At 41.1% G+C, this 72,089-nt stretch overlaps 2 protein-coding genes across 3 annotated transcripts in view; both read right to left on the bottom strand.

Annotated features, from left to right (window-relative positions):
- Positions 1 to 323: 323 nt before the first annotated feature.
- UGT3A1 (UDP glycosyltransferase family 3 member A1) lies at positions 324 to 38,882 on the bottom strand. Its single transcript, XM_086361413.1, has 7 exons — positions 38,646 to 38,882; positions 36,090 to 36,191; positions 17,020 to 17,134; positions 12,157 to 12,688; positions 6,704 to 6,935; positions 2,247 to 2,466; positions 324 to 1,888 (listed from the first exon to the last, which is right to left on the bottom strand). Exons 1-7 carry the CDS (start codon positions 38,737 to 38,739, stop codon positions 1,612 to 1,614), a joined length of 1,572 nt encoding a protein of 523 aa, XP_086217539.1. The 5' UTR covers positions 38,740 to 38,882; the 3' UTR covers positions 324 to 1,611.
- An 11,304-nt stretch (positions 38,883 to 50,186) lies between these two features.
- Positions 50,187 to 72,089, bottom strand: part of LOC147350223 (UDP-glycosyltransferase 3A1) — a 27,785-nt gene continuing 5,882 nt past the window's right edge. The window contains exons 3-7 of one of the 2 annotated variants that reach the window (XM_086361411.1): positions 66,957 to 67,071; positions 62,320 to 62,851; positions 59,378 to 59,609; positions 57,720 to 57,939; positions 50,187 to 55,090 (exon numbers count right to left, since the gene is read on the bottom strand). In XM_086361411.1, coding sequence (XP_086217537.1) covers positions 54,814 to 55,090; positions 57,720 to 57,939; positions 59,378 to 59,609; positions 62,320 to 62,851; positions 66,957 to 67,071 — 1,376 coding nt within the window. In that variant the 3' untranslated portion in view covers positions 50,187 to 54,813. The remainder of the gene's footprint in view (positions 55,091 to 57,719; positions 57,940 to 59,377; positions 59,610 to 62,319; positions 62,852 to 66,956; positions 67,072 to 72,089) is intronic. The other variant, XM_086361412.1, reaches the window with a different exon arrangement.

The raw sequence follows: 72,089 nt of genomic DNA on the forward strand, positions 1-72,089 counted from the left end.
CACAGACACACTCACTTCTGCATCTGACATGCTCCTGACTCTGTGGGACTCCCTTGCAGCATAAGAACTCACAGAACTGGGTAGACACCGGGCACCCAGTTCTCCATACAACCAGGCAGACCCCGTCCCAACATTGGCAGATGTGGGTCTTTTCCTATTTCTGCAGGGAGCATTTATAGTAACTGCTTCATGTTTTCCTTTGAACTATTTCGACATGTGATTAACAACCCAGAATTAAGCAACCCAAAATTGCAGTTGCAGGACCATCTCTTGTTTCTAACATTTTCTTCATCGTGTTTTAATCCACTGGATACCACATGATGAAACTTTTAAGGAGGAATTTAATTCCATTTCAGAATGCAAAAGCAAACAGGAAGTCAGGATCACCAAAGGTGAAATATTTCATGAGAGCAACAAACCAGAAAGGCAACTTAGAAGAACAGTACAGGACAGGTGTTCAAAAAAAAATTTTTTTTAAGCTACAGACAGCAGGATGAGTCACCATCTCAGCTCTCCACCACATGTCTCCAGGCTGTGTCCAGGAAATAAAAAAACACTTTGAAATTCCAGAGTGCGTAAGCCACTCTTTTTCTAGCTTCTGTTACTAGGAACTGAATGTCATCCCTAAGTGTTTACCACATGTAGGGATGTTCTTTGCTAGGTGGGATGGCAGATGGAATGTTTCCTGTATCAAGAGGATTGGGCCAGCCATGGCTCCTGGACCTAAGGCCCCAAGCCTTGCATGGAGGTTCCATTTCTCCACTTAGGTTTTCGTAACCCTAATTATTCAAGTGGGGATCTTGAGGACGGAACATTGAAACATGGGCAACAGGTGGCCTCAGCTGTGGACCAAAGACAGGCTCCAGGCCTGAGAGAGAAGGAGGTACTCTATGCAGGAGGGGACCAAGTCCTCACAGGGGTGTCCCTGCTAGCCTGCAGGACAGAGGCCAGGCTTCCTGAGCTGTGAGATGAGATGAAAAGGAAATGCAAGAGGAAGGCGGACAAGGAAAAACCGACCAAACAGGTCGTGTGAGTTTTATGAAAAGTGAAAGGGAAACGGGGAAAGAGCCTGAGAAGCCTCCTGGACAAGGGAGGCTGAGTGGTCAGAGCACCATGTGCAGGGATCACAAGGGAGGAAGGAGCAGGCTGGGCTGAGGAGAGGTGTCCCTTGGTTGGGGCAATCCAGAAGCTCAAGTGTAGATTCAGACACAAAAGTAGACATGGGCTGCTAGAACCTTGATGGTGGTTAAGGAAAGCTGGGGGGTGGGGTATCATTTAACCTGTGTGGAATGTTAGTTTGGAAAGATGAGTAGAGTTCTGGAATTGGAGGATAATGATGTTTGCACAGCTGAGTGAATGTACTTCATGCCACTGAACTACTTCTTAATGATTAAAATGGTAAATTGCATGTGATGTATTCTTTACTGCAGTATCCTTAAAAAGCACCCCAAGAGTTCTTCATAAAGATTTCTAAACAGAGACAAAAAGCAAGGGAAATGCGTGTTCTATCATCGAGTAAAAGTGAAGGGGAGGAGGCAAGTACAGTGCGGGGGGAAGACTTCAAAGAGCCAATGGCTCCCCAGCACACCCTCTCCAAGGCTCCACTTTGCCTCAGGCCTTCTTCAGTTTCCTGGCCCCACACAGCCACCTGGCCACCAGACCCAGCAGCTTCCCACAGAGCCACGCGGTGCCCAGGGTGACCACCAGCAGGAACAAGAGGACGTCCAGTAGGTACTGCTCATACCACGGCTGCTGGAAGGCATGGGGCTTGAGGTGGGCTGCACCCCCTGTCTGGAGGATGTGGTCGATCCAGCCCACCAGCCGCTGGGCAGGGGTCAGGGGCTGTGAGCGTCTGATGATGCTGGCGGCCTCTGCGGCAGATTTGTACCTGTCAGCAGAGACAGAGGGGAGTTGTTAACTCAAGTGGTCTCAGAATTCTTAGAGACCTTGTATCACACACACATGCACACACACACTTTCTACCATAGCACAGAAAACTTCCTTTCAAGGAAAATTGTTGGCCTGGTCTTGCCACTGTCCAACTGGGTCTGCTTGAAAAGTTCAAATTGATTCCTGCATGCAAAGACCCATGATTAGTGCTGAAAGTGCTAACATATAAAAGTACACCCATATTATTCTGTGTCCTGGAAGTTTCAGCTTTTACTGCAATAAGACCCACGTGGTGCCCATCATGGCTTACGCCTCCATCAAGCATTAAGGAACCACAAGCCCCAAGAGCTGCACACCTCTTGTCTTCCATGACTTGCTTCATCTTCAGAGCCAATGTCTCAGCCTTCATCTGCTCTAACTGGATAGAGACACCGAATTTTCTGGTTTCTACTCGGAGCAGGTTTTCATCCTGGTCTTCAAAGACAGGAATCCCCACCATGGGCACGCCATGATGGATGGCCTCCATGATACTATTCATCCCACCATGAGTGACAAAAAGGCGGATGTGAGGGTGCGCTGTTGCAAATTAGAAAGAGAGCAGGACACCTCAGGATGAAAGTTTCCGGACAAAAAGGAAAGTAACAAGGGCGAAAAGAATGTAAAAAGGGATCTCAACATGCTGTAAAAAAATGAATTTACTGACTTACCTCAGGACACATTCAAGGGTGAATATTCTAAGACACAGATTCTGCTCTTGTCTCTGTACAGAAACTTCTCACCTCAGCCCTAATCCATCTAAGACTCAGAACCCAGGGAAAGCTTCAGAGAAGAGTGATAAGCAAGGCATATTCCTCCCCCGACCTATTCATCCATCCATCCATCCATCCATCTCTACCCTGTCTCTTTGCTTCTCATCTCTGTTCTCTCTCTATTACTCTCTCACACAGTCATTCTCTATGTCTCTGTTTCTCTCTCTCTCTCTCTTTCTGTCTCTTTGTCTTTAGCTCACTTGATCTTTTGCTCTCTAGGTCCCTCCCTCTTTTCTCCACTACCCATTCATTTCTCATTTATCTGAATTCTTAACACTATCATTGACATAACAACTCATGTGGCATTTATAAAACTTAACACTACAAGTATTTTCTCCTCAATTTTATGAGAAATCTTTAAGGTAGGGAATAATGGACCATACGTTTCATTATTTCCAGTTCCTCTTTGCCTACCCCACCCTTACTTTTGTTGTTGTTCAGTCACTCAGTCGTGTACAATTCTTTGCGATGCCATGGACTGCAGCATGCCAGGCTTCCCTGTCCTTCACCATCTCCCACAGCTTGCTCAAACTCATATCCATCACGTTGGTGATACCATCCAATCATCTTGTCCTCTGTTGCCCCTTTTCCTCCTGCCTTCAATCCTTCCCAGCATCAGTGTCTTTTCTAATGAGTCGGCTCTTTGCATCAGGTAGACAGAGCATTGGAGCCTCAGCTTCAGCATCAGTCCTTCCAATGAATATTTAGGATTGATTTCCTTTAGGATTGACTGATATGCTTGCAGTCCAAGGGGCTCTCAAGAGTCATCTCCAACACCACAGTTCAAAAGCATCAATTATTCGGTGCTCAACCTTCTTTATGATACAATTCTCACATCCCTACATGACTACTGGAAAAACCATATATGGACATTTGTAGGCAAAGTGATGTCTCTGCTTTTTAATACGCTGCCTAGGTCTGTCATAGCTTTTCTTCCAAGGAGCAAGCATCTTTTAATTTCATGGCCACAGTCACCATCTGCAGTGATTTTGGAGCCTATGAAAATAAAGTCTGTCACTGTTCCCATTGTTTACCCATCTATTTGCCATGACATGATGGGATTGGATGCCATGATCTTAGGTTTTTTGAATGTTGAGTTTTAAGCAAGCTTTTTCACTCTCCTCTTTCACCTTCATCAAGAGGCTCTTTAGTTCCTCTTTGCTTTCTGCCATAAAGGTGGTATCATCTGCATATCTGAGGTTATTGATATTTCTTCCAGCAATCTTGATTCCAGCTTCTGCTGTATCCATCCTGGAATTTCACATGTGTACTCTGCATATAAGTTAAATAAGCCGGGTAACAATATACAGCCTTGACCTACTTCTTTCCTCCTTTGAGCCAGTCTGTTGTCCCATGTCCAGTTCTAACTGTTGCTTCTTGACCTGCATACAGGTTTCTCAAGGGGGCAGGTAAGGTGATCTGATATTCCCATCTCTTTAAGAATTTTCCACAGTTTGTTCTGATCCACACAGTCAAAGGCTTTAGTGTAGTCAATGAAGCAGAAGTAGATGTTTTTCTGGAACTTTTTTGCTTTTTCTATGATCCAACAGATGGCAATTTGATCTCTGGTTCCTCTGCCTTTTCTAAATCCAACTTTAAACATCTGGGAAGTTCTTGGTTCATGTACTGTTGAAGCCTAGCTTGAAGGATTCTGAGCATTACTTTGCTAGCGTGTGAAATGAGTGCAACTGTGCGGTAGTTTGAGCATTCTTTGGCATTGCCCTTCTTTGGGATTGGAATGAAAACTGACCTTTTCCAGTCCTGTGGCCACTGCTGAGTTTTCCAAATTTGCTGACATATTGAGTGCAGCACTTTCACAGCATCATCTTTTAGGATTTGAAATAGTTCAGCTGGAATTCCATCACCTCCACTGGCTTTGCTCCTAGTGATGCTTCCTAAGGCCCACTTGACTTCACATTCCAGGATGTCTGGCTCTAGGTGAGAGATCACACCATCGTGGTTATCTGAGTCATGAAGATCTTTTTTGTATAGTTCTTCTGTGTATTCTTGCCACCTCTTCTTAATATCTTCTGCTTCTCTTAGGTCCATACTATTTCTGTCCTTATTGTGCCCATCTTTGCATGAAATGTTCCCTTGGTATCTCAAATTGTCTTGAAGAGCTCTCTAGTCTTTCCTTTTCTATTGTTTTCTTCTATTTCTTCGCACTGATCCCTGAGGAAGGCTTTCTTATCTCTCCTTGTTTTTCTTTGGAACTCTGCATTCAGTTGGATATAGTTTTCCTTTTCTCCTTTGCCTTTCAGCTATTTGTAGTCCTCCTCACACAACCATTTTACCTTTTTGCATTTCTTTTTCTTGGGGATGCTTTTGATCACTAACTCCTGTACAATGTCACTAACCTCCATCCATAGTTCTTCAGGCATTCTATTAGACCTAGTCCCTTTAATCTATTTGTCACTTCCACTGTATAATTGTAAGGGATTTGATTTAGGATATACCTGAATGGCCTGGTGGTTTTCCCTACTTTCTTCAATTTAAGACTGAATTTGGCAATAAGGAGTTTCTGATCTGAGCCACAGTCAGGTCCCAGTCTTGTTTTTGCTGACTGTATAGATCTTCTCCATCTTCGGCTGCAAAGAATATAATCAATCTGATTTCAGTATTGACTATCTGGTGATGTCCATGTGTAGAGTTGTCTCTTGTGTTGCTGGAAGAGGGTGTTTGCTATGACCAGTGCATTCTCTTAAAAAATTCTGTTATCCTTTGCCCTGCTGCATTTTGTATTTCAAGGCCAAACTTGCCTGTTACTCCAGGTATCTCTTGACTTCCTACTTTTGCATTCCAATCCCCTAAGATGAAAAGAACATCTTTGTTTGGTGTTAGTTTTAGAAATTCTTGTAGGTTATCATAGAACTGTTCAACTTTAGCTTCTTTGGCATTAGTGGTTGGGGCATAGACTTGTATTACTGTGATACTGAATGGTTTGTATTAGAAACAAACTGAGATCATTCTGTCATTTTTGAGCCTGTACCCTTATTGACAGAAAACTAAAACAAGTGTTAGTGAAGAGTTCATTTCAAACTCTGCCTCTCAATAGGGATGTGAATCAGAATCCACTTGGTTCCTTTGGAAGGGGGACTTCTTTTCCCTACCCCATGCCTTCTTAATTCAATGTTCAGAACTCTCTATCTTAAATTCCCCAATATGTTTTTGAACCACAATTTTGGCTATGACCCTCTGATTCAGTCAGTGTGACCGTGAGGAGTATCCAAAAAACAGTAAAGAGACAAAGAAAACCTTTTTGGATGTAATGAGCTCTCTACTACCAAAGGATTTGATGAACCAAATCACCAGCTATGAGATTACTCAGTTTGGCATGAGTAAATTATAGCACACCCTCAGACACCACCAGCATCAACTTTGTAAAGGTATGAGTTGCTCACACCTGTGGTACTGAGGAAGAATGTATCAATATGTGTGGATATATGTTTGTATAATGGCACGTGGCTGAAAAGGAGAATGGGGTGGCAGAGGGTAGTTCAATAGCATCACCAAGTCAATGGACATGAATTTGAGAAAACTCTGGGAGATAGTGGAGGACAGAGGAACCTGGCATGCTACAGTCTTCGGGATTGCAAACAGTTGGACATGACGTAGCAATTGAGCAACAACAAAAAACGTGGCTGAACAAGGGTTCAAGAGACCATGGGAGACAGTGACAATATGCCCCCTTATATGAGTTCTCAGACAAACTGTTGACAAATCATCTTGGATTGTGTTTGAGCAACCCTCTTTAGTGCCAGATAAGGTATGGTCAAAATAAACTGAAAGTGATACCACTTCCGGCTGCAGGTATCAGAAATGGAGAAGAGGAAATGCTGTTTGGGGCATTTTGGAAGTATAGCTTGATTTCTCAGCAACTCCAGTTTGGCTGTTCCATTCCTTGGAATACTTATGTGAACAGGACTGCCTAACTAGATGTCAGAGCCCTAATGAACCCCAAAGATAACATAAGGACGAGAGAAGTAGACTTGGAAAGTCCTTACCCAAGAGGTCATTCTGAGGAAGCCAGTCCATGATTTTTACGTTTGCTGCCAATTTGACATCTCTGGGCCAATGAGAAGGCTTACATTTCCAAATCACCCCTTGAGGGAGACGAGCAAAGGCAGCATTCATCTCCTTGAGAATCTCCTGGGACTGATATCTGCTCACGATGGAGCCCAAGGCCACAAGGACAAAACCAGAGTCTCCAAATTTGGCAATGAAATTCTCAAGTTCCTGGAGAGAGGTAGGAAAGGAAAGGAGGTGAATAATGTTGTCAGGGAAAGCCTAGACAGCCAAAAGATGAAAATCATCTATTTACTGAACATACTCTCCTGTTAACAGTTAGAGTTCACTGCCTTGAAACTGTTCTCATAGCCTCTAAGACAGCTCAGTGCCCTCTGCACCAGGCTCAGATCCTCTGGATAGATGGCCTTGAAGAAATTTTTATGAAACCTTGGGACACATTTTCCCATATAAACACTTTAAATACTCACTCACAAATGGATGTGAAGAGAGCTTTAGGTAACCAGCCACCATAATGGTGCACATTGCACATGAGGTACTTAAGACTGCAGCACCCATGTCTCAACCCAGAGCTTTCATGTATCACAATGTTTTATGGAAGAGGAAAGTTGAAGTGGTGGGAATCTCTTTCTTCATTGAAAACATGACCCCAGTACCAGAGTCATCCTCAACCCTCATTCTAGATCCAGGCAGATATGGTCATTCAGGAGTATTCAAATGTCAGATCAGAGGAGCTAGAGCCTGGGGGAGTGCGGTCTGCCGTCCTGGCCCATTAGGGCCTGGTGGGCCTTCTGGGGACTGAGGTAGACATGCTGGGAGAATATTCTGCTGTGTGTCTTCTTCATATTCTTTTTAGAAACCTGTATAGCTTCTTTGTTGAGGTATGTGTTAAGGTTTGTGGACCATTTTTTAATTGATTTTTTTGTGTGTTGTTGAGTTCTAAGTATTCTTTGTATATTCTTAACATCAGTCTTTACCAGGCAGGTTTTCGGCAAATATTTCTTTCCAATCTGTGGTTTCTCTCCTGATTCTCTTGACAAGGTCTTTCTCAGGACAGATAATTTTAATTTCAATTTAACATACTTATTAACTCTTTTAATGTACTTATTAACTCTTTCTTTCATAGAATATATCCTAGGTTTTATGTCTAAAAAGTAATCACCAGACTCTATTTCATTTAGATGTTTTCCTATGTTATCTTCTAGGCATTTTATACTTTTCCATTTTATATTTAAGTATATTACCCATTTTTTAGTTAATCTTTGTTGAGAAGGTAAGGTCTGGGTTTAGATTCAATTTTTTTGCAAGTAAATGTCCAGTTGCTCCAGCACTGATTGTTGAAAAGTATCTTTTCTCCATGGTATTGCCTTTAATCCACTGTCAAACATCAGTTGACTAAATTCATGTGCATCTTATTTGTCTATTCTTTTTCTAAAACCACACTGTCTTGATTACTGTCCTTCACAGTAAGTGGTAAAGTTGAGTAATGTCAGTTCTTCCATCTTCAATATTGCATTAGCTCTTCGAGCTTTTTGCCTCTCCATACAAATTTGAGGATCGGTTTGTCAATATTCACAAAATAACTTACTGAGATTTTGATTGGGATTTACAATGAATCTTTAGATCAAACTGAAGAGAACTGACATCTTGACAATACTGAGTCTTCCTATCCATTAACATGGAATATCTCTCCATTTATTTAGTTCTTTGATTTTTTTCATCTGAGTTTTGTATGTCTTCTCATATAAATTTTATATATATTTTATTAGATTTATTTTTAAGTATTTCATTTTGCAGAATGCTAATATAGGTGGTGCAGTGGTAAAGAATCTGCCTGATGATACAAGAGATGCAAGTTCGATCCCTGGGTCAAGAATATTCCCTAGAGAAGGAAAATGATTATTCTTGCCTGAATAATCCCATGGACAGAAAGGCCTGGTGGGCTACAGTTCATGGGGTTTCAAAGAGTTGGACATAACTGAGTATGCATGCAACATATAATATCATGTTTTAAATTTCACATTCCCCCTGTTCATTGCTGGTATATAGGAAAGGTACATTAAACGTATATTCTGTGACATTGCTATAATTACTAATTAGTTCCAAGAGTTTTTTCTTGACTTTTTTTGATTTTTACATGGACCATCCTGTTATCTGTGAATAAAAACAGTTTCATAATATATATGATTTTTGTTCCTTTTTTTTTTTTTTTTTTTTGGTCTTACTGCTTTAACCAGGATTTTCACTAGAAGTTAAAAAGAACTGGTTGTGGCCAGTCAGCCAGCATTAGCTCCAGGATCCCCTGGGGTTCTGCAGTCAGTGGCATCATGACTCAACCTTGCCAACCAGCAGCTTGCCAACTGCCCCACAAAGCAAGGCCTGGCAACCAACTGGACCAGGGTCAAGTCAACACCTACCAGACCATCCACAGTAGTCAACCTGCCACAACAGAAGAATCCATGCAGCCCACACAAGGGACAGTCCTAGAAAATATAGCTCTGGTAAGCAGGGAGAGGGGTGTACACTGCTGTGACATATGAGATTATTCCTACAAAAGATCCCTTCCCTAAGGTCAGGAAAAGTAACCAACCTAACAAGTACATAGAAATGAAAATAGCAAATTAGGCAAAATGAAGTTTCAGAGGAATATGATCCAAGCAAGTTTTCATAAATAAGATAAACTACCAGAAGAGTTAAGTGAAGTAAATATAAGCAATCTACCAAAATAAAGAAAAGAATTCAAGATGATGATCATAGAGATGATCATAGAATTCAGGAGAAGAATGGATAAACAAACTGAGAAGTTAGAAGTTTTTAACAAAAAGTTAGAAAATATGAAGAAGTACCAAATAGAGGTGAAAAATACACTAACTGAAGTGAAAAATGCACTAGAAGGAACTGACAGAGTAGATGATACAGAGGGATGGATCAGTGAACTGGAAGACAGGGTAATGGAAATCACTGAAGCTGAACAGGAAAGAAAACAGAATCAAAAGAAGTGAAGACAGTTTGAGAGACCTTGGGGACAATATCAAACATACTAATACTTTATAGTGGTCTAGAAGGAAAAGAGAGAGAGAAAGGGGCAGAGAACATTTATGAGGACATAATAGCTGAAAACTTCCCTAACCTGGGAAATGAAATAGACACCCATGTACAGGAATCACAGAGAGTCCCAAAAAGGATTAACTCAAAGAGGACGATACCAATGCGCACTGTAATTAAAATGGCAAAAGTTAAGGAGAGAACAATAAATGCATCAAGGGAAAAGCAGCAAGTTAGGTACAAAGGAACTCCCATAACGGTATCAGCTGATTCGTCAGCAGAAACTCTGCAAGCCTGAAGGGAGTAGCACAACATATTTAAAGTGATGAAAGGGAAAATCTACAAACAAGAATACTTTCATTTAGATTTGATGGAGAAATCAAAAGTTTTACAGACAAGCAAAAAGCTAAGAGAGTTCAGCACCACCAACCCAGCTTTACAAGAAATGTTAACGGGGCCTCTCAAAACAGAAAGGAACAGGCCACAATTAGGAACATGTAAATTACAAAAGGAAAAACACATTGGTGAAAGCAAATATACAGTAAAGGTAGTAAATCAGCCACATGCAAAGCTAGTATGAATACTAAAGGACAAAAGTAGTAAAATCATCTATTTCCACAACAAGCAGTTAAGATGTACATAAAACCAAAAAAGAAGTAAAATATATTGCAAGAAAGCAGTTATGAGGGGAGAGGGAGTAAAAAATCAGACTTGATAAAATGCATTTGAAATTAAGACTAGCAACTTAAAATAATCACATAATGGATTGCTATATACAAACCTCATGGTAATCACAAATCAAAAATCTATAATAGATACACACACAAAGAGTAAGAAATTTACACATAACACTAAAGATAATCATCAAATTATAATGGAAGAGAACAAAAAAAGAAGAAAGGAACAAAAACAACCCTAAAACAATTAACAAAATAGCAATAAGTACATACCTATCAATAATTACTTTAAATGTAAGTGAATGAAATACTCCAAACAAAAGACATAGAGTGGCTGAATGGATACAAAAACAAGACCTATATATATTCTTCTTATAAGAGACTCACTTCAGATCTAAAACCACACACAGACTGAAAATGAGGGAATGGAAAAAGGTATTTCATGCAAATGGAAATCAAAAGAAAACCAGGGTAGCAATATTTACATCAGACAAAATAGACTTTAAAACAAAAACTATAATAAGAGAAAAAGAAGGACATCACATAATGATTGCGGGATTAATCCAAGAAGAAGATACAACAATTATAAATATATATGCACCCAACATGATGTTGTTTGGTTGTTTAGTCACTAAGTTGTGTACGACTGTTTACAATCCCATGGACTGTAGCCTGCCAGGATCCTCTGTCCATGGGATTTCCCAGACAAGAATACTGGAGTGGGTTGCCATTTCCTTCTCCACAGGGGATCTTCCACCTAAATACATAAAGCATATATTAACCAACATATGTTGAAAATGTGGGAAAGTTGCAACACTTACACACTATTGTCAGGAATGTCACTATGTAAAATAATACAGAGAATCATCAAAAAATTAAAAATAGAACTAATAAAATAATCCAACAATCCTAGTTTTGTGTATATACATAAATGAATGGGAATTATGATCTGAAAGAGATATCTATATTCCCATGTTCACTGAAGCACTATACACAATAGCCAAGATGTGGAAACAACCTAAATGTCCATCAAAAGATGAATGGTTAAAGCAAATGTAGAATAAACATCCTCTGTATAAACAGCCTCTTCTCCTTCTGCCTTCAACCTGCCTTTAGTCCATGGGGTCACAAAGAGTTGGGCGTGACTTGGTGACTGAACAACAACAGTTTAAACATACAGTTAGTTTGTATTATTTAGCTTTGTAAACAAGGAAAATTTTCAATATGTGAAAACATGAATGAATCTTGAGGTTCATTTCATGCTAAATGAAATGTCAGTCACAGAAGGGCAAATACTGCAGGATTTCACTTATATAAAGTATCTAAAATAGCCAAATTCATAGAATCAAAAAGTGGAAGCTGGTTTCCAGGGACTGGAGGAAGGAGAAATGGGTAGCTACTTTTCAATGGAGGCAGGGTTTCAGTGAAGCAGAAAGAAGAGGATCTAGAAATCTGCTATATAGCATGACACCTATAGTCAATAATAATGTATTGCACTGTTAAATACTTGTTAAGAGGGTAAATCTCATATTAAGTGTCTTAACAACAGAAGAATAAAATACAAAATAGAAAAATTAAATTAAAAGTTATATACTAGGGGTTTTGCCTATCTCACTCTACTTAAATTCCAGGATCCCAGTGGCAGGAGCAGACACCAACTCTACACTGAAGACCTCTGCATGAAATCCACACTCTCAGGTTTTACTTACCTGTGGTACTGGTTTAATAGGTTTGACCATTAAGCCTCCAACATTCACAGTGTTTGGAAACAGAGGCCGAGCAAATTCAAAGGCAAAGTCAGAACTGACAAACCACAGCTCTGCTTTCTTTAGAAGATGAGATAAAACTGGCCTAGAACCTTCCTGGAAATGTTCTTTGATGGTGTTGTCAAAGGTAGAGTGTATTTTCCACTGCTCCACAGAGAAAACAAGTGACATCAGAAAATTCTTCACTCTACCCCAGAAGTCCATATGGTCAGTTAGGAAAGACTGAAATACTGGAACATAAGACAAGGGGCTTGGCAGGCCAAAGTCCAGTCTGCTAACTAATGTGGAAAGAATGGACACAAACAGCTTCCCGAGTTTCTCAGCAATTAGAAATGAACAGAAGTCAAAGGCATCAACAACTATCAGGTCGAAGTTCTCATTCTTTAAGGAATCCATGATATCACGTCTCCTTAGCAAATAACTGCATCGAGTCCCAAGTATTTCCATTAAATTTACAAAGTGTTCAGATTTTTTTCTGTAAGAAAAAAAATTAATAACAAATACTCACTGGAGGTCTTAATTTCACAATATTTAGGATAATCTTCAGCTCAAAGAAAATATCCAGTTAAGAAAGACCATATCTGACAGCCTACTTTTACCCACCAATTTTATTACTGTCTAAGAAATATCCTCTACTCTACCACTCTGGTCCAGGTGTTTCTACTTCCTAAAATATACTCACTTCTTCCCCTCTCCTTTCTTTGACCAATCCAAATTCACCCACCATCATGCCAATTCAAGGTCCTTCTGCTTTGGGAGCCATCTCTGTAGCAAATCTCGTGGTTCCGTGTCTATTTGATATATTCTGTGATGTTCTGTTTTATTTTCATCTGTATACTGACTTATGAGCAACTGTCTTATTTCCCAGCCAAGCTGTGGAAGTAACTTCATGACAGAGTCCATCAATACTGATGATGATTTTGCTTTTTTTTAAAACCATCTTATATATCCTGCATCTGATAGCTTGTAGCGACTGATCTGATCTGATACTAATATTAGAATCCAAATTCTAAACTGAACATGAGATTTATATCTTTCTTTTTTTTTTAATTTTATTTTATTTTTTAACTTTACAATATTGTATTGGTTTTGCCATATATCAAAATGAATCTGCCACAGGTATACATGTGTTCCCCATCCTGAACCCTCCTCCCTCCTCCCTCCCCATACCATCCCTCTGGGTCGTCCCAGTGCACCAGCCCCAAGCATCCAGTATCGTGCATCGAACCTGGACTGGTGACTTGTTTCATATATGATATTATACATGTTTCAATGCCATTCTCCCAAATCATCCCACCCTCTCCCTCTCCCACAGAGTCCAAAAGACTGTGCTATACATCAGTGTCTCTTTGGCTGTCTCGTATACAGGGTTATTGTTACCATCTTTCTAAATTCCATATATATGCGTTAGTATACTGTATTGGTGTTTTTCTTTCTGGATTACTTCACTCTGTATAATAGGCTCCAGTTTCATCCACCTCATTAGAACTGATTCAAATGTATTCCTTTTAATGGCTGAGTAATACTCCATTGTGTATATGTACCACAGCTTTCTTATCCATTCATCTGCCGATGGACATCTAGGTTGCTTCCATGTCCTAGCTATTATAAACAGTGCTTCGATGAACATTGGGGTACACGTGTCTCTTTCAATTCTGGTTTCCTCAGTGTGTATGCCCAGCAGTGGAATTTCTGGGTCATAAAGCAGTTCTATTTACAGTTTTTTAAGGAATATCCACCCTGTTCTCCATAGTGGCTGTACTAGTTTGCATTCCCACCAACAGTGTAAGAGGGTTCCCTTTTCTCCACACCCTCTCCAGCATTTATTGCTTGTATACTTTTGGATTGCAGCCATTCTGACTGGTGTGAAATGGATACATAGAAAACCCTAAAGACTCCACCAGAAAATTACTAGAGCTAATCAATGAATATAGTAAAATTGCAGGATATAAAATCAACACACAGAAATCCCTTGCATTTCCATACACTAATAATGAGAAAATAGAAAGAGAAATTAAGGAAACAATTCCATTCACCATTGCAACGAAAAGAATAAAATACTTAGGAATATATCTACCTAAAGAAACTAAAGACCTATATATAGAAAACTATAAAACACTGGTGAAAGAAATCAAAGAGGACACTAATAGATGGAGAAATATACCATGTTTGTGGATTGGAAGAATCAATATAGTGAAAATGAGTATACTACCCAAAGCAATTTATAGATTCAATGCAATCCCTATCAAGCTACCAATGGTATTCTTCACAGAGCTAGAACAAATAATTTCACAATTTGTATGGAAATACAAAAAACCTCGAATAGCCAAAGCTATCTTGAGAAAGAAGAATGGAACTGGAGGAATCAACCTGCCTGACTTCAGGCTCTACTATAAAGCCACAGTCATCAAGACAGTATGGTACTGGCACAAAGACAGAAATATAGATCAATGGAACAAAACTGAAAGGCCAGAGATAAACCCATGCACCTATGGACACCTTATCTTTGACAAAGGAGGCAAGAATATACAATGGATTAAAGACAATCTCTTTAACAAGTGGTGCTGGGAAAACTGGTCAACCACTTGTAAAAGAATGAAACTAGAACACTTTCTAATACCATACACAAAAATAAACTCAAAATGGACTAAAGATCTAAACATAAGACCAGAAACTATAAAACTCCTAGAGGAGAACATAGGCAAAACACTCTCTGACATACATCACAGCAGGATCCTCTATGACCCACCTCCCAGAATACTGGAAATAAAAGCAAAAATAAACAAATGGGACCTAATAAAAATTAAAAGCCTCTGCACAACAAAGGAAATTATAAGCAAGGTGAAAAGACAACCTTCAGAATGGGAGAAAATAATAGCAAATGAAGCAACTGACAAACAACTAATCTAAAAATATACAAGCAACTCCTACAGCTCAACTCCAGAAAAATAAATGACCCAATCAAAAAATGGGCCAAAGAACTAAATAGACATTTCTCCAAAGAAGACATACAGATGGCTAACAAACACATGAAAAGATGCTCAACATCACTCATTATCAGAGAAATGCAAATCAAAACCACTATGAGATTTATATCTTTCTAATGTAAAGTTAAATGATTTAGAACAAACATAAATGAAACTTTGTTTGAAACTTGTTAACAGCCTTTCCACTTTATGCTCACCGGGGTATTTATAGAAGTTAATGCTCAATTTTTACTGACACCGTATTAAGACCCATTTATTACCCTATTCCAGGAACTATTCTCCATCAATGTTTTTCCATCACTGCCTGCAAAGAAAATGATTCTTTTTGTATAGCCCAGGGAGAAATAGACAAGAATGTTTGTGACCAGAGATCACAGGTACAGGTATTTTGAAGACCTGTGGGCCTCCTAGTATAGCAAAGGACTGAAAGAATCAATGGCTCAGCAAACCCATAACCTGTACAACACTACACCATGTCAGCCCACTTAAAGAAGGCCAATAAGGTTGATAATTCATTAGCAATATTCAGATCTCTACCTGCTCTTTAGAATCAACGTTGAGGGACGGTGTTTAGCTGAAATTATCCTCTATTATATTTTTTAAAGATTCTACATAAAGAATGATTGCCAAATATCAGGGTAAATTCAAAATAGGAAGTACAAAGTCCTCAAAAGTAGAACATTAATCCTATCTGAAATTAAGTTGATTCATTGAAAAAGATTACAAGACGACACTGTGTGGTGTCCCCATGAACTATAGCCCACCAGGCTCCTCTTTCCATGGAATTCTCCAGGCAAGAAAACTGGAGAGGGTAGCCATTCTCTTCTCCAGAGGATCTTCCTGACCCAGGGATTGAAAAGTCTCCTGCATTGCAGGCAGATTCTTTACAGTCTGAGCCATCAGGGAAGCCTTGTGCTCCATATATTCCACCATATTTAACATGTGTGTGTGTGTAGAACCAGTCTTCAAAGAAATCAAGTTGCAAGAGAAGAAACAAGACATAGACTTAAAAAACATAGGCCTAACAACACAAAGTTTCAAATGAGTACTTTAGATCAGATGTCTTAAAGTGGAGAGAATTTGATCTTCTAGTTTTAGAGAGTAAGAAAGTTTTAAGAAAAAGATTTGAACACAACTTTGATAGTGAGTAGAATTTTTAAAGAAAGAAGGGGGGTGGGTTAAGCCACTGAAATTAGCCAACTGAGGCATGGATATTGTCTTTCCTCTTATATGTCAAAGATAAAGAACTTTCTATACATCCCAGGTGATGACAAAAACTCTCAGACTCATCTCTCACTGTGCTTCATCAAAGTATTTGAGGTATTTTTAATGTATTTAAAAGAGCAACATTTCAAGGTATGAAAAAAAAATCAATATTCATGATGAGTGTTTTTCCATTCTTGAATTTATATAAGGAGAATGGAGAAAAAATAAGTATAAAATGGTGGGTAGGGTTTGTTTACCAACAATGATAAATTAGGTTGTCTATCCCTCCTTCTGTGTTGGGGAGAGTATACACAAAGTTTTGTAAGTGATGTATCACCAACAAGATCCAGGAGCAACAATCCCTCACAACTATCTGCCACAACTAAAAGCAGAAATTCATGTTTTTCATGGGAAAAGGACAATATACAGACTAGATAGTATGAAAATCATCTGCTTCATCCATCCACCCATCACCCCATATCATTCTTCCTTCTCTCCATCCATTTATCCATCAACTCATCTACTGCTCTTAAACTTATTCCCAGTATCCATGTATCCATCCATTTATTTGTATCACTGAAATACTAGGTCTTTCATTGAGAGAATAAATTACCTGTTGTGCAAAGCTTCTGTCACAAACAAATCCAGATGTTTCCTTATTTCATTTTCAAGATCTCCAGGTGAATGCCAACTGATAACCTGGAATGAGTGTTCCTCCTTTTCTAAATCTAAGAAAACACCAACAGGGAAATATTTAATATGTCACATAACTCAGACCAAAATTAGCATGATATCATAGTGTACTTATTGCAATAATTTTATATATATTTAGATGTTTGCTTTTTGAATTTGTTCTTGCCCTCTCATTCCTTTAATCATATGACAATACTTATTAAGAACTTTACAAATATTCAGTCACTTTTATTCAATTTAAACTGCTAGAGTTCCATTCAAAGCCTTTGATTAAAGGTATTCCTCATTTAACAGGTGAGAAGACAAAGATGAATGGGGTGTCAAACAGTCAAGGATACACACATGGTAAGTGGTATACTTTGTATTTAAGTTATATATAAATGCATATATAATATACATATATTTGTGCACACATATATGCTATGAAAAAAAATTAGGTCAACACACAGTGGGGAGGATTCTGGGAAGATGATAGAGTAGGAAGCACCAAAAATTTGTCTCTCCATCTAAACAACAAACGCACTGACAGAATCTTCTAAAATAATTATTTTGAAACTCATAGTCCATGGAGGGCTTGCAACTTCCAGGGTGAAAAGATCAATAAAATTGACAAATATTTAGCTAGAAATACTAAGAAAAAAAGAGAGAGAGCGAATACTCAAATTACTAAAATCCAAATTGAAAATGGTGTCATTGCCAGTTATACAGAAATTAGTATTATAAGAAATATGTGAAAAACTGTACACCAACAAATTGGATAATCTAGATGAAATTTTAAAATTCTTAGAGACATAAAACCAATTAATAGTAAATCATAAAGAAATAGAAAATTTGAATAGATTTATAAGTCATAAGGAAATTAAATCAGCAGTCAAAATCTCTCAATAAAATCAAGCCCTGGATCCAATAGTAGCACTAGTAAATCCTACCAAACATTTAAAGAAGAAATGCTTCTTCTCAAAATGCTACTCCTTCTCAAATTGTTCCAAAGAGTTGAACAGATGGAAACACTTTCAAACTCATTTTATGAAGCCAGCATTTCCCTGATACCAAAGCCAGACAGTTCAGTACAGTTCAGTCATGCACTCGTGTCCAGCTCTTTGCAACCCTATGGACTGCAGCACACCAGGCTTCCCTGTCCATCACCAACTCCTGGAGCTTGCTCAAATTCACATCCATCGAGTTGGTGATGTCATCCAACCATCTCATCCTCTATCATCCCCTTCTCATCCTGCCTTCAATCTTTCCCAACATCAGGATCTTTTCTAAGGAGTCAGTTCTTCACCTCAGGTGGCCAAAGTATTGGAGTTTTGGCTTCAGCATCAGTCCTTCCAATGAATATTCAAAACTGATTTCTTTTACGATTGACTGGTTTGATCTCCTTACAGTCCAAGGGGTTCTCAAGAGTCTTCTCCAACACCACAGTTCGAAAGCATAAATTCTTCGGCATTCATCTTTCTTTATACTCCAATTATCACATCCATACATGACTACTGGCAAAACCATAGCCTTGACCAGACGGACCTTTGTTGGCAATGTAATGCCTCTGCTTTTTAATATGCTGTAGAGGTTAGTCATAGCTTTTCTTCCAAGGAGCAAATATCTTTTAATTTCATGGCTGCAGTCACCATCTGCCGTGATTTTGGGGCCCAAGGAAATAAAATCTATCTCTGTTTCCATTGTTTCCCCTTCTGTTTGCCGTGAAGTGATGGGATCGGATGCCATGATCTTTGTTTTTTGAATGCTGAGTTTTAAGCCAGCTTTTTCATTCTTCTCTTTCACCTATATCAAGAGGCTTTTTAGTTCCTCTTTGCTTTCTGCTAAGTGTGGCATCATCTGCATATCTGAGGTTATTGATGTTTCTCCTGGCAATCTTGATTCCAGCTTGTGCTTGTGCTTGTGCTTCATCCACATGACATTTCACATGATGTACTCTGCATATAAGTTAAACAAGCAGGGTGACAATATGCCAGCCTTGATGTACTCCTTTCCCAATCTGGGAAAGCCAGACAAGCACACTACGAAAAAAGGAAACCTATAGACTAATGTCCTTTATAAACATTGATACAAAAGCCCTCAAAAAAAAGCAGCAAATAAAATTCAACAGAATATGAAGAGGATTATACACAATGGTTTATTCCTCGAAGGCAAAGATACCTCAGTAAACAAAACCAATTGATAAAAGATACCAGATTAACAGAATGAAGGACAAAAATCACATGACCAATTCAACTGATGCAGAAAAAGTATTTGATAAAATTCAAAATCCATTCATAATTTAAAAAAAAAAAAAACACTCAACAAACTAGGAATAGAAGGAAAACTTCCTCAACTCTTGAGAGTCCCTTGGACTGCAAAGAGATCCAACCAGTCCATCCTAAAGGAGATCAGTCCTGGGTGTTCATTGGAAGAACTGATGTTGAAGCTGAAACTCCAATACTTTGGCCACCTGATGTGAAGGGCTGACTCATTTGAAAAGACCCTGATGCTTGGAAAGATTGGGGGCAGGAGGAGAAGGGGATGACAGAGGATGAGATGGCTGGATGGCATCACTGACTCGATGGACATGAGTTTGGGTGGACTCTGGGAGTTGGTGATGGACAGGGAGGCCTGGCGTGCTGCAGTTCATGGGGTTGCAAAGAGTTGGACACGACTGAGTGACTGAACTGAACTGAACTGAACCTCAACATAATAAAAACTATGTATGAAAAACCAATAGCAAACATTATACTCAGTGAAGAAAGACTGAAAACTTTCCACTAAGGTCAGTAACAAGACAAGGAGACCTCTTAACTATTTCTATTCAATATAGTACTGGAAGATGTAGCCAGAGTAGTCAGGCAAAGGAAGCAAAGAAGGAAAAAAGGGCATCCAAATTGGAAAGGAAAAGTAAAAGAATCTCTGTTCACAGATGATGTAATCTTACATGTTAAAAACCCTAAAGATTCCACAAAAAATGTTGGAACTAAAAAGTGAATTCATCAAAGTAGCAAGATAAAAAGTTCATACATAAAAATCAGTTGCCTTTCTATACTATAAATGAATACTTTAAAATATTTTCAAAAATAATTCCAAATACAGTAGCATCAAAAAGAATAAAGTACTTGGGATTTAGCTTAGCCAAAGAGTTGAAAGATTTGTGAAGTGAAAACTGCAAAGCAATTTTGAAAGAAATTAGAGGAGACAAATAAATGTAAATACATTCCATGTTCATGAATTGGAAGACTCAGTTGTTAAGATGTCAATACCACCCAAAATGATCTACAGATTCAATGCAATCCCTATCAAAATCCCAATGATGTCTTTTGCAGTAATGGGGGGAAAAAAACCATCTTAAAACTACTTTGAAATCTCTAATATCTGAAATAGCCAATGACACAAGCACCCATGCTCAGTCACGTCCCATAGTTTGTGACCCTATAGACTATAGCCCACGCTCCTCTGTCCATGGAATTTTCCAAGCAAGAATACTGGAGTGGGTTGCCATTTAATATTCCAGGGGATCTTCCTGACACAGTGATTGAACCAGAGTCTCTTGCATCTCCTGCATTGGTAGGCAGATTCTTTACCACTGTATCATGCATAGCCAAAGCAATCATGAAAAAGAACAAAGCTAGAGGAATCACACTTCCTGATTTCAAAATTCACTAGAAAGCTACAGTAATTAATATAGTATGGAACTGGAATAAAACAGAAATGCAGACCAATATAAAAAAAGCTCCCCAAAACATTTTTGACCAGGGACCATGACCATTCAATGAGAAAACAAAGTCTTTTCAACAAGTGATACTGGGAAAACTAGATCTCCACACACAAAAGAATGAAGTTGTCAGTTCCAATTCAAAATGGTGACATACATATTGAATGAAGTAAATCAGACACAGAAGGAGAAATACCATATGGCATCCCTTATATGTGGAACTGAAAAAAGAAATGATGCAAATGAACTTATTTACAAAATAGAAAGAGACTCACAGACTTAGAGAATGAACTTACGGTTGCCCCAGGGGTGGGGGAGAAGACTGGAAGGAAGGGATAGTTGGGAAGTTTGGGATGGACATGTACACACTGCTATGTTCAAAAAAGAATAAACAAAAAGACCTACTGTATAGCAATGGAACTCTGCTCAATGTTACGCAGCAGCAGCCTGGATGAGAGGGGAGTTGGGAGCCTCAGCCATTTATATGTATGGCTGAGGCCCTTCACTGTTCACCTGAAGCTATCACAACATTGTTAATTGGCTATACTCCAATACAAAATAAAAAGGTTTTTTAAAAATGATGGTGATGTAGGAGGCTCTTGAACTTCTATTTGATGGCTCCATAAACCCATCATATCTGTAGCTACATACAGATAAATTCCCTCTGAAAGAAATCCAGGAACTAGATGAGTGACTATGCATCTATTGAGCAAAAAAAGAAAACAGCACATCAAAATGGGTAGGAGGCAATGGTGAAAAATTGAAAGCATTTCCCCTAAAGTCAGGAACAAGACAAGGGTTCCTTCCCACTTTCACCACTACTATTCAACATAGTTTTGGAAGTTTTGGCCACAGCAATCAGAGCAGAAAAAGAAATAAAAGGGATACAAATTGGAAAAGAAGTAAAACTCTCACTGTTTGCAGATGACATGATCCTCTACATAGAAAACCCTAAAGACTCCACCAGAAAATTACTAGAGCTAATCAATGAATATAGTAAAGTTGCAGGATATAAAATCAACACACAGAAATCCCTTGCATTCCCATACACTAATAATGAGAAAATAGAAAGAGAAATTAAGGAAACAATTCCATTCACCATTGCAACGAAAAGAATAAAATACTTAGGAATATATCTACCTAAAGAAACTAAAGACCTATATATAGAAAACTATAAAACACTGGTGAAAGAAATCAAAGAGGACACTAATAGATCTGTTCATGGATCAGAAGAATCAATATAGTGAAAATGAGTATACTACCCAAAGCAATCTATAGGTTCAATGCAATCCCTATCAAGCTACCAACGATATTTTTCAAAGAGCTAGAACAAATAATTTCACAATTTGTATGGAAATACAAAAAACCTCGAATAGCCAAAGCTATCTTAAGAAAGAAGAATGGAACTGGAGGAATCAACCTGCCTGACTTCAGGCTCTACTAAAAAGCCACAGTCATCAAAACGGTATGGTACTGGCACAAAGACAGAAATATAGATCAATGGAATAAAATAGAAAGCCCAGAGATAAATCCATGCACCTATGGACACCTTATCTTTGACAAAGGAGGCAAGAATATACTATGGAGAAAAGACAATCTCTTTAACAAGTGGTGCTGGGAAAACTGGTCAACCACTTGTAAAAGAATGAAACTGGAACAGTTTCTAACACCATACACAAAAATAAACTCAAAATGGATTAAAGATCTAAACGTAAGACCAGAAACTATAAAACTCCTAGAGGAGAACACAGGCAAAACACTCTCTGACATAAATCACAGCAGGATCCTCTATGGCCCACCTCCCAGAATATTGGAAATAAAAGCAAAACTAAACAAATGGGACCTAATTAAAATTAAAACTTTTGAACAACAAAGGAAACTATAAGCAAGGTGAAAAGACAACCTTCAGAATGGGAGAAAATAATAGCAAATGAAGCAACTGACAAAGAATTAATCTCAAAAGTATACAAGCAACTCCTGCAGCTCAATTCCAGAAAAATAAATGACCCAATCAAAAAATGGGCCAAAGAACTAAACAGACATTTCTCCAAAGAAGACATGCAGATGGCTAACAATCACATGAAAAGATGCTCAAGATCACTCATTATCAGAGAAATGCAAATAAAAACCATAATGAGGTACTATTTTACACCAGTCAGAATGGCTGCTATCCAAAAGTCTACAAGCAATAAATGCTGGAGAAGGTGTGGAGAAAAGGGAACCCTCTTACACTGTTGATGGGAATGCAAACTAGTACAGCCACTATGGAGAACAATGTGGAGATTCCTTAAAAAAACTGGAAATAGAACTGCCATCAGTTCAGCTCAGTTCAGTCTCAGTCATGTCCGACTCTTTGGGACCCCATGAATTGCAGCACACCAGGCCTCCCTGTCCATCACCAACTCCCAGAGTTCATGCAAACTCACGTCCATCAAGTCAGTGATGCCATCCAGCCATCTCATCCTCTGTCGTCCCATTCTCCTCCTGCCCCCAATCCCTCCCAGCATTAGGGTCTTTTCCAATGAGTCAACTGTTTGCACGAAGGGGCCAAAGTATTGGAGTTTCAGCTTTAGCATCATTCCTTCCAAAGAACACCCAGGACTGATCTTCTTTAGAATGGACTGGTTGGATCTCCTTGCAGTCCAAGGGACTCTCAAGAGTTTTCTCCAACACCACAGTTCAAAAGCATCAATTCTTCAGCACTCAGCTTTCTTCACAGTCCAACTCTCACATCCATACATGACCACTGGAAAAACCATAGCCTTGATTAGACGGACCTTTGTTGGCAAAGTAATGTCTCTGCTTTTCAATATGTTATCTAGGTTGGTCATAACTTTCCTTCCAAGGAGTAAGCATCTTCATGGCTGCAATCACCATCTGCAGTGATTTTGGAGCCCAAAAAAATAAAGGCAGCCACTGTTTCCATTGTTTCCCCATCTATTTTCCATAAAGTGATGGGACCAGTTTTCTGAATGTTGAGCTTTAAGCCAACTTTTTCACTCTCCTCTTTCACTTTCATCAAGAGGCTTTTTAGTTCTTCTTCACTTTCTGCCATAAGGGTGGTGTCATCTGCATATCTGAGGTTATTGATATTTCTCTTGGCAATCTTGATTCCAGCTTGTGCTTCTTCCAGCCCAGCATTTCTCATGATGTACTCTGCCATATGACTCAGCAATCCCACTGCTGGGCATACACACCAAGAAACCATTATTGAAAGAGACACATGTACCCCAATGTTCATCACAGTACTGTTTATAATAGCCAGGACATGGAAGTAACCTAGGTGTCCATCAGCAGACGAATGGATAAGAAAGCTGTGGTACATATACACAATGGAATAATACTCAGCCATTAAAAAGAATACACTTGAATCAGTTCTAATGAGGTGGATGAAACTGGAATCTATTATACAGAGTGAAGTAAGCCAGAAAGGAAAACACAAATACAGTATACTAACGCATATATGTGGAATTTAGAAAAATGGTAATGATAACCCTGTATGTGAGGCAGCAAAAGAGACACAGATGTATAGAACAGTCTTTTGGACTCTATGGAAGAGGGCAAGGGTGGGATGATTTGGGAGAATGGCATTGAAACATGTACAATATCTATGTGAAGCGAATCGCCAGTCCAGGTTCGATGCATGATACAGGATGCTCGGGGCTGGTGCACTGGGACAACCAAGACGGATGGTATGGGGAGGGAAGAGGGAGGGGAGTTCAGTATGGGGAACACGTGTGCACCCATGGTGGATTCATGTTGATATATGGCAAAAGCAATATAATATTGTAAAGTAATTAGCCTCCAATTAAAATAAATAAATTTATATTTTTTTAAAAAATGGGTAGGAGAGACTGAGACACAGTCTTACCATAAATCCCAGCCTTGACACAACAACCCACAATTGGGAAGGAACTCACAATTCCCAGCTTCTTTCTGAGAAGCAAAGGGTTGGAACCCCAACATCTGGAGGTCCAGCATTTAAAACCTCTACTTGATGGACAAGACCCCCAAACCTCTAGATTTCAGAGCATATGGCATCCACAAGAACACAAGGATATAGCAAATTAAGTAACAGGTTTCCATCTGCTCATGCGGATACACTATGGCTAACCCTCCTGGCCCAGCAGAGAGCAGCGGACTCATACATCCTCAGTCTTTCCAGAAAGAGATCTATTTGCTTATCTTCAAAGTTCTCATAACTTATTTTAAAAGAAATCCTACAAAACAATATGTATATATTATATAGTATGTTATATAATATATTATTGGGTCTATAACACATGGAAATGTAATATATTGTCAACAACAAAAAGAGCACTGGGGCTGAGGAAAGCCAAACTGGGCCAAGAAAAAGAATCCAGATGGTACTAACACACAAAATTATGAGAAACACAAATTAAAAATACTAAGTTTGATAGAACAATAGTTTTATATATATACTTTTCCTCCTTCATAAAAGATATAAAAATAATTTAAGTAATAACTAAAGTATTGTTCAGTCTGTAACATTTATAGATGTAATGTGTATAACAAAAACACCATTGAAAAGAAGACAATGGAGAACTCTATGTTACTCTATAAATGAGTAATAGCTCTATATCTCACTGGAATTAAGTTAGCAGAAATTTAATTAAGCAATTGACTATATATATATATAATACACACATACACACATACACATACATACATGTGTCCAGTGGCTTAGTGGTGTCTGACTCTTTGCGACCCCATGGACTTTAGCCCACCAGGCTCTTCTGTCCATGGAATTTTCCAGGCAAGAATACTGGAGTGGGTTTTGCCATTTCCTACTCAGGGGATCTTTCCAACCCAGGGATGGAACCTGTGTCTCCTGCATCTCCTGCATCGGCAGCCAGATTCTTTACCACTTTAGCCACTTGGGAAGCCCACTTGGTATATATGTATGTATATATACATATCTCTTAGCTGCACAGGGTAGCATGTGGGATCTTAGTTCCTTGACCAGGGATCAAACCCACACCCCCTCTAGTGGAAGCACAGAATCCTGACCACTGGACCTCCAGGGCAGTTCCAAGCAGGTGATTCTGAGATAAGATGTATATAGTAAGTCCTAGAACAACTGCTATGAAGACCTACAAGACCTTCTAGAACTTACACCCCAAAAAGATGTCCTTTTCATTATAGGGGACTGGAATGCAGAAGTAGAAAGTCAAGAAATGCCTGGAGTAACAGGCAAATTTGGCCTTGGAGTACAGAATGAAGTAGGGCAAAGGCTAATAGAATTTTGCCAAGAGAATACACTGGATATAGCAAACACCCTCTTCCAACAACACAAGAGAAGACTCTACACATGGACATCAACAGGTGGTCAACACCAAAATCAGACTGATTATATTCTTTGCACCCAAAGATCGAGAAGCTCTATACAGTCAGCAAGAACAAGACCGGGATTTGACTGTGGCTCAGATCATGAACTCCTTATTGCCAAAATCAGACTTAAATTGAAGAAAGTAGGGAAAACCACTAGACCATTCAGGTATGACCTAAATCAAATCCCTTTCGATTATACAGTAGAAGTGACAAATAGATTTAAGAGACTAGACCTGATAGAGTCCCTGATGAACTATGGACAGAGGTTTGTGACATTGTACTGGAGACAGGGACCAAGACCATCCTGAAGAAAAAGAAATGCAAAAAAGCAAAACGGCTATCTAGGGAAGCCTTACAAATAGCTGTGAGAAGAAGAGAAGCAAAAAGCAAAGGAGAAAAGGAAGGACATAAGCATCTGAATGCAGAGTTCCAAAGAATAGCAAGGAGAGATAAGAAAGTCTTCCTCAGTGATCAGTGCAAAGAAATAGAGGAAAGCAATACAATGGGAAAGACTAGAGATCTCTTCAAGAAAATTTGAGACACCAAGGGAACATTTCATGCAAAGATTGGCTCAATAAAGGACAGAAATGGCATAGACCTAACAGAAGCAGAAGATATTAAGAAGAGGTGGCAAGAATACACAGAAGAACTGTACAAAAAAGATCTTCACAGATAATCACGATGGTGTGACTACTCACCTAGAGCCAAACATCCTGGACTGTGAGGTCAAGTGGGCCTTAGGAAGCATCACTATGAACAAAGCTAGTAGAGGTGATGGAATTCCAGCTGAACTATCTCAAGTCCTAAAAGATGATGCTGTGAAAGTGCTGCATTCACTATGCCAGCAAATTTGGAAAACTCAGCAGTGGCCACAGGACTGGAAAAGGCCAGTTTTCATTCCAATCCCAAAGAAAGGCAATTCCAAAGAATGCTCAAACTACCACACAATTGCACTCATCTCACATGCTAGTAAAGTAATGGTGAAAATTATCCAAGCCAGGCTTCAACAATACATGAACCGTGAACTTCCAGATGTTCAAGCTGGTTTTAGAAAAGGCAGAGGAACCAGAGATCAAATTGCCAACATCCGCTGGATCGTCAAAAAAGAGAGTTCGAGAAAAACATCTATTTCTACTTTATTGATTATGCCAAAACCTTTGACTGTGTGGATCACAATAAACTATGGAAAATTCTGAAAGAGATTGGAATACCAGACCACCTCACCTGCCTCTTGAGAAACCTCTTTGCAGGTCAGGAAGCAACAGTTAGAACTGGACATGGAACAACGGACTGGTTCCAAATAGGAAAAGCAGTACATCAAGGCTGTATATTGTCACCCTGCTTGCTTGACTTATATGCAGAGTACATCATAAGAAATGCTGGGCTGGAGGAAGCACAAGCTGGAATCAAGATTGCCAGGAGAAATATCAATAACCTCAGATATGCAGATGACACCACCCTTATGGCAGAAAGCAAAGAAAAACTGAAGAGCCTCTTGATGAAAGTGAAAGAGGAGTCTGAAAAAGTTGGCTTAAAGCTCAACATTCAGAAAACCAGAAAAGATCATGGCATATGGTCCCATAACTTCGTGACAAATAGATGGGGAAACAGTGGAAACAGTGGCTGACTTTATTTTGGGGTGGCTCCAAAATCACTGCAAATGGTGACTGCAACCATGAAATTAAAAGATGCTTACTCCTTGGAAGGAAAGTTATGACCAACCTAGATAGCATATTAAAAAGCAGAGACATTACTTTATCAATAAAGGTCCATCTAGTCAAGGCTATGGTTTTTCCAGTAGTCATGTATGGATGTGAGAGTTGGACTGTGAAGAAGGCTGAGCACCGAAGAATTTATGCTTTTGAACTGTGGTGTTGGAGAAGACTCTTGAGAGTCCCTTGGACTGCAAGGAGATCCAACCAGTCCATCCTAAAGGAGATCAGTCCTGGGTGTTCATTGAAAAGACTGATGTTGAAGCTGAAACTCCAATACTTCGGCCACCTGATGGGAAGAGCTTACTCCTTTGAAAAGACCCTGATGTTGGGAAAGATTGAAGGCAGGAGGAGAAGGGAACAGTAGAGGATGAGATGGTTGGATGGCATCAATGACTCAATGGACATGAATTTGGGTAAACTCCAGGAGCTGGTGATGGACAGGGAGGCCTGGTGTGCTGCAGTCCATGGGGTCACAAAGAGTCAGACACGACTGAGAGACTGGACTGAACTGAAGAACATCTGCTAAGGGAAAAAAAAAAAAAACTTTCAAAATAGTGAAGAAATTATTAAAGAACTTAAAGTACAAAATAAAAAATATCCACTTAATGTAAAGAAGATAAAAAAGGGAGAACTAAAATGGATGCAGAATTAGAATATCAACAAGGAAGCCAAATGTTTGAACACAACTATAAACCAATTCACTTCATGAGAAATAAATGGGGAAATAGTGGAAACAGTGCCAGACTTTATTTTATGGGGCTCCAAAATCACTGCAGATGGTGACTGCAGCCATGAAATTAAAAGATGCTTACTCCTTGGAAGGAAAGTTACTGCCAACCTAGATAGCATATTGAAAACAGAGACATTACTTTGCCAACAAAGGTCCATCTAGTCAAGGCTATTGTTTTTCCAGTGGTCATGTATGGATGTGAGAGTTGGACTATGAAGAAAGCTGAGCGCTGAAGAATTGATGCTTTTGAACTGTGGTGTTGGAGAAGACTCTTGAGAGTCCCTTGGACTGCAAGGAGATCCAACCAGTCCGTTCTGAAGGAGATCAGTCCTGGGTGTTCTTTGGAAGGAATGATGCTAAAGCTGAAACTCCAGTACTTTGGCCACCTCATGCAAAGAGTTGACTCATTGGAAAAGACTCTGATGCTGGGAGGGATTGGGGGCAGGAGGAGAATGGGACAACAGAGGATGAGATGGCTGGATGGCATCACTGACTCGATATACGTGAATTTGGGTAAACTCCGGGAGTTGGTGATGGACAGGGAGGCCTGGCGTGCTGCAATTCATGGGGTCACAAAGAGTCAGACATGACTGACCTGAACTGATAAACCAATTATGGATAACAGGCATCTGTAAAGCACTCCACCCAACAAGAGCAAAATGTATTTTTTTCAAGTGCACACAGAACATTCTCTAGAACACACCACGTTTAAGCCATTACTAAAACACAATAAACAAACAAACAAAAAAAAGGTTATTTTCTCCAACACAGTGGAATGAAATTAGAAATCAGAAAGAATTTGAGAAATTCACAAACACTTCAATATGAAAACAGCAAACTCCTTAAGTAACACCAGTAAAAATGACAGTATAAGAATATCTAGCCCCATCCCCTCCCAGAAACACCAATCTGAACAACTATTCATGCATGAAAGTAACTTCACAGGAGCTAAGGATTCCAGGCAGGGGATCACAGCACCTGGGCAAAGCATAGAAATGAGGAAAGATGTATTTAAGAAGTTAAGAACGATAGATTCATATTACCCACCTTACCTCTCCAGCAAGCCCAGGCAGCCCAGCACAGGGACAGTTACCTTTCCCATGGGAGAAGGAAAGTGAAGTAAGATTCAACTTTACCATGTACCCTGGCACTGGCCCATCCCAGCACAGAAATGACTTCCACAGTCAGAGATGCCTTCCACGGCACCAGGCTTCCCAGGCACTCCCACAAACCCAGGTCCCTCACCCACCCTGTTGCCTGACAGCTCCCATGGTCCCAGACTCCTAAAGACTCTCACAACTCAGGTTTACCCCAGTTATCAGGCCATGCACGTGCCTGCGAAGTCACTTCAGTCATGTCTGACTCTTTTCAAACCCATGGATTGCAGCTCACCAGGCTTCTCTGTCCATGAAATTCTCCAGGCAAGAATACTGGAGTGGATTGCCATTTCCTCCTCCAGGGGTCTTCCTGACCCAGGGACCAACCTGCATCTCCTGTGTCTCCTGAACTGCAGGGGGATCCTTTACCCCTGAGTCATTGGAGAAGCCTATAGTATCAGGCCAGCCCCTGCAAATCTGGACTGCCAACCAGCTTCCAAAATCTCAGGCTTTCAGCCTATCACAGCACCAGACTAGCCCCCATAGACCCAAACTCTTCTGGAAAACTGAGGAGAGAGCACTCCCAAATTCATCCTGTAAGGCAGGCATTGTACTGATATCAATGCCAGAAAACATATCTCAAAGAAATCACAGGGCAATATCCCACATGAATACAGATATAAAATTTTAAACCAAAATTTAAGGCAACAGCATCTAAAAATATATAAAATAGAAAATATATCTTGACCAAGTCAATCAACATTCCCATGAAATGAGGTTAGTTTAACATTTGAATATCAATCAGTGAAATTTATGTTAGTGGAATAAACAAAAAATTATATATTCATACCAATACATAAAGCAAAAGCATGAAATTCAATCTCATCAAAATTAGAAATTATGCTCTTCAAAATATACTGCTATGAAAAAGATAAGCCATAAACTGGGAGAAAATATTTGCAAAGCTTATATATGATGAAATATTTATATTCAAAATATATATTTAAAGGACTCTGAAAATTCAGTAACAGGAAAACAAGCTACTCAACTTTAAAAATGGGGAAAATTTGGGAATTCCCTGGTGGTCCATGGACTAGGATTCAGTGCTTTCCTTGCCAGAGAGTGAGTTCAATCCCTGGTTCGGGAACTATGATCCTGCAAGATGGGTGGAGTGGCCAAAAAAAGAAAATGGGAAAAATCTGACAAACCATGAAAAGTGAAAGTGAAGTCATTCAGTAGTATCTGACTCTTTGTGACCTCATGGACTGTAGCCTACCAGGCTCCTCCATCCATGGAATTTTCCTGGCAAGAATACTGGACTAGGTTGCTATTCCCTTCACCAGGGGATTTCCCCAACCCACGGATCGAACCCAGGTCTCCCACATTACAGGCAGATGCTTTACTGTCTGAGCCACCAGGGAAGCCCTGATAAATCATGTATTACCCATATATCACCAATGAAGATATATGAGTAACAAGCACATAAAAAATGCTTAGCATCAACAGTCATGAAGGAAATGCAAACAGAAACCACAACTAAATACAACTAAACACCTACACAAGAATGGCTAAAGTTGAAAAGACTAACTATACCAAGTATTGACAAGGATTTGGTACACATGGAACTTGCATTCTCACTTTTTGTGAGAAAGTAGAATATTAGAGCCATTTTAGGAAATAGTTTGACCATTTCTTAAAAAGTTAAACATACACCTAATGCTGCTGCTGCTACTACTGCTAAGTCGCTTCAGTCGTGTCCAACTCTGTGCGACACCATAGACAGCAGCCCACCAGGCTCCCCCGTCTCTGGGATTCTCCAGGCAAGAACACTGGAGTGGGTACACCTAATGCTACATACACCTAATTGTCACTGCATTCCTAGCAATTACTTCAGAGAAAAAACAGCACATGTTCACACAAAGCCTTGGTCACAAGTGTCGATAGCAGGTTTATTTTTAATAGTGCAAAACTGGAAACAACCCTAATGTCCATCAACAGGCAATTCAATAAACATGCTGTGATGATCTACACAATAGAACATTACTCAGCATAAAAGGGAATGAACTATTCAGACACACGATGTAAATGAATCTCAAAATAATTATGCTGAGTAAAATAAGAGTAATTATGATCAAATTTATGTAAAATCTAGAAGATGCAAAGTAACATATGGTGACATATTAGCAATTAACTGGCAATGAGAATTGAAAAGTAAGAAGAGAGGACCAGAAGGGGAAACTGCTAAAGGACATGAGAAATATTGGAGGGTAAGAAATATATTTTTCTATCTGAATTATGTTGGTTTCACAGTTATAGATATATTTGTATGTATATGTGTATGTACATACACATATGTATTTAAATATGTGCTGCTGCTAAATCACTTCAGTCGTGTCCAACTCTGTGCAACCCCAAAGACGGCAGCCCACCAGGCTCCCCCGTCCCTGGGATTCTCCAGGCAAGAACACTGGAGTGGGTTGCCATTTCCTTCTCCAATGAATGAAAGTGAAAAATGAAATTGAAGTTGCTCAGTCATGTCTGACTCTTAGTGACCCCATGGACTGCAGCCTACCAGGCTCCTCCATCCATGGGATTTTCCAGGCAAGAGTACTGGAGTGGGGTGCCATTGTGCAGTTTATGCAATATTACTTCAAAAATGTTTTATAATGAAGATAAGGAATTTCTGTGGCCAAGAGGAAGTAACAAGATTATATTTACTTCCTACTTTAAACAACTAAAAAAATAAAAGAACGATATACAATAAAATGGCTTTTAGACATTGGACACCCAGCAGTTCAGGGCATTGATGGCTGGCTGAAGAAAATTTCCAGGGTACAGCTCATGGAAGAGGTACCCATATCTGGCCTGGCTGTCTCCCACAGCAGCTAGAATTCATAACACAGAATGCCAGAAAAGCAAAAGAGCACCACATAGAGGAAAAGCTCCCTGAGTTTGTTTCAGTGCATACATGTGATGAAACTACCCGAAGTAGTTTCAAACTAGCCTCACACCACCCTTATGGCAGAAAGCAAAGAAGCACTAAAGAGCCTCTTGATGAAAGTGAAAGAGGAGAGTGAAAAAGTTGGCTTAAAACTCAACATTCAGAAAACTAAGATCAAGGTATCTGGTCCCATCACTTCAAGGTAAATAGATGGGGAAATAATGGAAACAGTGAGAAATTTTATTTTGGGGGGGCTCCAAAATCACTGCTGATGGTGACTGCAGCCATGAAACTAAAAGACGCTTGCTACTTGGAAGAAAAGCTATGACCAACCTAGACAGCATATTAAAAAGCAGAGACATAACTTGGCCAACAAAGGTCTGTCTAGTCAAAGCTATGTTTCCAATAGTCATGTATGGATGTGAGTGTTGGACTATAAAGAAAGCTGAGCACTGAAGAATTGATGCTTTTGAACTGTGGTGTTCGAGAAGACTCTTGATAATCCCTTGGGCCACAAGGAGATTAAACAAGTTGATTATAAAGGAAATCAGTCCTGAATATTCATTGGAAGGACTGATGCTGAAGCTGAAGCTCCAATCCTTTGGCCACCTGAGGTGAAGAACTGACTCCTTGGAAAAGACCCTGATGCTGGGAAAGATTGAAGGCAGGAGGAGAAGAGGATGACAGAGGATGAGATAGTTGGATGGCATCACCAACTTGATGGACATGAGTTTGGGTAAGTTCCGGGAGTTGGTGATGGACAGGGAGGCCTGGTGTGTTGCAGTCCATGGGATTGCAAAGGGTCGGTCATAACTGAGCAAATGAACTGAACTGAACTAAACTGACCCAAAGCCGAGAATGGCTACTACCATTGATGAGGCAGAATAACACCCAGAGATTGTAGAGACCCAGGGTCTCTTTCCACGCTGTTACCTAACTTTGATATTTAATGAATATGGACAAGTTCCTGAACCAACTTGATAAAGGTGACATTTTGATATTCATCTGTCTAACTCTTGTAACTTTCTCTCAGCTGGTTCTAAAATTCAGAGGGAAATACAGTTGTATTTTATTAAGCTTTATAAGCCCCCCAAATTGCCTTCTTTTGATGACAATAGACTAAGATATTGTATATTTTGTTCTCAGGGCTAAGGTGAGACTACTGCTGCTGCTGCTGCTAAGTCGCTTCAGTCGTGTCTGACTCTGTGCAACCCCAGAGACGGCAGCCCACCAGGCTCCGCCGTCCTTGGGATTCTCCATGCAAGAATACTGGAGTGGGTTGCTATTTCCTTCTCCAATGCATGAAAGTGAAAAGCGAAAGTGAAGTCACTTAGTTGTGTCCGACACTCACCACTTGATAAAGGGAAGAGCCCACGAGCCCAGTTAAAAGCCTGAATTCCAACATAGAGTTTCTTTGATGTACTCTTATACTTACACACCCAAAGAACACAGAACTTGCTGAAAAGAGTGAGAATTGTCCAGTCAAGAGAAAGTTACTCTAGGCAGATATCAGCTTGAGTGTGTGTAAGCCAGTCGATCAGTGATGTAACTATATAGTTCCCCCCAAAACAAAGAGGACCTGTTACATGGAGAACATCCAGCTAGTAGACAGAGATACAGAGAAGCTGTCTTGGGGAAAGGAAAAGAGTCAGAACTTCAGACAATTAAGTTCTCTTTAGGGTGGAACCTGCTACTTGTGATTTCAGTTATTGATGGGAACAATAGTACATCTAATATCAGAAATATCTGCTACTTTAAATTTTTGAAGTCATTTATTTAAGTTGTAAATAAAAATCACTACAGGGAAGTTATCTAAACAGGTACTTTAACTGGACTCATGCACTCCTCACTATATCAAGTGGTGCTCACCTTAGCCCTGAGAATGAAAGATACAACATCTTAGTCTGCCATCAAGGGAAGAGAAAAACGAATATTTTATTTCAAAACCTAAGAAATTTTCATTGAGATGTGAATACTGAAAGAAACTCTGAACTTCGATTAAAACTCAGGTAAAACTAAGAGGAACCCCCAAACTGTTTGCAGATTTTGGAGTGTTGTGTAAGTTTCTAAAAGAGATAGAGGGTCTTTTGGCAGTTTCTCAAAGCCATGGGAACCACCAAAATGAAATGTTCATGACTGACAGTCAAGGCAGATACAAAGGGGTATGGATAGAAGGGATATTTGATGAACAATATGGAACCCAATCTAGAAGGTGATTAACACGGTATTAGGACTCTTTGCAACCCCATGGACTGTAGCCTACAAGGCTCCTCTGTCCATGGGATTTTCCAAGCAAGAATACTGGAGTGGGTTGCCATTTCCTTCTCCAGGAGATCTTCCTGACCCAGGGATTGAACCCGGGTCTCCCGCATTGTAGGCAGATGCCTTACCGTCTGAGCCACCAGGGAGCTCTTTAGAACAGTCTAAACAACAGCAAAGCTGGAAATTCATCTTCAGAATTTTATAATTGCTCAGACTTATTTTTTCCAACAAAGCTGCTTAATTTTGCAAATTTTTTTTTAAAATTTAAGTTTTAGCAACTCTGATGGAGAAACCCAGAGCTTAAAGTCCCAGATTCACCCACCAGAGGGGACGACAGAGGATGAGATGGCTGGATGGCATCACCGACTTGATGGATGTGAGTTTGAGTGAACTCCGGGAGCTGGTGATGGACAGGGAGGCCTGGCATGCTGCAATTCATGGGGTCGCAAAGAGTCAGACACGAGTGAGCGACTGAACTGAACTGAACTGATTAACTTGCTATGTGAACTCAAACAAATCATTCAAGTTCCCTGAGCCTCTGTATCTTTATCCGTCAACAGAGAAAAGCTGATCGGATTAATAAGCTTCATTTTAGCTGAAACTCTTTCAACCGGTGTCACTAGATTCAGTAACTCAAGAACTTCTGACATTGCTATATACAACTCATGAGGCGACTGATTTTTCCATAATAATGTATGGAGGCTTGCCTGAAATAAAGTAACATCCAGATAAGGGGGTAAACTATAGACAAATAAAATGTAGAGGTTATTGAGATATCCAGCGCTTGTATGACTCAGGGAGCTCAAACCGGGGCTCGACAACAACCTAGAGGGGTGGAGTGGGGACGAAAGTGGGAGGGATATTCAAGTGGGAGGGGACATGGGTAGACCTATGGCTGATTTATGTTGATGTTTGGTAGAAACCTAGATGCAATATTGTAAAGCAAGTATCCTTCAATTAAAAATAAATAGATCTAAAAATAAAATGCTTCCAAAAAATGAAGAGGGAACATTTTCTAAAAAAAAAAAAAAAAGATATCAGCACTTAACATAAACATACACACACCCCCCACACATTTTGTCCATTATTTCAATACTAGATTCAAAAAAGTTTTGCGTTAAGCAGTACTATACAAAGGGCACTGCCTCTTTTGGGCTGGGATTGAAGAATTCAATAATTATGAGAAAAGATACCTGAGGCTAGACTTCTTCCTCTATTAGAAAGCATAGTGACGTTATGACCATGATCCTGAAGAATCTGAGACACCCGGTGCATTAGTAGACTATGGCTTCCACCTAGGAAAAATATATATCATTTTTGTGAAGACGAGAACTGAGGGTATGAAATTGATGTGGAGGTGTGGGGCAAACCAGGGTAAGATAACAGAAAGCTGACAGTGAGCAGAGAAAGATGAGTTTCTCCAGTTCCTCTTTCTCACTCTGGTTAAGTCCCAAACTGGATACCTATATTCTGCCTGCCCAGATCTTTGACCTATCTACCTTTGACCTCCACTATCTTTGACCTGTAGTGGAGGGCAATCCTCCACTAAAGATTCCCTCTTATGACTTGCGGTCTTTGCAACAATGTAATGTAATTTTGGTGTTTAAGTCTTTGGAGTTCCTGAGCCTAAGGCACACCCTGCATTTTAGCTGGGGTCTTATGGAAAGGCCATAGCCTAAAAAAATAACTGTACTGGTAGATATTCTGGCCCAGTGCCATGCATGTGAGTGTGGAGTGTTCCTAATAGGCAGTCAATCCAAGCTATTTCTGAAATTCTTCTCTTTGGACATGAATGCTAGAGTAGGAGCCAGAAATATGGAAGCTTGAATTTGGTTCTAAGAAACAGCCATTGGAAGAAAAGATGTGGAGCCACCACTTAGAGCCAAAATGCTTGAGATTCAAATATATTTCACAGGAAGTTTCTCAGTTGAATGTCTCACATCCACTAAGACAAGCAGGAAAACTGTGGGGTCCATAGGATGGGCTTGCAGTATCTTATATGCATGAGAAACAGGACATCCATCCTAGGACAATCTGGGGATCTTTAAGAAAGAGAGGCTTAATCCTTGGGAGAGATGTGAGCTCCATTATACCAATAGCCTATCTAAAATTATGTACTATCATGGGGCATTTTTCTTGCATCTGTGAGTCTCAGCAACAGAAAAAGCCAGATCTCCAGAGAAGGGACAGACTTGCCAAAGTTGGGAAGTCGGGGTCTTAAAGAGAGGAAAGTCCCATAATCATCGGGTCAGTGGTGAGTAGTACGGGCAGGGCTCAGTTGATAAGTCGTGTCCGACTCTGTGCGACCTCATGGACTATATAGCCTATCAGGCTCCTCTGTCCAAGGAATTTCCCAGCCAAGAATACTGCTGTGGATTGCCATTTTCTTCTCTGAGGATCTTCTCCACCCAGGGATGGAAACCCTGGTCTCCTGAATGGGCAGGTGGATTCTTTACCACTGAGACACCTGGGAAACCCAGAGAGAGGTACAGAGCTACATAGTGTGTGTCTGTGGGAGTTACTCTAGTATTTCATATCCATACTTGTGTTGTTCACATTAACTGTTGGAAGAAATGGCTGCGAGGGAGAAGAGGTTGGCACAGACACAGCTGTTCACGTGGCTCTTCATAAGGGGCAAAGGTGGGGCTTCCAGCACCTGGTTAACTGCCCCAGCTCTGTCCTTGGAGTTGAGGCTGGAGGACAATGTACTTTCAAGAGAGAAAACTTTTTCTCCGTTACCTCTATCATTGAAAAATAGGTTTATAATGGGCTTTTTAGAAATCCCCACTGTAAAAAAGGAAAAGAGTGGAATCTGTGGAAGAGGATGGTTTTGAGGTAAGAAATCATAAGTGAATTCCTAATGTGTGCCAGGAGAGAGGTCTGTTGTGCTCTTGTAAAAGGCACCTCATTTCCCTGACCCTCCGTTTTCCTCTCAGGAAATAAAAAGGGAGGCCCAGTGAGAGGAGTTCTGTGATTTCTTCCAGCTCTAGGATCCCCAGGTTCTCTGGGATCTAAAAGCAAGCTAGGGAGCCCACCATCTTTTCAGGATGGGTCAAATAAAACTCATGGAGAAACTCCATCCTCTGAGGACTCCTTATCCTGATAAAATTTCCCCTTTTGTCTTCTGTTCTCTCTGGGGCAAAAGTAATGGAAATAAAACTGGGTCCACAATGCGCAGAATCAACGGTTCCACTCTCCTTCAAAAGCTTCCATCAGCACGGGTGAGAGAGGGGCTCCCAAATGCGCCACTGCCCTGGGATCCTCCCGTCTGCCCGCCCGCTCAGTTTTCCAGTTAGGAAACAGTCCCAGTTCGTGCTGCTGTCCCAGGAGCACCTGTCCCCAGAGCCTGAAATGGACTCCACCTTCTACTTTCTACTGGCATCTGTTGCACACCGCTCAGAAGTTCAAAGTGACCCTTTCAAAATCCCGCAGGTACCTTGGAGGAGACGGCCTGGGGTCTCAAGCTCAGAAATAGACCAAAACTTCTGGCTCCCGCTGTGCCCACAGGGAAGCGCATCCAGAGCTTAGGAAACTGCTCCTCTTCTCCAGGGCTATCAATAATTTCACCTTGGTAGTAGAGACCTCTCTCTGCCCCACAACCCTCGCCAGCCTCTCCCTCCTCTAGCCTAGGACACAAACCCAGCCTGGAAAACCATATGAAAAGCCCCTCTGACTAAGGGGGCTGTTGGCATGACTACTGGCCCGGAGCCTGGGACAAGCCTGTCCTGATTCTCCGGCCAAGCACTCACCCAGTGAGGATATAGTCAGAATTTTGGCGGCCTCTGAGAGCAGGAGCGCAGGCAGTAAATATATGACTAGAAGAAGCACCCGCTGCGCCCCCATCGTCGCTCCGGAGAGGCTGCGGAGCCGAGCCCTAAGCTGCGCGCCCGGCGGCCCGGAACCCGCGCGCCCTCCGCACGCGCAGCGCGCAGGCAGTGAAGGAAAGACGCAGGCCAGGAGCAGGGGACAGAGATTCTGTGGGTCTTTGCTCTCACGTCCGTCTCGCCCTTTGGCCTCTCCTCCCCAGGAAAGTACACCATTGGATATTCTGTCCTCACCCTCCCTAAATCTGGGCAGTGGGGAGGAGGGATTAGTGTGCTTAACCCTCTCAATCCACGTAATCACCACACCTGAAAAACACTCTGAACCAGTAATGGTAAGGACCTTAGGAAATCACATCGAAGAAAGTTATACCTCCAAATGGTGCCGACCCAACTCCCTTTCAGGGATCCATCCAGAAGTTATGGGACCCCCATCTCCTTTCGAACTGCCCTAAAGATCTCCTAGGGCCATCAGAACGCCCCATTTCCCTGGTACCTGCTTAAAATCTCTACTGATTGTCCCACGCTCAGGATCTCAGAAATTGATTACCAAAGGAAAGTGACTTACCTTTATTGCTCAGAGTTTCTTTAGAAAGTACTGAGTAACTCACTCATGAAAGTTGCTAGTGTAGTGATTTAAACACCTCTGGAAGTCCAGGTTCAGAAGACTGAACCTCTAAAAGCTGAAACTAATTCTGAATGGGAATCATAAAATAGGATTGGTGAGCACCAAGATGTTCTATTTTTATAAAAGTATGAAATTTTTCTTTAGAAAAAATTTTAAACTCTCCTAATAATTATTGCACTTTTTTCCCTTCCAAGTCCCTCCCTCCATGTTTGGGCCATACTGTTTGAGGCTATGTGAGTATATGTGTTGTGGTGGTGGTTTAGTCTCTCAGTCATGTCCGACTCTTGCAGCCCATGGACTGTAGCCCGCCAGGATTTCCCAGAAAAGAATACTGGAGTGGGTTGCCATTTCTTTCTCCAAGAGAGCTTCCACATCCAAGGATTGAACCCATGTCTCTTGCATTACAGGTGGGTTCTTTACTGCTGAGCCACCAGGGAAGCCGGATTACAAGCATACACATTGATAACTGTCATCTTTTCAGATATTATGTCTTCTCAATGCGGAAAAAAAAATTGATCTGCAATATGAAGGTACCATTTGACATTAGTGTAATCACATTACCTTATCTACAAACTTATTCAAATTTGATCAACTGTCTCAATAGATATCCTGTGTTGTAATATTAATTTCTGGTGCAGGAATCAGTCTGGGATCACACACTGCATTTAGCTATCATGTCTGTTTCATCCCCTTAAGTAAGGATTGATTTCTCAGCCTTTCTGTTTTCCTTTCATGTCTGACATTTATTTTGTAAAATGGCTCTCAATTTGGGCTTATCTGATGTTTTCTCATTCTACTTCACATTACAGAGTTTTAGCAGGAATACTACAAAAGCTGTGTTGATTCCATTTCAGTGAATCACAGCAGGAAACCCGAGATGTCAGTCTGTCCTAATACTAGTGATAATAACTTTGATCACTTGTTGAAGGTGGTGTCCAGTGAGATTCCCAACTGTAAAACTACTATTTTTTAGCCCAAATTAGGAAATAAGTTGTGGGGAGTCCTTTTGAAACTGTGTAAATTCTGTTCTTCATCAAATTTCACTCACTCATTTTATTATGTTTTCTATTTATTGACTGATTCAATTATTCCTTTTGTGGCAAATTAATGATTTTAACTCCATTTTCTTTCTTCATTTATCATACAGCATTCTGTTGTATGGACATGCATTTGAGCAAACTCTGGGAGATAGGAAAGGACAGGGAAGCCTAGTGTGCTTCAGTCCATGGGGTCGCAAAAAGTCAGACACGACTTGGTGTATAAACAGCAAATACTGTTGCTAACAAAATTGCCTTCTGCCCCATCTATTTAATTATCCCTCCACCTATATATCTGTCTCTATTCATTTATTATCAGTCTTTACTCCTGGATCCACATTTCTTCAATGGAATACATTCTCTTACCATCATTATTTTGGAGACTTTTCTTTCTTGCTTGCACATGATTTCTAGACTCAGCTTGTACTTTCCCTTCCTCTGTTTTACATTTATCCATTCCTTTAGGAACTCTTTTAGTAGGAATTGGTGTTTAGAACCCTGGATATGGCACTAGAAGTACTCACTGTTATTGAAGCACCACTGTTTATATCCCCCAAATGGACAGTTATGAAATATATAGTGCTCAGTTGCTTCAGTCATGTCCAACCCTTTGCAGCCCTATGAACTGTAGCCCACCAGGCTCCTCTGTCCATGGAATTCTCCAGGCAAGAATACTGGAGTGGGTTGCTATTCCCTTCTCCAGGAAGTCTTCCCAGCCCAGGGATCAAATCCATGTCTCCTGCAGCTTCTGCATCGCAGGTGGATTCTTTACTGCTGAGCCACTGGGGAAACTTGTGAAACATATAGATATAGATATAAATATTACATACCTGTATCTCTCTATATAGTCAGGTTTATATCTACTTTATTTAAAAAAAAGCATGCATTCACACTGATACCTTCAATTTCAATACAAACCAGTGATGATTCTAATCTTTGCCACTTTCACACTTGTAATTTCCTTTTTAAAGTTAAAAAATCTGACTCTCAACCTCTTTGGTGTATTGATATTTACTCCTTTGCTCCATCATACTGAGCACTGAAAGAAGGTACCAATCCACCAACTGTGAACAACAAACCTACTTAATAGACCACACAATTTTTTGCAGTTCTCTTTTTTTTTGTACTGACAACACAGTTTTTAAGGTATTGTGTTCAAATGGCAATTGTGAGATCAGATATGTGGTTACCAGAGGAAGGGGTGGGGGGTATTGGGAATATAAAAATTTTAGATGGCATGATTCAAATGAGCTCTAAAAATGTATGAATATCAGAGAAATAGGAGCATAATATTTGATGATATTAAATAGTTACTATTCATTTGGAGAAGTATCATAATGTTATTGTGGTTATTTAAAAAGAGATACCTTGGCTCTTCAGATCCGTTCTTGAAGACAGATGAAGTATCAGAGTGTTTTGGATTTGCTTCAGAATAATTTGGGGCAGGGGATGGAAGCAATGTTGAAAATAGGTGAGAATATAGAGGAAAGAAAATTTGCCAGGAGTTTATAATCTTAAATGTTGGACATGGGAAAATTCTGATTTTACAAATATTAGAAATCTGTCATTAAAAACTTTTTAAACTCTCCATGATTCTAATTTTTCTTGCTGTTCCAGTTTTTGAGGTCACACCAGTAGTATGTAAACATTTTCATAGTTTCACACAGTCCCAGTGAAATAACTCACCTTCATTACAAAAGTACCAATTTTGTCTCTAGTAAAGCTTTTTACCTCAAGTCTGTCTGATGTTATTCCTAATTATTCAGGTCTTCTTTTCCATTAGCATTCATGGCCTGTCTTTTTCTATCCTTTTATAGTCAACCCTCCTGTATCCCCATGTTTTAGATGTGCCTCTTGAAATGGCAATTAGCTTGTTGTTAATCAAGCCAGTCAATTTTTGTATCCGAACCGAAGTGTATAGGTTTACATCAGCCATGTTCTTATTTCTCCCTCTTATTCTTTCTTTTCTTCTCTGTTTTGTCTTCCTTTTCAGCTTGGAATACTTTTTGTTACTCCATTTTCTCCCTCTGATTCCCCTCTTGTCTCTTTTATCCAAATAAAGTATTCACAGATTCACAGATTCACAACATGCCTTTACCACTTATCAAGGTCAAAAATTAATCCTTATCTCTACCTACTTCTGGGCAACACAAGGACCTTAGAAGTTCCATTTACCCACTCCTGACTTACATGCTATTTTTGTCCCACATTTGGAGTCTATATTTTTAACCTCAGGAAACATTATTTTTTTACTTTAATTATTAATTATATTTATTAAAGACTTTACACCAGATTTCAGAGAACTCAGTAAGTAATGAGAGATACTGAGGCATTACAGAGTTAGTAGCTATGGAAGGCTGCCACCACCCCCTTGTGCTAAGGGAACAAAGGAAAGAAGTGAGAGTTACTAAAATTTAGAGCCTTGGTAAAGAATCTGCCTGCCGTGCAAGAGACCCCCGTTTAATTCCTGGGTTGGGAAGATCTGCTGGAGAACGGATATGTGCCCACTCCAATATTCTTGAGATTCCCTATTAGCTCAGCTGGTAAAGAATCTCTCACCTGCAATGTGGGAGACCTGGGTTCAATCCCTGGGTTGGGAAGATCCCCTAGAGAAGGGAACAGCTACCCACTCCTGTATTCTGGCCTGGAGAATTCCATAGACTGTGTAGTCCATGGGGTTGCAAAGAGTCAGACACAACTGAGCGACTTTCACTTTCAGAGTCTTGGTGGTGAGAGCCATGCAAAGCTTGGAAGGAGAATGGAGGAATGTCTTGCTCATTTGGTGTTGATGCTTTAGGACCACAGAAGGAAATCCACAGAACTGAAACCCAGACCTGAGAGGGGCAGTCACCAGCCAGTGCTAATATCTGTGAGGGGCCCAGGGAGGCTGACTGCAGTATTTCGGAAGAGCTGCAAACAGAAAAGCACTCCTGGCACTAAAACCGCCACTGCCACCATGAAAAACCATCCCTGTGGTGTTGCTGGCATAAGCAGGGAGCGCACAGGATGCCCCAAGTCCCCACCTGTCCCTGCGGCCTTCCTCTGGTGTCGCCTGTTTGCAGAGTCCCAGAGGGAGGGAGCTGGGCATGCATTTGGCAGATTGCCAGTGTCACAAGGCAGGGCAAAGTTTCTCAAAGCTGAGAAACAACAGCTTCATAACTGGTAAACCTGGCCTGCCATTTCTGGAACCAGAAATCCAACTGCCTCATTCCTGGTCCCATGGTTGTATTAGCAAATAACTGTTATTTCTATATCAATATCTTGAAAATGTAGTTTTCTTGACTGTATTTGCATTTGAACATGATAAAAAGTTCAAATACATTTTTTATTTTCAAAACTATTGAAAGATAAGATTATATTAAAAAAAAAAAAAAACAAAAACAGACTTCCCTGGTGGTCCAGTGGTTACGAATTTGCCTGCTGACGCAGAGAACACAGGTTCAATCTCTGCTCTGGGAAGATCCCATATGCCACAGGGCAACCAAGCTCGGGTGCCCCAACTACTGAAACCCATGCACTCTAGAGCCCATGTACCGTAACTAGAGAGTAGCTCCTGCTCTCTGCAACTCTGGAGAAAGCCCACACACAGCTATGAAGACCCAGGCAGCCGATAAACTTTTTAAAAAAGAAAGAGAGATATCTAGTTAATAACTGGTCTTAGGAAGTGTTCTAAGTAGTCGATTTCCATTATTTCCTAGTTTCCATAATCCTAGTGCAATTGGGGACCAGTTAATGCAGCCACTTACCACAACTTCAACATAGCATTTCACATTGGATCAAAAAGAAAATGTCAGGCCAAATACTCTAAATTTGCTCTTTGTGGACAGGTAGGAAACATATCAGACGTGTGAGTCTCTAGCTATACTGTACATACATATTTTAATTAAATTTTTTTAATTGTGGAAAAAAAGTCACTATTTCATTCATGTTCCTGTTCTTAACATTTTGAATGATATAGCTATACAGTGATGGACAGATGTCTGATAATATACAGAATTCTATAAATATGTCTCTAACTACAGTCTCGTTAATGTGTGACTTTTATTTCTTGGTGATGGTTTTAAGGATTTGTATTGGCCAGTCTTCTAGCTTCCTGTTGTCCTGGAGGACTCATGTTTCCTTTGGTTGCTTTTTTTTTTTTTTTTTAACCCAATACCCAAAGGGAGCTTTCGCTCCCTTTTACCTCTCCTTCTTCAGAAATGAAGTGTTTCCAAGACCGTTACCTTGGGTCCCCTCATGGTGTCATGTCCCTTTCCTGGTGTCATAGCTTTGATCTACCAGGACTTCTTTTTCAAGATTTTTATACAAAATATAGTTATTCTCCTTCTAGGTGCAGTTTTAACTCATCCTTGGGCCTTCTATGGCCTTTTTCTCTTTTTTATATTATTCCTCTTGACCTAACCCTCGAGAACTTTGTAGTTTCCACTTATGGGAAGGTGTGGGTTTTATTTGCTCTTGTTGCTTGAACTTCTTTCTACTGTAAATAACATTGGATTCTCTGTAGCTTGTGAAGGGCAAAGCCAGCAGAAAAGTCCCTGTGTCATGCTCTGCCTCCTCAGTCCTGTTCCCTACTACCAGCATTTTACAAACCTTAATGCCAGGCAAAGGGGAGAAGATTAGCAAAGAGTGGGGTAGGATTGATGAACAGTTCGGGGACAGTATGCATGAATGCTCAGGTTAAAACTGGCACCTGTTAATGGGTCTAACATCCACATACTCCCACACATGGAGGGGCATTTTGCTGTTTTTAACCTTCAGTCAATAGTATAAAGTCTTTTGCACAGAAGTTTTCAGAGTTATGCTGATTGACAAGAGAATCCATTTGCAAATCACATGTTCTACAGAACTCTAAATAAGGTGACTTTCATCCTTCTGAAACCACGAAACTTAGTTCCCACTCATTTGTGGAAATAATCCCTTGATGGACAGCACATCTTCCTCTCTGTACTGTCCTTGGAATCAATAGTCACAATTCCATCCCCTTCTTCTCATCTGCACAGGGATCGAGGCTGGGGCTCTGTGAAGGAAACCACTCCCTCCCTTACCCTGACTGTGGTCCCCATCACACTGAGAAAGTCATTGAGGTCATCTCTGAGCCAGATGTCTCCTCAGTCCCAGTCAGAGATGGTAACCAAGAGACAAAAGTTATTCTTTTCATTGTGCCAAGATTGTCTGATGATTTGATAGGCAGATATGTTCAGGAACTGATTTCATGATCCCAATCCTTACATCTTTTCATATCTAGAAAAGCACTAACTCCCTTCATGGTGACATGAGCTCCTTGTGACTAGCAGAAAACTTTTTGTAAAGTAAGTGCTTAGTTGCATTGAACTTCTCCTTCACCAAAATCTTTTATATTGACCTTCCTCCACTACCTGTTTGGGACAGTCTCTCAGAGCTATATGAGGTGCTGTGTCCGAGGCCAGAGTCCTCATTTTGCCGCAAATAAAACTTAACTCACAACTCTCACATTGTGAATCTGTTTTAGTCAACATTATAAATATCAATAACTTCAGATATGCAGATGACACCACCCTTATGGCAGAAAGTGAAGAGGAACTAAAGACCCTCTTGATGAAAGTGAAAGAGGAGAGTGAAAAAGTTGGCTTAAAACTCAACATTCAGAAAACGAAGATCATGGCATCCGGTCCCATCACTTCATGGGAAATAGATGGGGAAACAGTGGAAACAGTGTCAGATTTTATTTTTTAGGGCTCCAAAATCACTGCAGATGGTGACTGCAGCCATGAAATTAAAAGATGCTTACTCCTTGGAAGGAAAGTTATGACCAACCTAGATAGCATATTCAAAAGCAGAGACATTACTTTGCCAACAAAGGTCCATTTAGTCAAGGCTATGGTTTTTCCAGTGGTCATGTATGGATGTGAGAGTTGGACTGTGAAGAAAGCTGAGTGCTGAAGAATTGATGCTTTTGAACTGTGGTGTTGGAGAAGACTCTTGAGAGTCCCTTGGACTGCAAGGAGATCCAACCAGTCCATTCTAAAGGAGATCAGTCCTGGGTGTTTTTTGGAAAGACTGATGCTAAAGGTGAAACTCCAATACTTTGGCCACCTCACGCGAAGAGTTGACTCATTGGAAAAGACCCTGTTGCTGGGAGGGATTGGGGGCAGGAGGAGAAGCGGGCAACAGAGGATGAGATGGCTGGATGGCATCACTGACTCGATGGACATGAGTCTGAGTGAACTCTGGGAGTTGGTGATGGACAGGGAGGCCTGGCGTGCTGAGATTCATAGGGTCGCAAAGAGTCGGACACAACTGAGCAACTGTACTGAACTGGAACTGAACTGGATAAATACAGACTAGGACAAAATTTCAAAACACAGAAAATTAATCTTATATGAGTCAAGCATTGTGGAGAGTTTTTAGGCCCTTTGCCGTGTGCATCAAATACTACAGGTTGTTTAACCCATGACCCACTTATAGCTGTTAATCCTCACCAGCTGCCAATGCAGAAGTTTTTCATAGCTTCTCTTACAGTCTTGACTGGTTCAGTGACAAGATTCTAGGCAAGAGGAAAGAAGCCTCTTGGTGAGAGGAAGAGGGAAGGTAATTCTGTGAAAATGTTTACTAGCTCATATTTCCCCTTCTCTGTTTTTGTCCTCCTTGGGACATGGACATGAATGATACTTGGAGCTGGACAGCCATCTTGAAACCATGAGGGGGAATTATAAACATGTTATTCCTGACATTGTAGAGCTATGGAACCATTGCCATCAGTTGCCTGCTTCCCTCCCATCTACTTCTCATGAAGGAAAAACAATCCTCTTTTTGTGAAAGCCACTGACAAAAAAAGTGATCTTCTCAACTATATTTATACTTTGTAAGAATAAATTTTTAATTGACATCTAAAATGTCTAAGTTCAAATAACTGAATAGGATGTCATTTCTAGTCATTGTAATCATATCATTTAACAATAAATAGTTGCACCATTCTGTTAAATGTATGCAGTGAGTTATAAAATCTCAGCATGTCAGCACTGATACCATCATTCATTCTTAATATAGATAATGAGCTGTCAACTTTCAGTGGGAAATTTTATGTCATTCATTTTCTTCTTGAGTTTTTATTTATGTTCCACTTTCTCCAGAGAATTTAATTTTAATCTATGTATCTTTATGCATGAAAGCACTGTACTGAGTATTCTCTCATAACTTTGAACATCATAAATATTATTCAAGTTAATATTTATAGTTCCTATAAGAGCCCAATATTTTTACTAAATTATCACTTTCTTTTAATACTTGCATTCACTTTGTCAAAGCTACATAAACATGATCACCTAACAGAACATATTGGAAACATATCTTACAATGAGGCTGTTTTTTCAACTTTTAAAAACTTAATTTATGTATCTAAAAATCAGTGTTGCTGCTGCTGCTAAATCGCATCAGTCATGTCTGACTCTGTGCGACCCCATAAACTGCAGCCCACCAGGCTCCACCGTCCCTGGGATTCTCCAGGCAAGAACACTGGAGTGGGTTGCCATTTCCTTCCCCAATGCATGAAAGTGAAAAGTGAAAGTGAAGTCGCTCAGTCGTGTCCGACTCCTAGCGACCCCATGGACTGCAGCCTACCAGGCTCCTCTGCCCATGGGATTTTCCAGGCAAGAGTACTGGAGTGGGATACCATTGCCTTCTCCAACCCCTCTAATTCTATGCCCAGGAAAAGATCAGACTGTGAGCTGCTTAGACAACTCACAAGTCACACAGCAAGTTGGGAAGAGCGCCCTCTAGTGTCTCAGCTGTCTGCACAGAGAGACACTCCACCAAGGGACTCGCAAAAACATGGGACAACTGTCTATTAAGAAAAAGAAAACAAAAAGCCCAAACTTACTTCCAGTCAGCCCTGCTTCAGATCACAGCAAACACTTTGAAAACCGGCCACATAGTTGAAAACACAGGCCAAAATTTTCAACAGTATTTAACAAGAAACCCATAGGTAAGACTATTGACTCATGTACTCAATACTTTGTGAATATAAAGCACCATTACAGTTATGAGGATACAGCTGAGTTCTGGATAATACCTACCTATTGAAGACACTCAACCTAAGGATTATCCAGGTTGGGGTAGAAAGTTCTTTTGTGTCTATATATTGTTGATAAAGGTGAAAGTGGAGAGTGAAAAAGTTGGCTTAAAGCTCAATATTCAGAAAACGAAGATCATGGCATCCGGTCCCATCACTTCATGGGAAATAGATGGGGAAACAGTGGCAACAGTGTCAGACTTTATTTTTTAGGGCTCCAAAATCACTTCAGATGGTGACTGCAGCCATGAAATTAAAAGACGCTTACTCCTTGGAAGGAAAGTTATGACCAACCTAGATAGCATATTCAAAAGCAGAGACATTACTTTGCCAACAAAGGTTCGTCTAGTCAAGGCTATGGTTTTTCCTGTGGTCATGTATGGATGTGAGGGTTGGACTGTGAAGAAGGCTGAGCGCCGAAGAATTGATGCTTTTGAACTGTGGTGTTGGAGAAGACTCTTGAGAGTCCCTTGGACTGCGAGGAGATCCAACCAGTCCATTCTAAAGGAGATCAGCCCTGGGATTTCTTTGGAAGGAATGATGCTAAAGCTGAAACTCCAGTACTTTGACCACCTCACGCGAAGAGTTGACTCATTGGAAAAGACTCTGATGCTGGGAGGGATTGGGGGCAAGAGGAGAAGGGGACGACAGAGGATGAGATGGCTGGATGGCATCACTGACTCGATGGACATGAGTCTGAGTGAACTCCGGGAGTTGGTGATGGACAGGGGGGCCTGGCGTGCTGCGATTCATGGGGTTGCAAAGAGTCAGACACGACTGAGCGATTCATCTGATCTGATCTGATTGTTACAATAATACTGAGTCCTGACTACTTTGCAAGAAATTAACATTCAACCTTCAACTTGTTTTATCTGTTTGAAATAGGTAATTGAATTTACTCAGCCCATTCTTAGTAGAATGCTTGTGCATGAAATTTAACTTCTGATTCACACATTATAATGGTTAATTCATTCTCTATGACCCCACTCACCGGAAAACTTCACCTGCATTTGAATGGCTTGAATTTACCAGGACTGTCTTCTCTGGTCTTGAATTTCTCCCTGCTGCTGCTAAGTCACTTCAGTCGTGTCCGACTCTGTGTGACCCCATAGACAACAGCCACCAGGCTCCCCCATCCCTGGGATTCTCCAGGCAAGGGGGAGTGGGTTGCCATTTCCTTCTCCAATGCAGGAAAGTGAAAAGTGAAAGTGAAGTCGCTGAGTCGTGTCCGACTCTTCAAGACCCCATGGACTGCAGCCTACCAGGCTCCTCCATCCGTGGGATTTTCCAGGCAAGAGTACTGGATTGGGGTGCCATTGACAGTATATATTTTCCTCTATGCCAAATGGAAGGATATTAATGGCATTCCTTGTGAGCTGTGACCGATGTCCAAAAGACAAATACTGTTGACCTTTGAACACGGGCTTGAACTGCCCAGGTTCACTTATATGCAGATTTTTTTCAATATATTGGAAATTTGGGTGGGAGATTACAATTTAAAAGTACAAGTTGAGCTGCATGACCCAGAAATGTCTAAAAATTTGAGAAAAAGTTAGAGGAGAGGGCTGAATTAGTTGGCTGGCATCAATATATACAAAACAGACAACCAAAACAGACCTACTGTATAGTACAGGGAACTATACTCAATATCTTGTAATAACCTGTAAAATAAAAGAATCCAAAAATATACATATATAACTGAATCACTCTGCTGTACTCCCGAAATCAACATGTTGTAAATCATTTATACTTCAGAATTCATATATAACAGTGCATGATTTATTTAATAAGGAAAATTTAGGTATGTCATAAAAGAATAAAATATACATAGATACTATAGGGTGAGTGAAACTTAATATAAAATCAATGTGTTGTTTCCTATTTTATAACTTTGCTCTCAAAGAATTATATTACCATACAGTATGTTTCTAACTGGAAGAACTGCATATCATCACAGGTAAGTTTCAAAAAAAAATGCAACATTTCCAATACTGTGTTACCTAGTTCTAAAGATTAGTAATGCAAACACTGAAAAACCATTCACATAAATAACAGGAGCACCAAGAGTTTTGTTATGAACTGTCTTGAAAATTATGTCCCTCCATTCTTTGAACGACTTCAGAATAATGTGCTACATAAATATGCCATTCTCACAGCAATCTATTATCAAAAGTTACTGTCTTTAAAGGTCTGTCACCTGAAAAAAAAATCACAGTTCATCTTTGGATTTTTTTAAAATAAAGAATTACAAATCATCTGAGTTACAAGGACTTTCTAACTAAGTCACCTCTACTTATCCACCCCCAGCCAATGCACCATGGGAAGAATGGGAGTGGGTGAAAGGTGTCCATTTCTTCTGTAAAATAAAAGTCAGGAAATTGTGAAAAGTGTGGCAAGAAAGAGGATCTATCAACTAAAAACAATACCTTGTTAGGAAGACCAGTTTTAGAAAACTAGAGTACACAAAGGTGGAAATTTATCACCTCCAAACTCTGTCATGTAGCCCTTGGGAAGTTTTCACGAATGTATGATGCTGAAAGTACCCTAGTTTGAAGGCTACTGGCTTAGGCTGTTCTACTGAGGCTTTCTGCTACTGCTTGCTAATTGGTTTCCTAGTAACAGTAACTCTCATCTGAGATGATGCCAAGTTCATCAATGGTCACTAAAGGAATATGGAACTGCAAGCTTTAGCTTAGTAATATTCCATGAGATGGAATAAACTATGAAAAGGGGAAGGAGCGATGGCACTCTTTTCTGTTATATTTTTTAGGCTTACTCATCTGTAAAATCAGTTAGAGGACAGATGAAGCTCCGCTCTCAATAACGCAAATGAGAAAGCAAGAGTTGTCATCCGTGTCATCATTCTCAGTGGTCATATCTATAGTCAGGGAGGTGGCCCCACCACCTGGAGGATTCACAGGCCTTGTGTGTGGAACCTTCCTTTCTTTGTGTAACACAAAAAGATATCTCAAAATTCATCTTGAATTTTTAAATCAGAGAAAAATAAATAAAACCCAGAGGGGACGGAATCACCAGTGCAACTATTAATTGATATCACTTACTGTTATCTTGAGATGAAATTTGAAGAAATTAGTTTAAAATCCACTCTGGCAGATATGTGTGTCTCTAAATTTGGAACTTTCATTTAAGAACTTATTAAAAAGAAATAATTAACTAATTTAAAGCCTGCCATGGAGAAAGGAGCCTTCCTGGATCTTAAAAAAAAAGAAAGAAAGAAACCCACAAAATTTCCCAAGGGAATTCCTTAGCCAATCCTAGTGCCTTAAATTGCCCTGGGTGGGAGGGGTATACCAGCCAGGGCCACCCTGTGGTAGGGAACATTATTCTTGGCAAAGACATGCTTACAAGAGGGGGCCAGTGGGAGCTAAAACCAGCCCATCCACCCTCCAAGCCATGTACCCTGGCTGGAGGAGGCATCCGTGATGAGGTGGCAACAAGTTTTATTGCTGTTGTCTTAATTTACACAATGACTCTCCTCTTCCTCTGTGGTTGCCCCTGTGGTACCTGTTTCTTTCCAGCTGAATGGATTAGACACAGGTGTCCCATTAAATGGCAGAAAGGAAGATGAAAGAACTTGGAACGAATAACACATGTCATATTGGTAAAAGATTGCTGTTCTTATTTTGATGTTTCACTCAGAAAGGCAATTAAGGCTGTCGCAGAGGTTACTGAGTCATCAGGTCATAGGTGAACCATACATTCAATCCAGCCCTTCCCTGCCTGCCCTCCACATGTGACCAAGGATCTAGTTTCCTCCATTATCCACTGTCCTTTTTTTTCTTTCTAACACCTATTCACCACCCTTCACCCCACCCCCTCCCAATTACTTGGAGTAGTAGTGTACCCAGCATTGCAGTCAGAGCTGGAGAATATTTATGTAGCTAGGAATAGTCACATGACTCAGGTCTCTCAATGAGATTTAACTGGAATTCTTTGGGAAACCTCTTTAAAGATGCTAACTCAGCTAGCATGGAGAAAGCAATGGCACCCCACTCTAGTACTCTTGCCTGGAAGGTCCCATGGATGGAGGAGTCTGGTGGGCTGCAGTCCATGGGGTCGCTGGGAGTTGGACACGACTGAGTGACTTTACTTTGACTTTTTGCTTTCATGCATTGGAGAAGGAAATGGCAACCCACTCCAGTATTCTTGCCTGGAGAATCCCAGGGATGGAGGAGCCTGGTGGGCTGCCATCTATGGGGTCGCACAGAGTCGGACACGACTGAAGACTTAGCAGCAGCAGCAGCAGCAGCTAGCATGAACCTGCTTTATTCCCTTTCTTTGAGTTTCCCTTTTCTTGCCTAAAATTCCATATGCTGACTGGATCCAAAATGACTACCTGGAAAATCAGGGTGACCTTAAGGATGAAGCCACTCATTAAGGAAGGCAGATCAATCAGACAAGATATCTGGACTATTAATGACATCATGGCACTACCACACCAGCTCTGGACGGCCTGCCTACCGACATTACACTTTTATTTTTTTCCAGATGTATTACCAGCTTGTGGGATCTTAGTTTTCCAATTAGGGACTGAATCCTCACCCTCTGCAGTGAAAGCTCAGAGTCCTAACCACTGGACCACCAGGAATTCCACTACACTTTCTTTTAAACAAGAAATAAAAGAAAACCCTAAGCAGTTCCAGTCACTCTTTTTTTTTTTTTTTTTTTTTCTGGTTTCCATTACTATCAACATCACCGGGAGAAATACCAACAACCTGAGATGAGCAGATGATGCTACTCTAATGACAGAAAGTGAAGAGGAATTTAAAAGCCTCTTGATGCAGGTGAAAGAGGAGAGTGAAAAAGCTGGCTTAAAACTCAACATTCAAAAAAGTAAGATCATGGCATCTGGTCCCATCATTTCATGGCAAATAGAATGGGGAAAAGTGGAAACTGGCAGATTTTATTTTGGGGGGCTCTAATATCATTGCGGACAGTGACAGCACCCATGAAATTAAAAGACACTTGCTCCTTGGAAGGAAAGTTATGACAAACCTAGACAGCATACTAAAAAGCAGAGATATCACTTTGCCAACAAAGGTCCGCATAGTCATGGCTTTTTCAGCAGTCATGCACAGATGTGAGAGTTGGACTATAAAAAAGGGTGAGCACCAATGAATTGATGCTTTTGAATTGTGGTGCTGGAGAAGGCTCTTGAGAATCCCTTGCACAGGAAGGAAATCAAACCAGTCAATCCTAAAGGAAATCAACCCTAAATATTCATTGGAAAGATATTCATTGGTGTCGAAGCTGAAGCTCCAATTCTTTGACCACCTGATGCGAAGAGCTGACTCTTCGGGAAAGACCCTGATGCTGGGAAGGATTAGGGGCAAGAGGAGAAGGCGCAACAGAGGATGAGATGGTTGGATAGCATCACTGACTCAATGGACATGAGTTTGAGCAAACTCCAGGAGTTGGTGATGGACAGGGAAGCCTGACGTGCTGCAGTCCATGGGATCGCAAAAAGTCGGACATGACTGAGCAACTGAACTGAACTGAATGCAATTTCCAACAGTATATCAGGTACAGAAAGGCTCAGCTGTGTAGAGGCTCTTCTTAGTTTATAAAGAAATTATCTTCTTTCTCATGACTTCGTTTTTAAATAGGAAAGTTGAGAAGATAGCTCACAGCTATGAAAAGCAGAGACCAGGGACACTTCAGCCCATGACTAACCTACACTCTCCACTGCAAAGGAGTGATCCGCAGAAACCAAGGCAGAGACAATGCACACAGGCAAGGGTGTGTCTGGCCCTAAATGCTCGTGCCCAGGATAGGCTTCCTGAGCTTTGACAAGAGTTTGCGGGACAAGCAAACAGAAAGCAAAAGAAACAAGAAAGCATATGCATTAGGGGTTATTCCATGACAAGTGGTGGAGGCATGAGGGAAAGAGGCTGAGAAGATGCAACAGAATGGAGACCAAAATGGTCCAGGCTCAGTGCCAGGAAGAAGGGTGTGATACAGAAGGCAATTTCTAGGCTTCAGATCTGATGGTCATGTATCCGAATTACCTAGGGACAGAATCACAGAACAGTCCTTGCTGACCGGCAATCAAGGCCACATGGGCTCAGTAAAGAATTGCAGTCATGAGAAGAAGCCAGTGAGCAGGAATTTGTAGCAAAATAGGAGAAGGAAATGGCAACCCACTCCAGTGTTCTTGCCTGGAGAATCCCAGGGACGGGGGAGCCTGGTGGGCTGCCGTCTATGGGGTTGCATAGAGTCGGACACCACTGAAGCGACTTAGCAGCAGCAGCAGCAGCAGCAAGTGGGTAGGATGTGGAGAACCAGGGTTGACAAAACTGGCTGGAGATGCCAAGAAATGCTGAGTCAGCCCAAACACTCCACCTTCCTAGGCTCCATTCAGCCTCAGGCCTTCTTCAGCTTCCTGGCCCCACACAGCCACCTGGCCACCAGGCCCAGAAGCTTCCCACAGAGCCACATGGTGCCCAGGGTGACCACCAGAAGGAACAAGAAGACGTCCAGTAGGTACTGCTCATACCACGGCTGCTGGAAGGCATGGGGCTTGAGGTGGGCTGCACCCCCTGTCTGGAGGATGTGGTCGATCCAGCCCACCAGCCGCTGGGCAGGGGTCAGGGGCTGCGAGCGTCTGATGATGCTGGTGGCCTCTGCAGCAGATTTGTACCTGTCATCAGAGACAGAGGGGAGTTGTTAACTCAAGTGGTCTCAGAATTCTTAGAGATCTTGTATCACACACACATGCACACACACACTTTCTACCATAGGCACAAAAGACTTCCTTTTAAGGAAAAGTTGTTGACCTGGCCTTACCATTGTCTAGTTGGGTCTCTTTTAAAAGTTCAAACAAATATATGCATGCAAAGATCCATGCTTGGTGCTGGAAGTGCTAAACTACAAAAAAGTGACTACGTCTATAAGGACTAGTCTCTCCCACAAGGAGGTTCATGATATATACTAAAGAAACCATTATATTTATTGAGTGTCTACTTTGTGCTGGTGTGTGGGCTAGATAATACATATGACTCTGAGAACCACAGTCCAGGAAGACACCTGCATTTCCCTGCTTCTTTCAAAGCATCATGTTGACCAGCACTGGCTTCATGGGCTGTAAGCCTGCCTATTTCCAGAGGGATTCACCTTAAAGTGAAGTCGCTCAGTCGTATCTGATTCTTTGCGACCCGTGGACTGTACCCACCAAACTCCTCCGTCCACGGGATTCTCCAGGCAAGAATACTGGAGTGGGTTGCCATTCACCCTTAAATCAGCCTTATTGCTTAGTCACTAAGTCAGGTCTGACTTTTTGTGACCCCATGGACCGCTGCCTGCCAGGCTCTTCTGTCCATCCATGGGATTTCCTGCAAGAATACTAGAGTGGGTTGCCACTTCCTTCTCCAGGAGATTTTTTCCAACCCAGGGATCTAACCTGGGTCTCCCTGGGGTTGAACCTGGGTCTCCTACATTGCAGGCAGATTCTTTACCACTGAGCCACCTGCTGCTGCTGCTGCTGCTGCTAAGTCGCTTCAGTCGTGTCGGACTCTGTGCGACCCGATAGACAGCAGCCCACCAGGCTCCCCTGTCCCTAGGATTCTCCAGGAAAGAACACTGGAGTGGGTTGCCATTTCCTTCTCCAATGCATGAAAGTGAAAAGTGAAAGTGAAGTCACTCAGTCATGTCCAATTCTTAGCGACCCCATGGACTGCAGCCTACCAGGCTCCTCTGTCCATGGGATTTTCCAGGCAAGAGTACTGGACTGGGTGGCCATTGCCTTCTCCACTGAGCCACCTAGGAAGCCCTTTTAAATCAGGGCTTGATTTAATTGTCTGCTGTCACCTTCTTAAAATCCTTACACATTATGACAAGGGGCTCCACATTTCCATTTCACATAAGGGCACATGAATTCTGTGGCCACCCCTGATGTCCAATGTCTGTGGACCATCCCAGCCCAGATGACTGCTTCATAGGGCTGATGGATCATGCACATTTGGGTCTAAGTCTTTGAAAATATAATGAAACTTACAAATCCATACATCAGGAAATGAACATTTTAAACACATAAGATACGAAATATATATAAAGTTTCTGGGTTATCTGATCCCCAGAGTTTAACAACTTTGCTGGGGTTGGCATCACATGTGATGTGGTTATTATTCAGTCATCTAACAAAACTACTTACAGGTCTCCTATGTGCCATAATGTTGTACAGTAATGCAAAGTCTTGAGATACGCTTCAAGTGTGTGTCCCTGAAGCTGAAAGTTTTTCAGTCTTTCTTCATTATAAGAAAGAAAATATTTTTTTTTCTCCTCACACATGAGATTATTGCACTGGTTGGAAAGTTTCTTAAGAGATGAATGGATCCCTTTGTATTGATTCACTTCACAGAAATACATTCAGACTTACTTTGTGGCAGACCCTGAGCTGGACCCTGAGGACATAGCAAGAGACTCATGGTGTTATGCTGGAAGAGTTTACTCTCTATCTTCTTGTGTGGGGTGCATGCATGCATGGAAGGTCACTTCAGGCGTGTCTGACTCTTTTAAACCCATGGACTGTAGCCCAGCAGGCTACTCTGTCCATGGAATTCTCCAGGCAAGAATACTTGAGTGGGTTGCTATGCTCTCCTCCAGAGGATCTTCCTGACCTAGGGATCAAACCCAAATCTCTTATATCTCCTGCATTGGCGGGTGGGTTCTTTTTCACTATCGCCACCTGAGAAGCCCTTCATGTAGGGACAGGCAATAAATTAAAACATAAAGAAATGAGGTGATCACAGATTCTGACATACATCAAGAAAAAAATTATGTGTTACGATTGGGGTGGAAAAAAGAGGAAGCTTTGAGACTATCAGAGAAAGGTCTCTCTGAGCAGCTGACATTGGGATGAGACCTCAATGTCATGAAGGAGCCAGTCTTGTGAAGAGAAGGGAAGGAGTGTTCTAGGGAGAAGCACAGGCAAGGGGCCTGAGGTGGGGAACAGTGTAGGATACCGGGAATAGAAAGGCAACCTCCTGCCTCAGTTGGAATTCTACTACAAGCACCTCCACAATAGAAGACTTCTCAAAGACAGACTGTGTCAATAGTTCCAGTTCCTCACAGCTAGAAGGTAGAAAACCAACATCTAACCTAAATTGCCTTAGTCTTCTTCTCAGAGGAAATAAGTCAGCTATTACCATCATACACATATGATTTCATGTCCTGGAAGTTTCAGCTTTTACTGCAAAAAGACCCACATGGTGCCCATCATGGTTTATGTCTTCACTCATCATAAGCAACCACAAGCCCAGAGAACTGCACACCTCTTGTCCTCTATGACTTGCTTCATCTTCAGAGCCAGTGTCTCAGCCTTGATCTGCTTTAATTGGATAGAGACACCGAACTTTTTGGCTTTAACTCGGAGCAGGTTTTCATGTTGGTTTCCAAAGAGGGGAATCCCCACCATGGGCACACCATGTTGGATGGCCTCCATGATACTATTCATCCCACCATGGCTGACAAAGAGGCGGATGCAAGGGTGCCCTGTTGTAAATAAGAAAGAAAGCAGGACATCTCAGGATGAAAGTTTTCAGGACAACAAGGAAAGCAGAAAAGGCAGAAGAAGATACCAATGGGAACTCAAGGAGTGTTGGAGCCATTGTAAAGATGATTTTGCTTGCTACACATTCAAGGATTTCAAACCTTGCCTTTGTAGAGACTCCTTAACTCGGTCATAACTGGGGGAAGACTCAGAACCCAGGGAATTCTATAGAGATTAGTGCTAGTGCTAATCAAGGCAACTATCCCATCTATCCATCCATCCATCCAACATTCCATCTATTCTTCTCTCTATCCCCTCAAGTCTCTTCTTCTCTCATCTGTTTTCTCTTTATGTTTCCCTATGTCTATCTTTGTCTTGCTTCTTTTCCTTGAGAAAACCTCTCTCACCCACCAAATAATAGCCCTCTCCTATAAATTCCTGGCACATTCATTGACATTGCAAGTCATATAACACTCATAAAACTTATACAGTATGTATTGTGCTCTTTAAATATATAAGAAACCTCCCTGAAATAAGAGACTGGACTCTGCCCATCAGTATTTGCAGTTTTAGCCTTTGCATCCCATCCTTATGTAGCAATAACTAAAGTGATTATTGATAATGAAGAGTTCATCTCAGCCTGTGCTGGTCTACTGGGATGCACATCAGAGCTTCCTCATTTCTTCTTTGAAATGAGAATCATGTCCCACACCCAAGATATAAAGAAATACATTTGCAGACATAGAAATAATGTTTTTTTTCAATTCTACAGATTACTTTATTATGATCTTGGTTATAAGCCTCTGATCCAGTCAGTGGCTATGGCAGTGAGTGGTGTCTAAGAAGCAGTGCTAGCCATAGAGATACCCCATTGGGGGTGAGGAAATTCTCTGGTATCAGAAACTCAGTGTGTCAAGTAACTGGCTAGGTGGTTGCTCAGCTTGGGACTCAGATATATTGGCATCAATGTTGTGAATCTATGAATTGCTTAGACCTTAGTAGCTAAGGAAGATATCTCTGTGTGTGTGTGTGTGTGTGTGTGTGTGTGTGTATGTGAATGTGTAAGGGAACATAAGTGAACAGGTGCTCTTGAAGCCACTGAAGACAGTGGCAGTGTATCTCCTGGTATGTGTTCTCAGAGTTCACAGATTGTTTAGGATTATTTTGTGGTGATCTTGTTCAAGACCAAAGGAATTAGGTGAACGTGACTTCAGTGGTTTCAAACATGAGGTCTGAGATAGAAAAGAATGAAGGGCAGATAGCTGTTTTGGCATCTGAGCTCATTATAGCCTGATTCCCCAAGGGCTCCAACTCACTGCTCCATTCCTGTCATCTAAAGACTTACCTTGTGCTGATGAAATAATCCAGCTAGAGATCAGAAGCCCAATGATCCCCAAGACATGTAAATGAGAAGAAAAAAGCAATCCTGGCAGTCCTTACCCAGAAGGTCATTCTGAGGAAGCCAGTGCACAATTTTCACATTTGGGGCCAATTTGATGTCTTTGGGCCAATGAGAAGGATTATACTTCCATATCACCCCTTGAGGGAGATGAGCAAAGGCAGCATTCATCTCTTTGAGAACCTCCTGGGACCGAATGAAACTCACCATGGACCCCAGGCTTACAAGGACAAAACCAGAGTCTCCAAATTTGGTGATGAAATTCTCAAATTCCTAGAGAGAAATAAGGAAGGAAAGAGAAGAAAAATGTTCACAAAAGACTAGATGGTCATGAAATGAAGTCGGTTATTCACTGAACACACTCTCCTGTCCTTCTTGGAGTTCATTGTCCTGAGACAGCTCAGCACTCTCAATTGTGCTCATGCCCACTGTGTTGGTGGGAACATCTTTCATTTTTGAAACCCTGACCCTACTGTCAAGGCAATCATGGATACTCTACTCATTGTAGGTCCGTGAAGATATGGCCGCTTGGGTGTTTTCCAAAGCCGGACCAGAAGTGGAATGTAAGGAAGAACCTCATAGGGAGTCAGGGTCCAGCAGAGGGAGGTGGGCTATCTGGAGGGTAGATGGAGAAGCTGAGAAGAAATGGAGGCAGAATGGGGAGGTGTCTGCCCACCCATACCCCATCCACCATTCCTCTGATATCCCATGATGTTCTTAGTCACTGATTTTTGCAGTTTATCTCCTATCTCAGTGATTCACCCACATGACTGCACATTATATTCACATGGGAAGATTTTTTAAAAGTAGCAATGCCACATCAAGTCTCAGACCTCAGCAGTTCTTTTCTTCAAATCCCCGAGGCATTTCTGAAAAACTGTTCTGATCTAATGCTGTCATCTTGATTTTAACATGTTTTGTCAATTCTTCCAAATATTTCTTTGGACCCTGACTCTCTCTGGATTTCTTGTGGCTCCCCCAACCCCAGATCCTAGTTGTTATTGCTCAGTCTCTCAGTTGTGCCTGACTCTTTTCGACCCCATGGACTGCAGCATACCAGCCTTCCCTGTCCTTCACCATCTCCCAGAGTTTGCTCAAACACATGTCCATTGACTTGGTGATGCCATCCAACCACCTCATCCATCTCATCCAGCTCCTAGACCTTCACCCTATTGGGCTGATTTCATTTAGCATAACATTGCCTGATCTATTGCTTCAGAGGACCACTTTGACAACAGTTTTGTCATTCTGTTATAATTAAAAAGCAATGTAAAATCATTATATAAAAACTGGAAAAAAAACTGGAAAATGCAAAGGAGAAAAATTTTTGAAAAAGTTACTGTTATCTCACAATCCTTCCTCCCATCAAACTCCTGCTTAACAATTCCCTTCTGTGGTCTTGTGGCCAGGGCTGACCCATCCTCCTATCCAGTGAAACTTCCTGCAGTCTGGCCTGGGCATCTTTGTGCAACTGCATCTTCCTCTTTCTGGTCCAGCTGGTGTCATCCAGGGAACCCAGAGACATCTCACTTCATCTTCCCACTTTGGGCCTCCTGTTCTCTCTACCTGGGAACATCTTCCCTCCCAGCTTCATTCCTAAAAAATTCTTCCACCGACTCAAAACCCACATAGCCCAAGTATCATTCCCCAACTCTTCCTGCTCACCTGATACAAGTTCAGTAGGGGATGGATAGATAGCTTCATTCCTGAAAGGCCCAGGCCAAATCAGGACTCTCTCTGGCTTTAAAATGAATGACAGTGGGACAGCCACTTATACCACCAGAGGTCTGTCCCCTTCTATAAAGATGGAGGTCATGGGACTTCCCTGGTGGTCCAGCAGTTAAGAATCCACCTTGCAATACAGGGGACATGGGTTCAATTCCTGGTCAGGAAACTAAGATTCCACATGCTGCAGAGCAACTAACCCACACTCTGCAACTACTGATCCCGAGTGCTTTGGAGCCTGTGTGCCACAACTAGAGAGTCTGTGTGCCACAAAGAAAGATCCTACATGATGCAGTGAAGATCCTGCATGCTGCAACTAAGACCCAACTCAGCCAAATAAAGAAACAAATATTCAAATTAAAAAAAATTAAAATGGAGGTCATCATACCTCCTTCTAGGTGGCAAGAGATTATATAAGATAAATTCCATAAAATTGCAAGCCTGTGCTGTTAGATGATAAGCAACTCATTCATCTTAAAGTGTTAGTCACTCAGTCATGCCCGACTCTTTGTGACCCCATGGACTGTAGCCTGACAGGCTCTTCTGTCCTTGGAATTTTCCAGGCAAGAATACTGGAGCGGGTTACCATTTCCTTCTCCAGAGATTGAAGCCGGGTCTCCTGCATTGCAAGCAAATTCTTTACCATCTGGTCTTAACTCCCCTCCATTTTGAAAACTTGTACAGCAGTGGTTCTGAGTCGATGCAGTCAGACTGATTGGGCAGCTTTTATAACTTACACTTCCCAGGCTTAACCCCACATCAATCAAATCAGGAGGTGTAGGCAGAGTTAGGGACCAGGGCACTACTGTCTCAGGATGCTGGCAACGAAGCCTGCATTCTCACTATCAGTCCCACACACCACCTCTGTAAGTCTTGCTGTTTTGTGTTTCCATGTGAGTAACTCATCCCCTTCATGATTCTTGCATGTGACAGATGCTCACTACATGCTTACAGAAAACATGAGCATAGAAAATTAAAATGGAAACTTCAAGTTACTAAAAGTCTTTTTCTACCAGCGCCAGGACTAAGGTGAGGCAAGAGAAGACCTTGGGTATAGTATTTAAGGAGGTCAATCGCAGGGTTGTATAAGTCTTAACTCTGTACTTTCATGATACTGAAAGTGAGTCTTTCCTTTCAAAGGGTCCCCTGGAGCCTCACTTGCCTCACCTTATGCACTCCCAGGATCCCAGTGACAGGGTGGCTACCAGCTCTGCACTGAGGACTTCTGCATGGGTCCTCACCCTCAGCATTTACTTACTTGTGGTACTGGTTTAACAGGTTTGGACATTAAACCTCCAATACACACAGTGTTGGGAAGCAGGGGCCGAGCAAAATCAAAGGCAAAGTCGGTGTTAACAAACCACAGCTCTGCTTTTGTTAGAAGATGAGACAAAACTGGCCTAGAGTCGTCCGGGAAATGCTCCTTGATGGTGTCATCATATGCAGACTGGATTTTCCACTGCTTCTTGAAGAACTCAAAGAACATCAGGAAGTTCTTTACTCGGCCCCAGAAGTCCATCTGGTCCGTTAACAAGGAGTAGAACACTGGCACATAAGACAGAGGGCTTGGTAGCCCAAAGTCCACGGTGCCCAGTGCGGAAGGGAGAATGGCCACAAATGGCTTCCCAAGCTTCTCAGCAACCAAGAAAGGACAGTAGTCAAACATTTCCACTATCACCAGGTCGAAGTTCTCATTCTTTAAAGACTTCATGACATCCTTTCTCCTTAGCAAATGACTGCAGTGATGCCCTAGTAGTTTCATAATATTTAAAAAGTGTTCAAATTTGCATCTGCAAGAAAAATAAATAAATGATAAATATTTGTTGAAAGTGTTTATATCACAATACATAAAAGAACCTTGGTCCATCAACAGATGAATGGATAAAGAAGATATGGTATACATATACAGTGGAATATTACTCAGCTATAAAAAAAGAATGAAATAATGTCATTTGCAGCTACACGTATGGAACTTGAGATTATCACACTAAATGAAGTAAGTCAGAGAGAGAAAGACAAATACCATATGACATCATTTTATATGTAATCTTAGAAAATAATGCAAATGAGCCTATTTATAAACCAGAAATAGACTCACAGACATAGAAAACAAACATGGCTACCAAAAGGGGAAGGTATAAATTGGGAATTTGGGATTAACATATACACACTCGCTTGCTCGCTAAGTTGCTTCAGTCATATCCGACTCTGTGCAACCCTATGGACTGAGCTGTAGCTCCTCCGTCCATGGGATTCTCCAGACAAGAATACTGGAGTGGGTTGCCATTTCCTTCTCCCATATGCACACTACTATATATAAAGTAGATAACCAACAAAGATCTACTGTAGAGCACAGGGAACTATATTCAATATCTTGTAATAACTTATAATGGAAAATAATCTGAAAAAGAATACGTGTGTGTGTGTGCAAGCATGCTAAGTCATTTCAGTCATGTCTGAATCTTTGTGACCCTACGACTGTAGCTGGCTAGGCTCCCCTGTTCATGGGATTCTCCAGGCAAGAATACTGGAGTGGGTTGCCATGCCCTCCCACAGGGGAGCTTTCCCAACCCAGGGACTGAACCCAAGTCTCCTGCAACTCCTGCATTACAGGCAGATTCTTTACCACTGAGCCACTGGGGAAACCTGTAAATGTGTGTAGGGCTCAGATGGTAAAACGTCTCAGATGGAAAATCCCAAGGACAGAGGAGCCTGGTAGGCTACAGTACATGGGGTCACAAAGAGTAGGACACGACTGAGCGACTTCACTTCCTTACTTACTTATACATATATATACAGATATACATGTGTATATATATATGAAGTGAATCACTTTGCTGTGCACCTGAAACACTGTAAATGAACTATATTTCAATTTTTAAAAAAGGATCTTGGGAATTCCCTGGTGGTCCAGTGGTTAAGAATCTGCCTTCCAGTGCAGGGGACTTGGGTTTGACCCCTGGTCAGGGAACTAAGAGCTCACATACTGTGGAGCAACTAAGCCTTCATGCCACAGCTACAGAAAAGCCCTCACACCACAGCAAAGACCCAGTGCAGCAAAAATTTTAAAAGTTGAATTAAAAAATCTTGGGCTACAAAGAAAATATTCCAGGTAAGTAAGCCCACACCCAGCAGCAGCCATCCCACTCCACCACCGTCCATACACGTTCCCTCAGTCAGTCCAGGCAGATGTTCTGCTCTTGAGAGTGTTCCGTTCCATCCCCTACTCCCTTTCCTCACTGCTACAAATCCCTAGCACTCTCCATGACACTTCTCAGACAGTAATTCCTGAAGTCCTTTGGCATAGATGAATTATGTTAATGGAAAAGGAATTCCCATCATTGGGACTTCTGCTCTGGGAGGCTTCTTTGACTACAGCAGGGCTCACAGGTCTCTTTCTACTTGATGAATTCTGTGACACTGTCCTTAATCTTTACTTACATACTGAACCTTTATGAGTGGTTTCTTTGTTTACTCAGCAAAACTGTGGGAATCACTTGATGACACAATCCCATAAATATTGACAATACACACTATTTTTTAAAATCACTGTGTATTCACATATGACAGATTTCCTCATCCAAGAGGTTATCAGATCATACTAGAACTCAAAATCTCAGTTAAAAATGGAAATTCTATCTTTCTATGTCCACAGTAAACAAAGGGGAAAAGTCTGGTTTTGAAACACATGATTAGCCTTTCCAGTTCACTGCAGGCTAAGGGAGCCAGAGAAGAAAAGCTTACTGACATGTAATTAAGACATCACCTATGGGGCTATCCTAGGAAGCTATCTTCTTGCCATGCTTTCCCACCACTGCCTAAACAGATTACGATTCTGTTTCCTCTTTGTACAATACAAAGGGAAGTAGGATATCCATCTACACTGAGATACCAGAGGTAACAAGTGCAAGGCCTTGAGACATCAGAAGCTTCCTGACTGCATGGACGACCAAGAGAATTGGTACCTTGGCATAGTTATAATTGTCTGCCACTGCACCACTCTGCCTCAGATAGAGATTTCCCAGAGATAAAGAAGTCATTAGCAATATGCAGATCTCTGTCTGATCTTTAGGGTTAACTTCAAGTCACAACAATGGAAGTGATTGGCTCACATCATCTTCTACTGTGTATTTTTTAAGATATAACAAAGGAGTGGTTACCAAAACTTTTGGATAACTTTAGTAATGTTATAAAAATTCCTAGAATGTAATTCATTAGTCATAATTAAAATTAAACTAACAAATAGGAAAAATATCAAGAATGCCTGGTTACTTATATCTGTCCTCAAAATATTAAAGTAGGGAGGAATAGACAAAGCATATACTTAAAATATATAACTAACACCACAAGATGATATAAACTAAGTATCAGTTGAGTAGATTAGATCAGATCTATACCAGAGGGCTTCCCTGGTGGCTCAGACGGTAAAGAATCTGCCTGCAATGCGGGAGACCCAGGTTCTATCCCTGGGTCAGGAAAATCCCCTGGAGAAGGAGATGGTAACCCACTCCAGTATTCCTGCCTAGAAAATCCCATGGATGGAGGAACTTGGCAGGCTACAGTGCATGGGGTCACAAAGAGCAGACACTACTGACCGATTAATGCACATACCAGAGGGACCATGGTCATCCAGTCTGAGTGAGGAAAAGAGGTTTTATGGAAATAGTCAGATTTGAGCAGTAGCTTGATTAGTAAATAGATTTTCAAGAATAAAATAGGGGAAGAGTCCTCTGTAATTAACCAAGATAGGCATGGATTTCTGTCTTTCCCCTTTAACATTAAAAGTAAGGAGTTATGTGTTCCTTTTCATGTCAGATGAAGCAAAAAGAGTCAGCTTCACGTCTTATTTTGCACAAGGTTGACTGCTTTTTAAAAGGACTTTACATGGCCAGATGCTAACTCCTACAAAAGCACTGTTTAAAAGACTTCTCCATTAATAAAAACATATGAGGAGAAAATGAAAAAATAAATAAAAATGTATCTTTAATGTCCCTACCAACAGTGAGAGGTTGAGATACATATACTTCTGTGTTGGGGAAATTATAGACAAAGATTGTAAGTGAAGTATTATAAGGAAATCCCAGAAGAAACTATCTACCTCCCACTTGCTACAGGAATGTATGTGTGTGTGTGTGTGTGTGTGTGTGTGTGTAATACCTTCATGCTTATAGCAGAAGAAAGGACAGAGCAAGGAAAAGCCTTGAGTGGCTGGAATGGGTGATGTACTGTGAAACACCTATTTACCCGAATATCAGTATCATTCATCCATATCTCCGTCCCTCTGTCCATCCATCCAACCATCCTTTATCACATCCTCACTCTAAGCATCTATCCATTCACTTATATTACCAAAATTGTGACTCTTTAAAAAGTAGGGACATTACTTTGTCAACAAAGGTCCATCTAGTGAAAGCTATGGTTTTTCCAGTAATCATGTATGGATGTGAGAATTGGACTATAAAGAAAGATGAGGACCGAAGAATTGATGCTTTTGAACTGTGGTGATGGAGAAGACTCTTGAGAGTCCCTTGGACTGCAAGGAGATCCAACCAGTCCATCCTAAAGGAAATCAGTCCTGAATATTCATTGGAAGGACAGATGTTGAAGCTGAAACTCCAATACTTTGGCCACCTGATACGAAGAGCTGACTCATTTGAGAAGACCCTGATGCCAGGAATGATTGAAGGTGGGGGGAGAATGGGGATAACAGAGGATGAGATGGTTGGATGGCATCACTGACTTGATAGACATGAGTTTGAGCAAGCTCCAGGAGTTGGTGATGGACAGGGAAGCCTGGCGTACTGCAGTCCATGTGGTCACAAAGAGTGAGACACGACTGAGCAACTGAACTCAACTGAACTGTGACTCTTTAGTTTGAATAATTAAAAAAATTACCTGCCCCCAAAATTTTTCTCCATAAAGGAATGAAAAGACCTCTTAAATTCTTCATTACAGTCTTCAGGCAGAAACCAGTTAAAAACTTTGTATGATTTCTCCTCCTCTTTAAAACCTACAAAAACATCAATGGGTTAAACACACTAAATGTGTCACACAACATGTATTAACATTAGCATGATGATACTAACATTTGATTGTATCTTTGAATTATTTTTATGATGTTCAGTTGGTTTCTCATTCAATCTTGTATACTGAAAGTATTTCTTGAGGACCTTGCAACAATTTAGGAATGCTCTTTAGTTTAAAGTTATGGAAACTTCCATTTAAAGCTTTAAGTAAATGTATCGCTGTCTGTCTCATTTTACTGCTGAGAAAACAAAGTTAATTAGTTTAAGATAATGTGTCAAGATTGGTTCCAGAGTCTCTGCTCATTCTGTTTTAGAAAAATTCATCTTCATGATTTAAAGTGATATATCCAAATAGTTTTGTGATTCAGTAGTCTTCTGTACTTCTACTTACTAACTTGGTTTCTCCCCCCATTACCCAGGTATAATCAAAAGTCTGAGTTCGTTTCTGATGTTTGATGCTGGTGGGCTTCCGTCCCTATCTCCATTTCCGGGGCAAACTGGTTAGAAAGGTGCATGCTCCCTCTCGTGGCCCTAAGTGGAAGTTTCAAACCATGCAAGTCAGGTCAATGAGGGGTAATCCTCACCACATACCACCCCGCCCCCCCACTCACAATAAAAACTCAAGCTAATCATCCCTCCGTACACTGGATGGACATTTTTCAGGTACTTGGGAACCTGTCCCATTCTTTCAAAAAGGCCTTATTTTTGAGTAATAAATCTTTCACACTCTCTTAATGCTTGCATGCCTACATCAGTCATGACATCTAACTAAATTGTAAGATTTGGGAACAGATAATGCACAGTCCCACACATTACAGCTTCCATACTCAGTAAAATGACTGACTTTATCCAAGGATCTACTGGAAAATACTTAGCAGTCATAGATTTGGCTAATATGTTCTGCTTAGTACCTCTTTAAGCAGACCCTCGCCTATAGTTTGCCTCCTTGTGGCTCAGCTGGTAAAGAATCCACCTGCAAGGCAGGAGACCTGAGTTCCATCCCTGAGTTGGGAAGATTCCCTGGAGAAGGGAAAGGCTACCCACTCCAGTATTCTGGCCTAGGGAATTCCATGGACTGTATAGTCCATGGGGTCGCAAAGAGTCGGACAGGACTAAGCGACTTTCACTTTCACTTACTTTCACTGGAAAAGGCACAATATAGCTCTGACTGGTTGTCAATGGATACTTCAACAGCTCTACCAGTGGCCACAATCTTTGATGGCAAAACATTAACTACATCCAACTTCCCCTAGGATCATAGGTATTACATTACATTGAGGATATCCTCCTCCAAGGTGATTTGTTCCACACACTCATTCAAGACAGAAATGTTCTCAAAGCAGCTCACACAAAGGGATGCGCCATCGCCCCCACACAAAGCTCAAGACCCCGTGAAAGTGAAAGTGTTTAGTCACTCAGTTGTGTCCTACTCTTTGCAACTCCGTGGACTATAGCCCACCAGACTCCTCTGTCCATGGAATTCTCCAGGCAGGAATACTGGACTGGGTTGCCATTCCCTTCTCCAGGGGATCTTCCTGACCTGGGGATTGAACCCAGGACTCCTGCATTACAGGCAGACTCTTTGCTGTCTGTGCCACCAGGAATGCCCCCAACGCCACCCCATACCTAAGTTACATTTCTCAGAAGGATTTGGTTGGTCTAAAACTTTTCTATCACTCACATGGTAAAGAAACAACTAATGATACCACAATATTTCAATGGCTCCAACATCTTTTAGGCCTTTTTACATTCTGTAGACACATATTTCTAATTTATATGTTTTACTTAAGTTCATGTGTGCTTAAAATCAGCCCACTTCGGATAGAGGCCCAAATAAGAAAAGGTCTAGGACTTCCCTGATGCTCCAGGGGCTAAGAATCCACCTGCCAATGCAGGGGACACAGGTTTGGTCCCTGGTCCAGGAAGATTCCATGTGCCACAGGGCAACTCAGCTGGTGTTCCACAACTACTGAAGCCTGTGTGCCCTAGAGTCAGTGCTCAGCAACAACAGAAGCCACCACAGTGAAAAGCCTGCACACAGCAATGAAGAACAGCTCCAGCTTGCTACAACTAGAGAAAGCCCATGGGCAGCTCTAGAATCCATCCAAATTATAATACAATGGCCACTGCAATTAGTGGCCCTCAAAGTTGGCTTTAGCAAACTACTCTCCTGCCTTTAGGAGGGATCTAACCTCCTATGATGACTGAAATAGCTTCCTAGGGCTGCTGTAAAATTCACTGCAAACCTAGAGGCAAAAAACAACATTTATTATCTTATAGTGTAGAAATCCAAAATGGGCCTTATTGGAGTAAAAGCAAGACATGGGCAGGCTTGCATTCTTCCTGGAGACTTAAGTGGGCAATCTTTTTCTTGCCTCTTCCAGCTTTCAGTGGCTGCCTGCATTCCCGGACTCATAGCCTCCTTCCAATTGGCAATTATATCACTCTGACTTTTCCTTCCTCTATCACATTCTTTCTGTTACTCTCTTGTTAATTTCTTTCATTTAGAAGAACTCTAGTAATCACACTGACCCCACCTGGATAGTCTAAGATAATCTCCCCATCTCAAGACCCTTATGTTAATCACATCTGCGAAGTCCCTTTACCACGTAAGGTAGCATATTCACTGGTTCCAAGAATTAGAACAGGGATACCTTTAGGGGGACACAGTCTGCCTATTATATCCTGTTCTCTGCACCTCAAAACTCAAGTATATTGCACAGACAAAATGTATTCACCCCATCCCAGCATTCCAAAAAGTCTTTAAACTGTTATATCATCAATCCATAGTTCAAAATTTCATCTAAATATCATTAGCTCAAATGTCCCAAATTATAGCATCCAAATAATTTAATAAGTATGGGTGAGAATCAGGGTATGATCCATCCAGAGGTAGAATTTATATCTGTGGACCTATGAAATTAGGGAACAGGTTTTCTGCTTCCAAGAAACAGTAACAGGGCAGATATAAGACATGGGTTGCTGATCTTTATTAATCTAGGTGCAACAATTTGGAAGGGAAACATCAGTCACTGGTCATAAGAAACTTTGACATCCAAGTGGGCTAACAGTATTAGATTTCAAGAACTGGAAACAATTTTCTGTGATCTGAAACTCAACCCTGTGAGACTGAAGTTCTAACTTCTAATTCTTCACCCTCAGAATTCTCCTTTGTTCTCCATAAAATATCATGAGTTTTCAGCTGAATAGTTTATCAGCTTGTTTCTTCCTCTGTGGGAGTTCAAAGGCTTCATTTCCTCTCATCCTTTCCCTGTCTCTTTCATCCCATACTAGCCATGTTTCTTATGATATAAAAATCTCAAGTATTGTGGATCTCCTGGTTATGTCATGGGAGTTACCTCCATTAGACAAGAGGCTGCTCCACAAATCTTTAAAAATATCCTCATCTCCACTTTTGGCTTCTGCCAATGTGTCTGAGGGCTTCCTTGATGGCTTAGATGGTAAAGAATCTGCCTGCAATGTGGGAGACCTGGGTTCAATCCCTGGGTTGGGAAGATCCCCTGGAGGAGGGCATGGCAACTCACTTCAATATTCTTGCCTGGAGAAGCCCCAAGGACAGAGGAGCCTGGTGGGCTACAATCCATGGGGTCGCAAAGAGCTGGACATGACTGAGCAACTAAGCACAGCACACAACATGTCTGAAGGGATCCATGAGTCACACGCCTCATCTTCAAGAAGCTCTCTGTGAGGATTTCGGAGATCAAGATGGTGGAATAGGAGGATGCTGAGCTTACCTCCCATGATGAACACATCAAAGATACATCTAGTGGTGGAGCAAGTTTCACTCAAAGCAAACAGAAGACTGGCAGAAAGACTTCTACAACCACGGCTATAAGGGAAGACCACATGGAGCCACGTAGGAAGGAAGGAGAAGCAATTGAGTCAAGACCCACTCCTCCAAACAGGGGACACAGAAGAGGAGTGGGATATCACAGTCTTGGAAATCCTCCATAGGGGTGAAGGGCTCCAGCCACATATTGGGCAACCCAAGCCTAGAGTCCAAAGCAGGAAGATGAATCCCATTAGCTGGTTTTAAAACCAGTGGAAATTATCAAAGCCTGTAAGAGACCAAGATTCCTGAAAAGTGAGCATACACACTTACTCCCAGGAACAAAGCAGAGGAAGCAGATGAGCATAAAACGTGACAATGCTTGGGGACCTGGCTGGTTTCCTGAAACCACCCCAGTGTGCACCGTGGCCCACACTAGGCACCTGTTCCAAACCATCTTGCCCCAGTGCCGTCGCCACTAGAATGAAGGCTGCTGTCGTCAAGAAGTATGACAAGCAGAACTTCAAGCAGAACTTAGTGAGAACGAAGCTTCCTCAGACACAGTCCTGCATCTGAACAGAGCAAAGCAGCCATTGCTGGCGTGCAGGGAGGCAGTCCTCATTAGTAGATTTTTTTAAATCTGCATTTCCACTAACAGTCTGTCAAGGCAATCTAGGCTTTCTCTTTCATACGCCTCAATATTCTTTAGCCTCCATCAGTGACCCAATTGTGACTGCACACACTGATTGCAGCACGTGAATCCACACATGTGAGTATCAGGGATCTTTGCTTCTTTAGTGCCACTGATGTTATTTTTTTCACTAAAGTTTTTAATAAATAAGAAAGATGGTTAAGTATGTTCAAATTAGGAGTTAGTAAGTGGTTCATATATTTCAATGCACTGAGGTGAGCACCAGGTCAGAAATAATAACATAATCATGTATTTTCCTGATTTGCAGATACCTAGCCTAGCTCTACTAATGAAGTGAAGAATGAAAATGCTGTTTCAAAGCCTCAGGAATGCCCATGATTAGGGAATATTGAAATAAATCCTAGACATTTAAACCTGAAACCTAAAAATAAAACTGAATGGATCCATAAACTCCCTAAATTGTTTGTAGACTTTAATGCACATATGTTTATTAAAGGGGTAGAATGTAATTTCAGTAGTTTCCCAAAGTTTGTGCAAAACTTATTTTTAATCTAAAATTT

The sequence above is a fragment of the Bos grunniens genome, chromosome 20 (assembly GCF_055505025.1).
Source record: "Bos grunniens cultivar Pamir isolate PY7600 chromosome 20, Bosgru_T2T1.0, whole genome shotgun sequence".
NCBI lineage: Eukaryota > Metazoa > Chordata > Mammalia > Artiodactyla > Bovidae > Bos > Bos grunniens.

Excerpts from the sequence above, each read along its gene's own strand:
- UGT3A1 (XM_086361413.1), bottom strand. The coding sequence starts at position 38,739 with ATGGGGGCGCAGCGGGTGCTTCTTCTAGTCATATATTTACTGCCTGCG. Across the intron at positions 6,936-12,156 it reads CTATTAAACCAGTACCACAG|GAACTTGAGAATTTCATTGC; the intron begins GTAAGTAAAACC and ends ACCTCTCTCCAG. Across the intron at positions 1,889-2,246 it reads CAAGTCATGGAAGACAAGAG|GTACAAATCTGCCGCAGAGG; the intron begins GTGTGCAGCTCT and ends CTCTGCTGACAG.